This window comes from Momordica charantia (genome assembly GCF_013281855.1).
Source record: "Momordica charantia cultivar OHB3-1 chromosome 2 unlocalized genomic scaffold, Mcharantia_2.0 BLBB01000002.1, whole genome shotgun sequence".
In the NCBI taxonomy this organism is placed as follows: domain Eukaryota; kingdom Viridiplantae; phylum Streptophyta; class Magnoliopsida; order Cucurbitales; family Cucurbitaceae; genus Momordica; species Momordica charantia.
The window spans coordinates 11,674,131-11,746,219 of NW_028275160.1; the positions used below are offsets into that span (position 1 = coordinate 11,674,131).

Sequence of the window (72,089 nt, forward strand, 5' to 3'; positions counted from 1 at the left end):
ATATTTATCATATTTTGTCGATTTGCTTGTATTATGACGGAAATGTCGATTTACCCTTCATGTCGATGTCGAATCTATGGAAACATGGATATGTCGATGGAAATATTAATGTGTTGACGGATATTGAAAACCATGGTTGTAATATTATATACTTGAGAGGAAAAAAAACGAGCGTCTCAGGACCTATTTGGTAATGTTCATTATTTATTGTCTCTCATTTTTTGTTTCTGGTTACTCGATTCCTCTTTTTCAACAAATAAGAGACAGTTACATTTGGTCACTGGTTTTTTTTGTTCTCTTTTTTTTTTTTAATTGAGAACAGTTTTTTGTTTTTTAATCTCTAAAGTTTTAGGTTTACAAGTAAACGTTTCATATGAAATTTACTTTTCTAAATAAAATATTCAAAAAATTTTATTATGCATTTTAGAATAAAAAATTATAAGATAGTATTTTTATCTTTTGGAAAAAAATGAAAATAAAAACTTGCAACGTTAAACTTGATTTTGTTTTTAAAATTTCTACACAATTTTAGAAATATTTCTTCAGAGACAACAGTAACTAAAGGCATGTGTTTCTCAAAAAGTGAATTTGAGAAACAAGTTACTCTAGTTTGCTATATATATTGTAAGAAAACAAAAGGAAAAACTAGCAACCTAGAAAATTGTTGATCTCATTTTAATTAATTTCAATTTGATATTTTTTTTCCTAAATCGAATTTGTTTATTAAAAAAAAGACTTGCGGAGGTTCAAAAATAAAAAACAAAAGTTTGGAAATTTCTTTTTGGTTTTATAAATCTTGTCATAGGATTACAAAAATATTTTCATAACAAAGTGGATTACAGATGAAAGAAATTACGAGTAAATACGTTTAAATATTAAAAGTATAAATTTTGATGGGCAGTAGTTAGCTGTTTAAAACTTTTTAAATATGTTAATTGATAAATAATTATGTACTGAAAAATTGAAAGTTGGATCTTCTCTCCGATGTTTATTGAACCAAAGATAAATAAAATAAAATAAGCAACGGAAAAAATGTAATTAATTCTTTAATCTCAATGAATTGTATTGGCATTCCCCAATAATAATAATAATAATAATTAATAATTATTATTATTATTATTATTGTACTGGAAAGAATTGTGGCCTTGTTTGGTGGCGGCAAACTATTTTTAATCACTTTTAAATTATAACTTCAAATTTGATTATTCGCAAATGAGGCTGTAATGTAGGGGTGTATGTCAATCGGCAAAACCGACGGGTTTTTTTTTTTCTTAATAATGCTATTTATTAAACCTATTTAAAAATATACCGGTAACCAAACTTTTTTTAAGAATAATGTTTGGAGGAGACTGTTGGGAAATTATCGATCCTTGTATAATTTTCCCTTTCATAGTTATATCTAGTTACTTCATCAATCACACAACACAAGAGAAAAATAGGGAAAGCAATAAACGACACAAGATTTATACTGGTTCACCTAACAGTTTATATGGGCTACGTCCAATCCTCCACTCAGATGCAATTCGTAGAGATTTGATAGAAAACACTCAAATATCTCGCCCGATATTTGTCCTCTAGAGGTCCCGACAAAAGCCCCTAGCTTCTAAGTATTATAAACACTATACTTAGGCATGGGAATGAAAACACTCACAGAATAATCAAGATACAATGCCCCAATAACGATGATCTTGATCTCCTTAATCTGCCAATGCCCGAGCCACCACTACTAATCAGCTGCCAAAACATCCTAAAGTTGGCTGCTGAAAAAAATACTTGAACTGCTATATTTTGACGGTTGAAAAAACTTAAAACCGAAGTCGCTACTTTTATAAAATCATGGTACAGTGCCATGGTGCTACAAATGGAGAATCGTCCGCGCGCGCACAACAGGACAGCACCACGATGCTGTCCCCCAGCGCCGCTTCCTCGGCCCTCCTGGTTTGCAGCATCCCACTTCACCTGTTTTCATCCCTGCCCTACCCCAACGCGTCCCAGCTTGATCCCGACTCGTCTCTAGCTTATTCTTCTTCTGCCATACTTTTAGTAAATTTTTCAAAAAAGTGTCACTTCATAGTTGCCAAGAGACTATCTATTTTGTAAGTATTATTCTTGGAAATAATTTGGTTACTGATATATTTTTGAAATATGTTTAGTAAATAGCATTATTAAAAAAAAATCCCAAAACCAACATGCTTTTTGGTCAATTAGTGCATTTTTTTTTCTCTTTTCCTCTCTGTATAAACAAGCCACCAACCAAAGCAAGCATAGGTCCATGGTAATTGGCATATATAAGAAATAAAAAAAAAAAAAAAACCAACCAACTATATGGTTTCCTAAGCGTTGGTTCCCCAAGCGCTCGCATTCCACTGCATGCGTTTGCCGTTCGATTTCCTAGGAGCGTGTATTTAATTTTGAACATTTAGTTTTTTTTTTAATATATATGGATCGGTCGATCGGTTGGTTTCTTATGATCTTTTACGGCAGATCGATCGATCAATTTTTCATAACCGACCAATGTGCACTCAAAACCGACCGATTGCTTTAAGTTCGGTCGGTTAAGTTTTTCGAGTATATTTGTACACCCGTAATGTATGGAAATGACTTGTGAAATCACGTAATTGCATTTTAATTTTGACAATTTATTAGTTTTGAGTATCAGATTGCATGTTAGGGGAACTCCAAGATGGTGATTTGAGTTTTTTTCTTTCCATTACAGCATTAATAACAATAATAAAATAAATAAATAAGACAAATTAAGGGAAGAAATTTTCATATGCATTTTAATTAGATCACATCTTGAATTATGAAAATTACAATAAGAGAGTAATAGAGATATATGCATGCTCTACTTGGAAAAGGAAAAATGGGAGTTCAAACTGTTGTTTTTCCCAAAGATAATATTCAACAATATTAGAAACAAAAATTTAAAAATTATAAAACTCAATTAGCTTCATAGAATTTGGAAAGCCAACTTGTTAAAATGAAAATGAAAATCCGTTTTAAATTCAAGCATAAGATTTTCTTTAAACTTCGAAGTTCAAAGAGGTGGGGAATTTAGGGCATGTTTGGTTGGTAATCTGAATTCTGTTTTTTATTTTAGATTCGTTGAATCAGTGAATATGCCTCATTTTTCAAGTTTCTTTTTTTTTTTTTTAACTGGGGTCGAAGCTTTGCTCCCCTCTACCCAAGGGTATCTGCATCCGTACCAAGGCCCGAACCCGGGAGACATCAAGGGTTTTTGGTATTAATCTCACTAGAAGGTTCGAACTTGAGGTTTCACATATTTGTTTTTAACAATTATTTTTGGATTCTTGAAACTTTAAAATGTAGAATTACATTTTTTTTAAAAAAAAACTTTGATAAATATATTATTTCATGTTATAAACCAATTTCATTTTTGTTAAAATTAAAACATGTAAAATAAAATATATTATAAATTATACAACATTGTAAAATAATAATTATACAAAATTTATAATAAAAATGTTAATAAATTAATTAATATTATTTTATATTAAATTAAATATCTAGTTGGTAACTACTACTAGTTTACAAATATATTGTTAAACATATGTTGTACAATTTTTAAAATTGAGATTCAATTTTCAAATTTGCTTCGAAACACCAAGAATAAAACTTTATTATTGATTGCATCTCTTGTTTTCAGATTTATGTTTTCCGATTACCAACGAAACGCACCTTAAATTTTTTAGTGTTTCCAGATTTTGAATTTTGAAACTTTAAAATGCAGAATTACATTAAAAAGTTACAAAAAAAATTATGTTATAAACTCATTTATTCTAGTTAAAACTAAAATATGTAAAATATAATATATTATAATTATATAATACTGTAAAATAGTAATTATACAAAATTTACAACAAAAATGTTAATAAATTTACTAATACTATTTTATATTGAACTAAATATTTAGTCGTTAACTACCACTAGTTACAAATATATTACTAAACACACATTCAACTATTTTTAAAATTGATATTCAATTTTCAAATATGCTTCCAAACATATTGCAAAAACAAAAAATATAACTATATTTCTCATTGAATATCCTGTTAGGGATAAAACAAGCTAACAAATATTATATCAATCACAATTCCAGACAATATATGCTAACTAATCCCAGATCAGGTTCTGGTTCCAATTATAACGTAAATAAATCAAATCGGAAGTATGCTCAAACAATAGATAAACCAACCTAAACCTCATGCAACAAGAACAATAAAATATAGGGAAGAGAAATCGACATCGGATTTATACTCGTTCACCCAATGTGGGCTACGTCCAATTCTCTACTACCGTTGCAGGTTCCACTAAATGCCAGAAGAATTTTCAAGAGTTTACAAACGCTCCACAATGATTTCTCTCACTTTTCTATAAAAGAAAAATGCTCACGAATCACTCTTACAAGCTTCTAAAACTCTTCAATGGTGATTGGACAAAAATTTCTCATAGAGTTCTCTGTAAAGCTCAGAGAATGGCTCCCTCGAAAATTGCCTCCTGCTCTTTAAAAAAAATTCTCACTCTCTCGATAAAAAGGAAGGCACGCAAAAGTGAAGGGGTGGCACACAAATTAATAACAATGGGAATGTGTTGGGCACTTGGGCTTTTTGTACGTGCCCGTTAAGCTCCTTCATTACTTCTTTTAAAATTTAGCTCCATATTAATTCCCAACAATCTCCCACTTGGAGACAAAACAAGCATCACGTCTCTTCTGTAACGGTAGTGGCTCCTCTCTACTCATGGAGAAGTCCAAATGAAGTTGCGCACAACTTCAGTTTATCAACAGGGACGGCCTTGGTAAACATATCAGCTGGATTTTCACTTCCTGGAATCTTTTCAAGCACCAGTACCTCATCTTCCAAAGCTGATCTGATAAAATGGTACCTTATCTGTATATGTTTCGTTCTCGAATGAAATACAGGATTCTTTGCTAAATGAATAGCGCTCTGACTGTCACAATACAAAGTCCCTTTTCCCAATTTCAAGCCAAGTTATTCTAAAAAGGACCGAAGCCATATCATCTCTTTACTTGCCTCAGTAACTGCAACATACTCAGCTTCTGTAGTAAAAAGTGCTACTATCTTTTGCAATCTAGAGACCCAACTAATAGCAGTATTACCCAAAGTAAATACATACCCACTTTTTCTGCCATCTGTATCACCTGCCATATCTGCATCAACATAGCCCTGCAACTTAAAATCTGACAGTTTAAAATGTAAAGCATAATCAGTCGTTCCTCCCAAGTATCTGAAGATCCACTTCACAGCCTCCCAGTGCTGCTTCCCTAGATTATTCATATACCTGCTAACAACTCCCACTGCATGTGTAATATCTGGTCTTGTGCAAACCATGGCATACATCAGGCTACCTATAGCTGAAGTCTATGAAATTCTAGCCATATAATCTCTTTCTTGCTCAGTAGTGGGTGAGTGCTCTTTAGATAATTTAAAATGACAAGCTAAAGGAGTACTCACAGGTTTTGCATCTCCCATGTAAAATCTGTTTAGCACCTTTTTTACATATTTTTCCTGTGACAATGTTAACGTACCATCTTTTCTCTCGATCCTCATCCCTAGGATTTGTTTGGCAGCTCCTAAATCTTTCATATCAAATTCTCCAGATAATTCAATCTTTATCTTTAGAATTTCTCGTTTGTTTGGTCCTACTATTAACACATCATCAACATATAGCAATAAAATAATAAAAGAGTTACCCTGAGTTCTTATGTAGCAACAATGATCTACCTGACACCTCTGAAATCCATTATTGCACATAAAACTGTCAAACTTTTTGTACCATTGTCTGGGAGCCTGTTTGAGACCATACAGGCTTCTCTGGAGTTTACAAATCATTTTCTCATGTCACTGTACTGTAAATCTCTGTGGCTACTTCATGTGAAATTCTTCCTCCAAATCACCGTGAAGAAAAACTGTTTTTACATCCATTTTTTCTAGAAACAAATCTTCTTCTGTCACTATTGATAATACAGTTCTAATAGTAGTTAGTTTAACTACTGGAGAAAAAATTTCATTAAAGTCAATACCTTCCTTTTGTTGAAAGCCTTTGACTACAAACCTTGCTTTATATCTTTTGCTGCCATCGGGCTCCTGTTTGATTCTAAACACCCATTTGTTCTGCAAAGCTTTCTTACCTCTTGGTAACTCAGTAAGTTGCAATGTCTGGTTTGTCATAAGAGAATTCATTTCATCCTTCATGGTTAACTCTCACTTGACAGAATCTTCTAATTGAACTGCTTCTTCATAACATTCAGATTCACCTTTGTCAGTCACTAATATATAATTCAAAGTAGGGGAATACCTTTGTGGTGGTTTGATAGTTCTGCTAGATCTCTTAACTGCTGTAGGTGGTGTTCTCTGAATTTCTTCAGTTTCAACAACTGGTCCATCAGGTGCAATAACCTGTTCCTCAGATTCCACAACTGGTTCCTCAGGAAAAATTGTACTATGATCTTCAATTCTTGTTGTCTTCGTCTCAACTCTGGGAAGACTTATGACTTTCATCTGACTCTGACTTTTCAGACTTATCATTTGCTCTGTCCTTATACAAAACATCCTCATTGAAGATCACGTTCTTGCTTCTAATAATTTTCTTGTCTTGGTCATCCCAAAACCTATAGCCCATCTCAGTTCCGCCATAACCAAGAAAATAACACTTCTTGGATTTAGCATCCAGTTTACTCCTATCTGCAGCATCAATGTGAAGGTAAGATACACAGCCAAAAACCTTTAAATGAGAAAGGTTTACCTGTTTATCGCTCTAGACTTCTTCAGGAAATTTGAAGTCTAGTGATGTGGTCGGAATCCTATTGATCAGATAGGTTGCAGTGTTGATTGCCTCTGCCCAGAACATCTTAGGCAATCCCGCATGTAATCTCATGCTCCTGGCACGCTCATTCAGCGTCCTGTTTATTCTCTCTGCCACACCGTTCTGCTGTGGTGTCCCTGGACTAGTCTTTACCATCACAATTCTACTGTCTGCACAATACTTTTTAAATTCCCCATCAATATATTCACCACCATTATTTGACCTCAAGTTTTTAATTTTCAGACCTGTCTCATTCTCAACCATAGCTTTCCAAGTTTTGAAAACAAAAAATACATCATACTTATGTTTGAGAAAATAAGTCCATACCTTCCTGCTTTAGTCATCTATAAAGGTCACATAGTATCTGGAACCTCCAACAGAAAAAAACTTCAGATGGCCCCACACATCAGTGTGAACTAGCTCAAATTTCGTAGACGTTGGTGCTGCACCTGTTTTTGAGAAACTGACACGCTTCTGCTTCCCAAATACACAACCTTCACACAGTTTGTGGTCAACTGCCTTAAGTCCCTGTAACTTCCTTGCAGAGTGAAAAATTTTCATACCTTTTTCACTCATATGTCTCAGTCTGTTATGCCATAATTGAGTATATCTTGAATGATCTACAACAGCCACTATGTCTTTATCATTGCTGTTGACATACAAAGTTACTGACTTGCTTCCTCGAGCAATCACCATGACACCCTTTGTAACTTTCCAGTTTCCTTGACCAAAGGATATTTCACATCCTTCATTATCCAACTGCCCCACAGAAATCAAGTTTTTCATCATATTCTGAACATGACGTACCTTGCGAATTTTCCAAACTCAACCATTCGCCATTTTTAAATTCACGTCACCGATACCAATGATATCCTAAAGCTCTCCATCGGCAAGATAGACTTTTCCATGATTTCCTGCAATATAATTTTCAAGAATGTCACGTTGTCCTGTAGTATGAAAAGACACACCTGAATCCATCACTCATGTGTCATAAGCGCTCTTAACTGCAAGAACCAGAGCACCATGTATCTGCTCAGCAACATTAGCACCGGCTTCGTTCCCATCATTTTTCTTCGGGACCTTGCAATTCCTCTTCAAGTGTCCAGTCTTACCACAATTTCAACACTCAAACCTGTTGTTTCTCGACTTGCTTCTGTTGTTTTTCAACTTGCCTCGATTCCCATAACCTCTGTTATTATTTCTTCCTCTAGCCACATTCAATACTGAACTAGAAGTAGGAGCGATACCAGAATCCTTCCTGCGAATTTCTTCTGCAAGAGCTGCATCTCTAACATCTTCAAATTTCATTTTCTCTTTCCCACAAGAATTTGAAATAGCAGCTCGCATGGGTTCCCAACTATCAGGCAAAGATCTTAATAACAAAATAGCATAAAATTCATCACTGAATTCTAAATCAACAGCTACCAGTTTATTAATCAACGCGTCAAACTCATTTAAATGGGTAGTAATAGGTGTACCTTCAGCCATTTTCAAATTAAAAAATTTAGTTGCAAGATACACCTTATTATTTACCGAAGGTTTTTCATACATGTTAGCCAGGGCATTCATCAACCCCATTATGGTCGTCTCCTTCGCCACGCTGCTCTGAACATTTTTAGTTAATGTCAGGCGAATCGTACCCAACACTTTCCTGTCCAAATTCTTCCATTCTTTTTCTCCCATATCATCCGATTTTCGTGCAAATAATCTAATACCTGATTTTTCCAAAACGAAAAATCCGAGCCATTAAAAGTGACCAATTTGTCGCCCCCTGCCATTGTTCTTCAACATCGCTCTGATACCACTTGTTAGGGATAAAACAAGCTAACAAATATTATCTCAATCACAATTCCAGACAATATATGCTAACTAATCCCAGATCAGGGTCTGGTTCCAATTATAACATAAATAAATCAAATCGGAAGTATGCTCAAAGAGTAGATAAATCAACCTAAACCTCATGCAACAAGAACAATAAAATATAGGGAAGAGAAATCGACACTGGATTTATACTGGTTCACCAATGTGGGCTACGTCCAGTTCTCTGCTACCGTTGCAGGTTCCACTAAATGTTAGAAGAATTTTCAAGAGTTTACAAACGCTCCACAATGATTTCTCTCACTTTTCTCTCAAAGAAAAATGCTCACGAATCACTCTTACAAGCTTCTAAAACTCTTCAATGGTGATTGGACAAAAATTTCTCAATGAGCTCTCTGTAAAGCTTAGAGAATGGCTCCCTCGAAAATGGCCTCCTGCTCTGTAAAAAAATTCTCACTCTCTCGATAAAAAGGAAGGCACGCAAAAGTGAAGAGGTGGCACACAAATTAATAACAATGGGAAAGTGTTGGGCACTTGGGCTTTTTGTACTTAGGCCATTAAGCTCCTTCATTACTTCTATTAAAATTTGGCTCCATACTAATTCCCAACATATCCTTCTATGTTTTCATATCACCAACCAAATACGCCTTTACAAGTTGGACGGACAAGAGTAGTTGCATTTTTTTAACGAAACAAAACAAATAAAAACTAGAAACGAGAATTAAAAGAATTAAACGAGAACCATTTTTTTGGATAATTTTGCAACCAGCTCTCAAATTGTTCGCTACTGATTTGACATGTATTATTAATTAAAATACTTAAGCTTTATTCCACTAATATGATAATTTCTAAAACTATTAACTAACTTGTTATTCCCATAAATTGTGAAAATGTACTTTATATTGGTTCCTAATTTTTCAAGATTTTTTTATTTTGATTAATTTTGGTTTTTAAAATTTTTAAATTTAGATCTCTAAACTTTCAAAATATCTAATTTAATTCCCAAACTTAAAAATGATAATTATTTTGTCCTTTTCTTTATTTTATTTTTAATAAATTGATCACATAATTTTGAGTATGTTAAAAATAAGTGGGCATGTATTGGAAACATATAAATTTGTAGAGGTATTGAGTGAGTAATATGTATTTAATATTTTGGGAGAAAGTCCATTTATACCTTTGAACTTTGCAAGCCTAAACTAATGTCAATCTGATCATAGATCAACTGATTAAGATATATATTTTCGACCAAAAGATATTGTTGAATCGAAAAAAGCCTAAACCTTAAACTTTGTAAGTTGAGTTAGATAAAATCGTAAGCTAATAATTTCGTCAATTGAAATCATAAACTCCAAAACTAAAAGTTAAAAAGATCAAAAGACTTGAAAAGAGGTGCAAATGTGAAGGCTGCATTTCTTTTGTTTATGTTAAAATGGAACGAAATAGGCACTATCGATGCATGTTGCTTTGGCTTGTTTATCTCTATAAACTAATATAGCGAATCGTCAAAAGAAAAAGGCTAAAACAAGTGTCAAAATCGAATCTCAATGGTAAAAGAGTGGCTCTGCGACCAACATAAAGAAATAAAACATTATAGCCATGATTATAAGAGTAATGAAATCTGTAAGCATAATTGAACTCCAACTCATTGCATTTGTTATGACGTTGTATTTCATTTTTCCAGCAATCACGTCAGCATATCTGTTGGTGACGTGGACGGTAAGCATTGGTGGAGACCAATGATAGTGTTGGGGATTTTGCTTGCAAGCCGTATGATATGTGATTCATGCTTGTTTTTTAGATTCTAGTAGGGGTGTGATACATTATTCTCACCGGTTATCGTTGCTTCTCGTTGGCCGATATGTTACCTTCCACGAGTACGAGGTCTTCTATTTTCCCTTTATTTTAGTAGGCACTATTGACTCTACATACTCTTAATCTTCTTCACTAGTAGTTTTCTCTATACTTCATTTGAAATCTTTTAGTCCACCCCTTGACGTTCTTACCAACTCGTCTCTTTATTTCTCTTGATAGAATATAAATATTTTACTAAAGCTTTTAAAATTAGGGTAATTTTGTAAAATGAAAAAAAAAATGGTCACTCGTGATTTAGTTGAGATGTTGTTTTGGTTCTCACATCCGCTGTTTCTTATGTTATTTTTCTAATTTAGTTTTGGCTTTTTATTCATGTTAGTGCACCATTTTTTTTTCTGGTCTCTATGTTCTTTTTGTGCCTAGATGTTGGTGGGTGATCCATTTTTTTCCACCTAACATTTTACTTTTTTTTCTCCAAAACATGAAAGGATGTTAGGGTTTTTAAAGTGAATTACCAAACATGATAATAAATACATTTTTGGCTCTTTCAAAATGAACATTTTTGCTTGTTTGAGGTAGGTGTCTAATTGGTCCCTCGTGGTCTTTTTTTTTTACTGTTAATTAACTAATATTAAAATGACGTGACAAATTGCAATTAAATTGTTTATTGCAATTGCTGATGTCATAAATTATATTAATTAAATAATATATGTGTAGCGAGTTGCTTTCTCTCTCCTCTTCTCATCTTTTCCTTTCTCTTTCTCTTACCCTTTTTCCGACGACCATCGCGTATTTGTTGTCGCCGTACGCCATTCATATCGAACATATATGATTTGATTAATATAGTTTGTCACATCAGCAACTACAATAAATAATTTGATTGCAATTTGCCACGTCGTTATAATATTAGTTAATTAACGGGGCAAGTAGACACCTAACTCAAATCTCAAGGTAAATATATATTTTGCCCTATTAATAATAATAATAATAATAATAATAATAAACCCCCCAAAGAACCCTATTTTCCCCTTTATTCATTGAAGTTATATATAATTTTAGCCTTTGTTGTTTCAGCCAGCCCCCGCCCCCCTTCTTCTCCCTCCCTCCCTCTGATTTTCTCTGCCGCCGCTGCCGCCGTCGCCTTCGTGGCAAGCCATTTCCATACAGTGATCTGAGGTTTTGTTTTTCTTTTTCTTACAAAAAAAATTTCAGCGAGGGGCCTGTCTAACTTCCTTTTACTATGCAGGGCAAGGAAGTTGTTGATTGATCATTGATCATTGATCAAAGTTACCTTCAACTCATGGCAACGAGTAAGTCTCACCAAGTCTTTCATTATACCTTTTTTTTTTAGAATTTTCTTCTGGATTGTGCGAACTACCATCATTTCTCACATGCTTTTTTCCTTTAGGGCTGATGTTTGAGAACTCATGTGAAGTTGGGGTTTTCTCCAAACTCACTAATGCTTACTGTTTGGTTGCAATTGGTGGCTCTGAGAACTTCTACAGGTTTTTGTTTCCCATGTTTCCATATTTTATTTTTAATTTTATAAAATGGAACTGGAAGCAATTTCTCACTAATTGTGTGCATTGTATAGTGCCTTTGAGGCTGAATTGGGTGGTCTCATTCCAGTTGTTAAAGTATCCATTGATGGCACTCGCATTATTGGCCGCCTCTGTGCTGGTTTGTCTACTGTTTTCCGCATCTTGTAGAAGGCACGCATTCATGATGTGAGGCCCAAAATACTTATTTGCAGGGTTGATCTAATATGTCAGTTAATTCATTTTCTTATATTCCTTACTGCAGGAAACAAAAATGGGCTTCTTGTACCCCACACCACTACTGATCAAGGCAAGTCTCTTTTCTACTTTCTTGTCATATTCCACTTTTAACTTAGTAGTTGGGGTACATCTGCAGTTTCACATCTCTTTGAGTATCTTAGTATCTCTCTTTTATCATGTGTGAGAGTTTCGAATGGATGGTTAATGGAATTAAAGTTAATTTTCCCTCCCCCCGTTGAAACTGTCTATCATTTTATTTTTTGTACCATTGATGTTGATCACTATATCAGAGGGAAATCGAGATACTCATAGGGAGATTCCTCCTACCCAATTACTATATTCTAAGCAAAAGCATGAATCCCCTTCCCTCAATGAACTATATATATATGTAGTTCACATGTTTCCTCTTACACACGTTAATGATTGGGGGCCTACTGCCTATCAAATGTCTGAGTCTTGCCTTTAACATTATATGATCGTAAATAGTACTTGTCAACAAGATTTTTTATTATAAATACATTGTGTTATAAGAAAAGGAAACAACCCCTTCTTCACAAATGATCCTCCACTAAACTATCAACAAACAGAGATTTCATTGTTCGGCATTTGGGGAAGCTCATGGTACCTTTACCAAAAGTTCTCTCCTAAAAGATTTGGAAAGCACCCTAGCTGCGATTTTGTATTGTGCCTAGTGTTTTCAAGGCGCAAGGCGCACCTCAAGGCGACGAGCCTTGTTATCGCCTTAAGGCGAGAGGCGACAAAAAGGCGTCGCCTGAGTGAAGTGAGGCGCACTTAATAAAATAATAAATAAATATTATATATAGCAATTTTATGTATTAAAAATAAAAATATTTATAAATCTATTTAATGTACAAATAAATTTTAACTTAAATAATTAAGTAAAATAAAAAATTTTAATTTAATAAGATATTAATAAAATTAGTGGTTAAATAGAATACTAAAATTAAATAAAACTTAAATCATAAATTAACTTAAATAAAAGAATTTATTTCACTCTTGCCTGCCAGATGGCAAAGTAAATGCAAGATGGCAAAGTAATTGCATGCAATTAGTGCCTTGAAAACCTAAAAGGGAATAGGAAAAGACTCCACCAAACCTCAAATACCAAAATCTCTTTAATTCTACTTTTTATTCTTCTTCTACTTCTTCCTCTTTTCCGATTCTTCATCTTCAGTTCTTCTTCTACTTCTTTCCCGAGCACAACCCGTTCATAAGTGAGTGAGACTAGATCTTTTGGCTGTCTACAAAGAAGGAGATGACTTCATAATCGTGCAATGACCAAGCAAAGGCAGTGGCGGTGGTGGCAGTGAAGGATGAAGCAGTAGTGGCGAAGGAGGAAGGTTTTCGGGTGTGGGTATTTGAATCTTTAAGTGTGGGTTTTCATCTTTTTAGGGGTTCTTTCATGAGTTTTTAACATTATAACAAAAAAAAAAAGAGTCGCCTTGCTTCTAAGAGGTGCTCGTCTCACCCTATGACAATGGCGCCAAGGCGCAACAAGGCGCACAAAGGCGAGCGCCCGATTGAAGGCGCTCGCCTCGGCGCCGTTCAAGGCACGCCCAGGCCAAAACGCCTCGCCCCTCGCCTTAGGCGAGCGCCTGGGCGCGCCTTGAAAACACTTGTTGTGCCATTTGGAAAGATTCCTTTCACAAGAAGATCAAATTATTTCTTTGGGAAACCAGCCTTCACGCATTAAACACTCATGATAAGCTTCAAAGGAGAATGCCTTACATAAATTTATCTCCTCATTCGTGTACTCTCTGCAAGAAACACAATGAATCTATTGGCCACGTTTTCGTTTCTTGCAAGTTCTCTACAAGCCTCTGGAACAAAATTCTTGCCCTCTTTGGCTGGTCGGTTGCTCTCCCTACATATATGCCCCTTCTGTTGGCATCTACCCTAATTGGCCATCCTTTCAAGAATGAGAAAAGATGCATCTGGTTACATCTCATTAGGGCTTTACTATGTAATTTATGGATAGAAAGAGACCAGAGGATTTTTCAAGCTAAGGAATGCTCTCTTCATCTTACTTTTGAATCCATAGTTTTTCTTTCTTTTTTTTTTTGGTTATCTGTTGGTATAGTGCTCTCCTCTCTTTTATCATTATAGTTTTGCTTCACTGTTATTCAATTGGAGAGCTCTTTTGTAACCAATGTTTTCAAGGCACGCCCAGGCGCTTGCCTGAGGCGAGGGGCGAGGCGTTTTGGCCTAGGTGCGCCTTGAACGGTGCCGAGGCGAGCGCCTTCAATCGGGCGCTCGCATTTGTGCACCTTGGCGCCATCGCCATAAGGTGAGGCGACCGCCTCTTTGAAGCGAGGTGACCTTTTTTTTTGTTATAATGTTAAAAGCCCAAGAAATGAACCCTAAAAAGATGAAATCCCACACCCAAAAATCGAAATATTCACGCCCGAAAACCTTCCTCCTTTTTGTCGCTGCCTTTGCCCAGTCACTGCATGATTATGAAGCCATCTCACTTTTCTTCTCCTTGGTAGACAGCCAAAAGATTTAGTCTCACTCACCTATGAACTGGTTGTGCTCGGAAAAGAAGAGTAATGGATGAAGAAGAAGAAGAATCGGAAAAGAAGAAGTAGAAGTAGAATTAACCGTCATGGGTGGCTCATTGGTAGGGGCTAGGATTAATTAAGACTTAAGAATGAATGAATTCAAATCCTATGATAGCCACCTACTTTAGGAATTAGTAATTCCTCTGTGTTTTTCGGCACAAAATGTTGTAGGGTTAGGGGGTTGTCCCGTGAGATTAGTCGAGGTGCGCGTAAGCTGGTCCGGACACTCATGGATATCAAAAAATAAAAAAGAATTGAAAAATAGAATAAAAGATTTGGGTATTTGATGTTTGGTGGAGTCTTTTCCTATTCCCTTTTAGGTTTTCAAGGCACTAATGGCATGCAATTACCTTGCCATCTGGCGGAAAAGGCAAGATGGGAATAAATTTTTTTATTTAAGTTAATTTATGATTATTTTTTATTTATTTTAGTATTCTATTTATTAATTTCTTTTTTAAATTAAAATTTTTTATTTTTCTTAATTATTTAAGTTAAAATTTATTTTTACATTAAATAGTTTTACAAATATTTTCATCTAGAGTATTTTTTATTCATAAAATTTGCTATATGTAATATTTATTTATTATTTTATTAAGTGCGCCTCACTTCACTCAAGCGACGCCTTTTTGTCGCCTCTCGCCTTAAGGCGATAAGGAGGCTTGTCACCTTGAGGCCCACTGTTTGTAACCCTTTATCAGGTTCTCTCCCTTTTTTTTGTAATCTTCTCTCTCTTATTTCATTCTATGAATGAAATTGTTTTGTTCCAAAAAAAAAAAGAGAAAAAAAGAAAGAAAAGGAAACAACATTTTTCATTGATGAAGTGAAGAAATACTTAAGAATAGCAATTAACAAAGAACAGAACTAAATTACATAACTCTTGGAGGGGCAGTCTGCCTATAACCCTGAGTTTAAATTATTAAACTCATAATAAAAAAATAAAAAAAGAAATCTGTGATCTGTTTGGAGGTTCTATTTTGTGATGTTGGTGAACCCTAAACATGTCTTTTATAATTTTAGCCCTTGCTACCAAATTGATGTGCACTCCAATTTTCTAACACTTTGGTTGTTGTCCTCAAGTTTACGAGTTTAACAACTACATCACTATGCATCCATGAATGAGTCTTGCACAGTGCGTGCAATTTTAGGAATCGGCATTATTAAATTTATGTGTCCATACAAGTTCCTTTAGTGAGTATGCTGTTAGACCCCCAATTATCAATACTTACCATAGGAAGGGAAAGGGGAAGGATAAGGGTAAGGAGGTAATTAGATACTGAACTGTTGTAGGCCATAACGGCCAAGAGAGAGAAAGGGGGGCTAGGAGTAGTGTAGGACGCATACCTGTAGTCCTTTTAAGTGGGAGGAGTATGTTGGTGAGGGGACATCTGAACATTTTGGTATTTTGGTGCTACTGAGTAGCCTAGGGAGAGAATACCCACCCTCTCGAATTGGTGGGTTGTTTGTGTGCTTTGTGTCCTTGGTATTTTGTATCGCCTTAGGGCTCTTATTTTGTTTTCAATCAAAGTCGTACGAGGGATACCTCACAACTTGGTATCAGAGCGGCACGAGACTGGGAACTGCGAGCGACGATAACGGTGAAGGAACTGGAAACGCACTGTGAGGCGGTGGAGAAAGAGATTTTCGATGTGAAGAAGGAGGTCGCTGAGGTACACAAGAAACTCGACGAGCATCGTAAAGAAACAGAGAAAATCCATGTTACGTTGCAAACGTTCATGAACCAGATCATCGGGGGATCATCATTTTCCCCAACAACGGCCATCACGGGGGAAGAGTCCGTTCGGAAAGGGAAGGCCATAGCCTGGGAGACCTCAGAGACAGGCCACGAACATCAGGGGAACGAACGCAACCATTTCAAGAAGGTGGAAATACCTATATTCGGGGGAGAAGAGCTTGAGGCTTGGATTTTTAGGGTCGAGCGATACTTTGAGATACCGAAATTGACTGACGAAGATGATAGTCGCCGTTATCAGCTTCGACGGCATCGCCTTAGCTTGGTATCGGTACACGGATAACCGTGAGAAGTACAGGGATTGGAACGACCTCAAGGGACGTTTGAGAGATAGGTTTCACCCGACAAAAGAAGGGAGGCAATGCGCAAAACTTTTGTCGCGGAAACAAGAAGGTATGTTCGCGGAGTTTCGGCAACAATTTGAAGCTCTAGCGGCGGCGCTCCTACAACTCTCCGATGAAGTTCTTGAGAGTGCCTTCCTCAATGGGCTTGACCCAATCATCCAAGCTGAAGTTAGGGCTACGGAACCTAAGGGGTTGGACCAGATCGTTCGTAAAGCCCAATTGATCGAAGATATAAACCGGTCAGTTAGAGAGGCCGAAGACCAAAACCCGAACGCTAAAACAAAACTGGGCCCAATCTCAAATAAGTTGTCCACTAAGGCCCAGGACACGATACCCACGCGCACAGTGACCCTAGCGGGCAGAAATCCCAACCCTAATCAAACGATGGGGAGCGTTCAAGGGATAAAGAAGGATACACCCTACAAATGATTGACGGAAGCGGAATATCAGAAACGAAAGGAACGAGGGTTGTGTTTCCGTTGTGAAGAAAAGTACACCGTTGGCCATAAGTGTCGTAATCGAGAACTTAGGGTGTTTGTGGTCCACGACGACGAGCTGGTTGAGTCAATGGAGGAGGACATGCAAGAACCCATGTCTGAACTCACCTCAAAAACGGACGGGAAGTTGGTAGAGTGCCAGTCGAACACTATAGTAGGCATTTCGACGCCGGGAACGATCAAGATCAAAGGGACAATGGAAGGTAAAGACGTAATCGCGCTGAAAGACTGTGGAGCTACCCACAATTTCATTTCCCTTTCTCTCGCCGACGAGCTAAAACTACCAAAGATAGATACCGTGAGCTACGGAGTGATTATGGGTTTAGAGGCCACGGTGAAAGGGAATGGAATCTGCCGAGGAGTGGTGCTCTCCCTATCGGAATTGACTGTAAAGGAAGATTTCCTTCCTTTGGAACTAGGGTCACTCGATGTAGTTCTGGGAATGCAGTGGTTGCAGACCATGGGAAAAATGGAAGCCGACTGGCCCACACTCACCCTGAAATTCGATCGAGGAGGAAAACAAATAGTGATAAAAGGGGATCCAACGTTAGCACGACTGGAGGTTTCCGTGAAGCGATTAGAAAAGCACTGGGAGGAGCACGATAAGGGGTACTTAGTGGAGCTGCGGGCTCTCACAACCCACCCCAACGAGGATGAGGAAACACTCGAGAATATATCTCCGCTAGTGGAAGAATTGGTCCACGAATACCTCGATATCTTCCAGAAACCCGAAGGGCTGCCACCAAATCGGGAAGTCGATCACCGAATACCGATACAGGAGGGACAACCCCCAGTGAATGTTCGCCCATATAGGTACGCTCATGCCCAGAAAGGGGAGATTGAGAGCTTGATTAGCGAAATGTTGGACGCCGGAATTATCAAACCCAGTGTCAGTCCCTTTTCGAGCCCGGTTTTGTTGGTCAAAAAGGACGGCAGTTGGCGTTTCTGTGTAGATTACAGAGCCCTAAACAATGTCACCATATCGGATAAGTTTCCCATTCCAGTGGTAGAGGAGTTGCTCGATGAACTCCACGGGTCGAGGATATATTCGAAGATTGATCTGAGGTCGGGGTACCATCAGATACGAATGGCCGAAGAAGATACTCACAAAACGGCATTCAGGACGCACAATGGCCATTACGAATTCCTAGTGATGCCGTTCGGGTTGTCTAACGCTCCTTCGACCTTCCAATCTCTGATGAACAGTCTTCAGACCCTTCCTCCGGAGGTGCGTATTGGTTTTTTTTGACGATATACTTGTTTATAGCACTGATTTGCAAACTCACTTGACACACCTAGCCATGGTACTCAATGTACTGAGGGAGAACTCCCTATTTGTAAACCTCAAGATGTGTCAGTTCGCGGTGGACCGGATTGAGTACTTAGGCTATTGGGTCTCAGCGTGGGGAGTGGAGGCAGACCCAACGAAGGTCGAAGCCATGCTGCGTTGGCCAGTGCCAACTAATGTCAAGGAACTACGTGGGTTCCTAGGATTGACGGGGTATTATCGGAAATTCGTTGCCAATTATGGGACAATCGCTAGCCCCCTCACGCAGTTGCTCAAGAAGGATGGGTTTCAGTAGTCTGAACAAGCAACGATCGCCTTTGAGAGTCTCAAACGGGCCATGGTAACCATACCTGTTCTTGCTCTTCCGGACTTCAGCATACCATTTGTGATTGAGACGGATGCATCAGGAACGGGGTTGGGGGCAGTGTTAGTTCAGAATGGCCGCCCCATAGCCTACTACTGCCACACTCTATCTCTGCAGAACCAAGCAAAGTCCGAAAGGGAATTGATGGCTGTAGTGTTAGCCATTCAGCGATGGAGGCCATATCTTCTGGGTCACAAGTTTATTGTCCGCACAGATCAACAAGCACTGAAACACCTACTTGATCAACGAATTGTCCAACCAGAATACTAGAAGTGGGTCTCTAAACTGCTGGGGTATGATTTCGAGATTCAATACAAGCCGGGGCTAGAGAATAAGGCAGCGGACGCCCTCTCTCGAATGCCAGAGACACCCCAATTGGCCATGTTGTCAACCACGTCAGTAATCGACATCAACACCATCCGACAAGAAGTCAATGCAGACCCCCAGTTTATTAAGGAAATGGCTCGACTGACTGAAGAACCCGAGGAACCGTCGAAGTTCCAGCTACGACAGGGGACTTTGTACTACAAGAACAGGTTGGTAGTATCAAAATCCTCGGTGTTAGTTCCCGCGATCCTACAGATGTATCACAACTCCGTGTTAGGAGGGCACTCCTGTTTTCTGAGAACATACAAGCGACTAACGGCTGAACTCTACTGGCCGGGCATGAAAGAGGATGTGAAGAAACATGTAGCGGAGTGCGGAGTGCGGAGTCAGAGAAACAAGACGGAGTCCTTGGCCCCCGCGGGATTGCTACAACCTCTACCCGTGCCCGACAGAATATGGGAGGATGTGACGATGGACTTTGTCGAAGGACTACCTAAAGCAAAGGGGGGAGGACACAATCATGGTGGTGGTTGATCGCCTGAGTAAGTATGCGCACTTTATACCTTCAAGTCATCCTTTCACTGCCAAAATGATAGCTGCTGTGTTCATTCGAGAGGTTGTTAGACTACATGGCTTTCCCAGATCCATTGTCTCAGACCGAGACAAAGTCTTCATCAGCCACTTCTGGACTGAGATGTTCAGGTTACAGGGGACAGTGCTTTAGCGAAGCACGGCCTACCATCCTCAGACGGACGGACGGACAGAGATAGTTAACCGTTGTCTCGAAACCTACCTTCGGTGCTTCAGCAGTGAACACCCCAAGCGTTGGAATCAATGGCTGACATGGGCGGAATATTGGTATAATACGACGTACCACGGATCCTTGGGACGCACTCCATTCCAGGCGGTGTACGGACGTCCACCACCACCCTTGATCCTTTATGGAGACCAGCGGACTACTAACGCGACGCTCGATCAGCAACTGGCAGAAAGAGATGAGGTCCTCGAACAGCTCAAGCTTCATTTAACGCAGGCCCAAGACCGTATGAAGAAACAAGCAGATCACCACCGCAGGGGATATGGTCTACTTGAAACTACGGCCGTATAGGCAACGCACTCTAGCTAAGAAGAGGAATTAGAAACTGAGCCCGAAGTACTTTGGGCCGTACACGATCATGCAACGGATCGGAAAGGTGGCTTACAGACTCAACCTACCAGAGGACACGAGTATTCATCTTGTTTTCCTTGTCTCGCAACTGAAGAAAGCTGTTGGCAGTGCGTCTACTTCGACTCAGATACCTCCCCAACTTTCGGAGACATTCGAGTGGATCGTGGAACCCAATTCCATCGTCGCCTATCAGCTCAATCCCACTACTGGGGAACATGAGGCCTTGATCAGCTGGAAGGGGCTCTCAGAGGAAGAGGCAACATGGGAATCCATTCGAGAAATTTGTAGGCAATTTCCTAATTTCCACCTTGAGGACAAGGTGTATATTGAGGAGGGGGGGGGGGGGGGGTGTAGCATAGGAAGGGGAAGGGGAAGGATAAGGGTAAGGAGGTAATTAGATATTGAACCGTTGTAGGCCATAACGGCCAAAAGAGAGAAAGGGGGGCTAGGAGTAGTGTAGGACGCGTACCTGTAGTCCTTTTAAGTGGGGGGAGTATGTTGGTGAGGGGACATCTGAACATTTTGGTATTTTGGTGCTACTGAGTAGCCTAGGGAGAGAATACCCACCCTCTCGAATTGGTGGGTTGTTTGTGTGCTTTGTGTCCTTGGTATTTTGTTCTTGCTCTGTATCGCCTTAGGGCTCTTATTTTGTTTTCAATCAAAGTCGGACGAGGGGATACCTCACATATGCATCATTATATAATTTGTGATTTTGTTTGTTCTGTCTTTTACGAAACTCTTCTAGATGTTCTCTAATTTCTCTTAACATGTGATGATGTGTATTGCGAAATTAATTAATTGAGATTATGTTCCTATTCTTTGCATTTTGAAGAACTTCAACACTTGAGGAACAGTCTACCCGACCAAGTTGTTGTTCAACGTATACAAGAGAGACTGTCTGCTTTAGGGAATACAATTGCTTGTAATGATCATGTTGCTCTTACACATACCGATCTTGACCGGGTATTTTTACTTATCTTCCCCACTTAAATTCTGCTTCTCGGACTTGGTAGAAATTTAAATGAAACCTTCCCACTTTGGACATTTCATATCTATGTGTTTAATTAAAGAACTTACACCCACCTAGGAAGCAGTGGCTCTCTTCTTTTGAGCAATGTGGGTGTCCTTTTCTGAATTGAGTGTCAGTGTCAGAACACATCATATAAGGATTAGATATCTTATGGAATACGGACACATCCTGCGGAGTGTCTTTCTTTAATTAATCTTCTTGAAAATTATACAATGGAACTTTAGACTGCTTTAGTTCTCTTTCATTCTTCCTTTTCTACTAAGAATAAACATGGTCTCCCGTTGATCAGGAAACTGAGGAGCTCATTGCTGATGTTCTTGGAGTAGAGGTCTTTAGGCAGACGGTAGCCGGTAATGTTCTCGTGGGAAGCTACTGTAGCTTCACAAATAGGGGTGGCTTGGTAATTCTCACCCTCTGTTCTTTTTTAACCAAGTGTAACCCCATAATAAACTTCTTTTAGCATCATATGATAAGTTCTCTGAAACCTGGTTTGTGCAATCTTTCTTCAGGTTCATCCTCATACGTCTATTGAAGATTTGGACGAACTATCAACCCTTCTTCAGGTCCCTTTAGTGGCTGGAACTGTGAACCGTGGCAGTGAAGTGATTGCTGCTGGCTTAACAGCAAATGACTGGACTGCATTTTGTGGTTCGGACACCACTGCAACCGAGTTGTCAGTGATCGAGAGCGTTTTCAAATTGAGGGAGGCTCAACCAAGTTCCATTGTTGACGAGATGAGGAAGTCACTAATAGATAGTTACGTTTGAAGTTATTATATCTGCCATTACACCTGACATCTTCAATATTGCAAAACTCAATCAATTATCTGTAAAGCCAATTAGATTCACCCTGGAAAGTCCTTTGACACTTTGCTAAAGAAAACTAGTAGTTTGCTGAAGGTGTGTAATGTAAAGTCAAGTATAAATAAGGTATTGCAAAGTTTCTATAGCACTCTTAAAAGTAGTTGGACTTATCACTGGTTCGTAATCAAACTGCTCTTTCGTTTGATTTTGTTTTTTTTTTTCCGTAATTGGAAGTTTGAGTTTTGCTCTCCCATACTCAGGGATGTCCACGGCCGACTGTCTACTTGGTCACTTTATTAGTAGATCCTTCACATTACTTGGCTTGAGAAGGTTAAATAGTGTAATTGTCCTACATCTTTAGGTAAAGGATTTTGATTTATTGAGTTATGAAACTCCTTGATGAAAAGGTGTCACTTTCAATTATCAAAATATCATCTAACAATATTAGAACACAAGTCATATTTTCAAAAATAGAAGATAGAAGAATGTTATTTCAAAGGTTTAAATACTATTTTTGGCTCTTATATCTTCGGTTTCGATTCTGGTTCCTTTTGGTTTTTATCTCATTTCTTTTGGGTATTTAAATCTATTTTAAATTAGCAACTCCTTATTCCAATAGTAAATTACATCTTTTGTTTTTTATTTTAAATCGGTTTACTTAGTTCCCAAGGTAGCGTTTGGTAACTTTTATGTTTTTTTTAGTACATGTGGAGGCGGAGATCGAACTCACAACCTCTTGGTTGGAGATATATATCAATTACCACTGAGCTATGCTCGTTTTGTTATGTTATTATATAGACTAGTATGTCACTATTGAGAGTGAGGATATTATATATAACATCACTATTCCACCAAAAAGTTTATTTTTAGTTCAAAATGAACAATATGTAGAATCAAAACAAGAGCCTCAAGCCACTCATGCTATCCTTTAGGAACAGTTTAATTAATTAGTTAATTTTGAATAGTTGTATTAGATAATCTCTAGGTCCATAAGATCTAATGCTAGTTTGTACATCATCAATCAAGTTGAAAGAAGAATTTTAAAGTAACCAAAAACAAGAATTTTAAAGTAAACATTTTGAAGAATAGTTCTCTTTGGTTGCTAGATTTCAAAACCTTACAAAAAGTTTTTAAAATGTTCTAAATACACAGTTATCTTAAATATATTATTTTATTTTACCATCCCTTGAAAGGGATAAAAGAAATATCTTATTTCTCGTTTCCCCTTTTTTTCATGTTTCATGTATTTTTAATAAATAAAAATAAGAGTTGATTTGATAACTATTTCTTATTTATGTTATATTTGTTTTTTTAATAGTTATCATGTATTTTATAAGTTAAAAAAAGTAAAATAATGTCTTTAGGTATGTTTTGAACAAAATCGAAAAAAAAAATATTTATGTATAATTTTGTAATGCATTCTTAAAAACGAGAAACGAAAAACATAGATAATTACTATACCCTTAGAATCTAAATTCTTGTAGTAATTCCATCCTTTAAAGCCCATAAATCTACTCTACTACCATTGGATTCAAAAAATGCCTAAGCCTCAAATAATTTGGCAAAGAAAAAACTACTTTAATAAAAGACAAAACACTGATAAAACTTGAAATATTGAGCCTAATAATTTTCTCTTTGTTCTGAAAGATGATTATATTTCTTTTTTATTTGATTGAGTTAACTATTGATATGATACAAGAGAAAAGGGAAAAAATAATAACATTAAGTATGTAAAAAGTGTTTCAATTCTCAAATAAAAAGAGAATAGAAGAAATCCTACTTATCGAACTCGGATCAACTTTTTCATTGAGCAAAAGATTCAATTAAAAGTACTATGTGAAATCTTTTCGGTTTAAGACGAGGTTGACCTCACGGATCATGACAAATTAATAAGCTTCTCATATCTACAACAAATAAAACCAAGTTCTCAACTCTATTCTGTACTAAAAAAGTTCTCATTTCTCAACATATTAAAACAAAGAAGAAAATTAAGATAAGTTTGATTTCAGGAATCATCATCATCCCAGGTATTAATTGAAATTTTAGATCACTAATCTGAAACAAAACGGTGGTAACAAAATTGTATTCATCCGCTAAACCATATTTCAGAAGCCCAACCTACGAAAAACCACAAGAAGCCAAAGTTCTGAAGAATCGAACGCACCCGAATCGCAAGCTTGAAGAAACACCATTGTAGAGCTAATAAAACTGACTCAACCAAAAATTTACTCTGGGAGAATTTGCTCATTGTCTGCATCAGCTTCCGTCTCGATTTTTGGCTTCGATGGACCTTGCCCCGGTGCCTGCTTCTTCTTAATACCGCTAACAATGTCGTCTATTCTCAGCAGCATGCAGGAAGCTTCTATGGCTGTCTTAAAAGTTTGAGACTTCACATTATACACGTCCCAGATCTGATGATAACAACACGAACATCATAAAAGTGCAAAAGGCCGCAATCATCACAACACGAGATATAAGAGACAAAATAGAATTCCTTGGCATAAATTTTTTCTGAATTTATTATTCAATCCGAACAGAATATAAGGAGATGATACCTTGCGTTCTTTCATGTCAGTGATTTCACCAGAGTTTCCATCTATGCCTGTCCATGCATTTTCACCATTGGCATGCTATAAAAAAAGTGGCAGGAAACCAGAAAAATCACACATTATGATTTTCAGAAATGAAGCCTCCATCATATCATGTATTTGTCTTGCACAAAATGTTCAATACCTTTCCTTGCAATGCTGTCATTGTTCGTATTACATTCACCCCACAATTCTGAGCCAAAGTTCGCGGAATGGCTTCAAAAGCTAAGGCAGCAGCTTCATAAGGCCACTGTTTCAAGCATATATCTTTCATAAGAAATTTGCAATTTAGCCATAAAAGCTTTGGCAGGCAGCCACCAGGTTTTTAGTTACGAATATTCAACATTTCAATAGTAGAACGAACAACTCGTTCCTGAGAAGGATTAAAGATTACCTTCTCTATGCCTTCAATAGAAGAACTCTTCTGCTTCAGTGTAGCAGATACGGTCAACTCAGTAGCACCACCCCCAGGAACAAGTTTTGGATTCTTTATTATGTTTCTTGCAACAGACATGGCATCCTGAATCAAGAAAATAAAATAATGGAAAAATTAATTTATTAAATAAAGATTAAAAAAATCATCCCAACAAAAATCACATTGTTAAATTACCTGCAAATTTCTTTCTACTTCATTCAAAAGATCTTTACTGGCACCCCTCAAGAGTATAGTACAGGCTTTTGGATCCTTGCAATCCACTATAAACGAAAAGAACTCGTCCCCTATTTTCTTAACTTCAAATAATCCAGCACCAGTGCCGACATCTGATTCCTGTAACTCGTCAGGTCTGTTCACAATTACAGCACCACATGCCTTAGCTATTCTATTATTGTCAGTCTTCCTCAACCTCCTAATTGCACTGATTCCAGCTTTACTCAGATAATGGCATGCCAAGTCACTGAGGCCCTTCTCTGTGATAACCAAGTCAGGTTTGAATTTGATTATCTGTGCGCAGATATTCTCTATGTACTCTTCTTCCATTTTCAGCAGGATTCCCCAATCTTCTTCTTTAACCAACTCAGCATTTGTCTGGTTTTCACCTTTTTTGTACTCAAGGGGGCAGTCAAGAAGAATAATACGTGGATTGACAATCTTTCTTCTCATTTTTCCGGGGGCAACAACATCTTTGTTGAACATCACTCCTTTAAGAACCCTAGAATCTTCTAACTGACCACCTGGAACCTTCTCAACCTTTATGTACTTCTTGATGTCTACTTCGCGTAATCCTTGGCCAAGATCAACACCAACAATTGTGGTTGCATCAATTGCTAAATCCTGCAAGTTGATAAATAACAGCACTGAATACACAAAACCTCAACATTCATCAAGTTATCATCTGGGTGGGGATTGGGAATCAACTCAACCAGCTTAGACGTTCTTTAATCTATGATACTTAAGACCCTCAAAATAATAAAAGTTAAGATGCACTACAAAACCCCATTTTCTATGAAAAAGCTAGCTTTCATCAAGAAAAATGAAAGCCGCAATGTAAAACTTACACAACTTGCAAATAAGATTCTAACTGCCTATACACAACTAAGATATTTTGAAAAATGAGAATAAATTCATCAACAGGTAAAAAAATGAAATTTGCACAAGGAAACTTAAGACTATCTAGAAATTAGATTTAATTGCCTCTACACAACTAAGAGTCTAAGATATTTTGCGTAATGAAAATAAAATTTAGCAACAGATAGAAACAAGTTCCTCCTAAAAATTTTACTATTGAATCTAAAGACCTGGCATCCTTTTTAGAACTAGTAGATCAAGGAACCATCCACATTTTAAGTTGTCTTCTGCAACTAATCCACAAATCTCTGTAACAAAGTGGAAGCACATTCCAAATTCTAATCATAATTCATAAATACGATAGAAATATACAAACAAAATAAATTGCACGACAATGTCAACAAGGCAAAGGGATTAAGATTCTTACAGCAATCAAATCTCCAAATTGACTAGTGAACTTGGTACCTATGCAGCTTTTAACCAGCCCCAACATAGCAGTGCCTGCCGCATGATACTCATTAGTAAAGTACAGATTATTACAATAGATGCCACACTTACTTCTATGGGAAAGCGAAAAACCAGTAATTTTTCCAGAGGAAATGTACTGAAGAATCAATCTTTTCCCTGGTTATGATATCTAGTAATTACAAAATCTGGTGTCTAAGTCGATAGACATGATTATGTGGCAGGCATTTCAATCCTTAGATAGCTCAAAGGTAAAAAAGACATTCAAGTAACTTACGATCTTCAACATCAATGTCCATCGCAATTTTATCAAGGACAGCAAGTGCATCCTCCAAAGCTTTATTATATGCTACAACAGAAAAAATTCAAGTTCGTAAGGATCACATCATGATCGATATTCAGAATGACAACTAATGGAGAAGAGCAAATTACCCCGGCAAATGACAGTTGGATGATAGTTTTTCTCAATGAAGGCTTCGGCAACATGTAGCATCTCACCAGCTTCAATGTTTAAAATTTAAAAATAAATAAATAAAGAGAGAGAGAGAGAAATAGAGAATCAACTAAAACAGGCCAACTTATCATCGTTAATGTAAAGTTCAAATCATACAAAAAACTTCCAATTGGACATTCCAAAATAATCCTCCATACAAGAAACATTTTGAAAGCATTTCACTTAGAGTAGATCAATGGTTAATATCTATGACCCAAAAATAAAGCATTACACACTAGTCCAACACATACCAAGCACAATAACTGATGTAGTTCCATCTCCTACTTCCTCATCTTGCGTCCGGCTAAGTTCAATCATCGACTGTCAACAGCCAAAAAGCCATTTCATGCCAGAACGGTAAAGCATCATACATCAAAGTAAAAAAAAAGGAGGAAATAAGAGGTACAGGCCTTAATTCAGTAACAATTGAAGCAAAATGTACAAGAAATATATCAAATAATACAAGTGTACAGTGTAAGAATTAGAGAAGAAAACATTGATAGAAACATGCTTTTGCTGCTGGATGTGCAATATCCAATTCCCGGAGAATGGCATTTCCATCATTTGTGACAACGATTCCTGTTGAACCCAGAGAAAGTAGTCAGGAACTGACCAGAAGTATACAGAAATAATTCTCAACAAAAGAGAAAAACAACACTACTAACAAAACCATGTCCATGTCAAATTTTCATAAGATGGGAATCGATGGATGCTACTACTTGAAATAACTATTTTATTTATCCGACCATTAAGAAAGGGAAATAAGTAATCCACCTCCACTAGCATCAAGTAACATCTTCAACATAGATCTCGGCCCCAACGTGGTACGGATAATATCAGCAACAGCCTGCAAGACAAGTCCAAACGCTACGAAGTGATACAAACCTCAGAGACAAGCAAAATGTAAGAAGAAGCAAATTATACACACCTTAGAAGCCTGGATGTTGGCATGGTGAACCTTGCTTCCAGACTCGCGTTTCAAAGAATCCTCTGCTCAATTCATAAACGTATAAAACAGATTTTAAGAGTCGAAGGTGGATCGAACGGCAGAAATGTCGGAAAAACATGGAAAATAGCTGGTAAAAATCGGATATTTCGCTATGTGATTGAGGAAAATGAAGATGAACACAGATCTAAGGAACACAAATGGAAAAATGAGAGAAAGGGGCTTACTGAGAACGAGAACTGGAGCGTGCATCGTTGTGGGCTTGTCGAAAACCCTAAGCAAAAACCCTAGAGAAAGATGGAAAGGAGAAAACTTTCACACTTCCGACTGTGACCAAAAAATAAAATCTGGAACTCTCTTTCAAAGTTTTTTTGTTCCCTCTATAACCTCGTTTCTCCTCTATATTTCACCTTTTTTTTTTGTATTTTTATATTTGATCAATTGGGTAATAGGGCAAAATGGAAAACTAGTTTTTTTTTTTATGTTTCAAAAAAGAATTTTTGTTCTTCGTAATTGAACAATTTAGTCTCGAGTAATTTAATCCATGTAGTTTAAGTTTGGAAAAACTGGCAAATTTTTTTAAGATAATTTTGGTGAGTGGTTAAATTTTAACACCCATCTATATCTATAGTATATATAAAAGTCACGAGAAACTTTGTGTTCCATTTTTACCCTCTCATTTTAACTCTTTTTACTATTCTTTTGGTTGTAATTACGTAATTTAAATACAAATTTTCTCTCTCTTCATTTCTCTCTTCTCTCCCTCACGATCCCACCCCTCTAAATTCCCCTCTCCCTTCATTTATGCCATAATACCTTTTAGTGTTTCATCTTCCTATTTCAATTTTGCCATATAGTATGAATCAAGATTATAATTAGAAGATCATCAATGCTCCATTATTTTTATTCCATTTAACTTCTAAAAATTCTTTCATCTTCTTCATCTTTTCGAGATATATATATACATAGTGGGTGAGATAAATACAAAAATGCAAAGGGGAGAGCACTAAAAAACTTGCGAGAAAGTGAGATTTTCGTTCTCACCATACTTAACCAAAGGGCATTGTAGAAGTCGTTACAGGGAAACACAGAGGGCATAACAGTTGTAGTCGAGGTCGCAAAATGTTGTTGCTTTAAACTTGTATGCTAGGGCGCGATCGAGAGAGGGAACGGTAGTGAGCCAGAAGGAGAAAGTTGTTGAGACAGTAGCGGCACTGGATAGAAGAATACGACATATAGTGAAAGGCGATTCACGCATGAAGGGAGAGAAGAGAAAAATAGGTTTCTATAATTTGTGAATTTAGGTTTAGAAATACAAAATCCTTATAGTCGGCCGTTGTTATTAGCTGAAGTTTATGGTTGAGCTACATATGATAATTTTGGGTCGTTATAGGTAAAAATAGGTGAGAACTATAGTAGGTAATTATTAAGTAACTTTCCACATTCTAATTTAGAAATAAAGTCCAATAAATAATGTATTGTATTATATAAAACAATTATTAATTTCATTAACATGTTTAAATTCAGTTTCAATTTTGTTGAATAATCAATTATCCTTTATTTTTAAATTATAATTACAAAAAAATTGTAAGTAAATAATATATTGTGATATTTTTTGACGATAAATGAAGAATTGTAATTAATCCCGATAAAATATTTTTATAAAAAATCATGATAAAATATAATAAGTAGTTCAACATTCATGCAACATCGTATGTGTTGATTTAAATTCCAATAAAAAAATATTCATATAAAAAAAATTATCTAAAATATTCACATAAATAAATAATTAGGAATCGTAAAAAGTACCATAAATAAATGAACATAAGATATGTTTAAATCAATATTTTGTATTAATTAAAATTAATATAATATAATACGAATACCTAAAATATTCATATAATAATAATAATATGCTGAAACCAACGTCTTCAATTTTATAAAATTAGGTTATGTTATAATTTGCCACTTTTTTAATTAATTTTTTTTACTTAAAAATAAAACTTACGAGTTCCGCACATGATTCTTACTAGTTTAAAAAACAATGGTCATTGATTCTTAGTTTTGCACAAATGGCACCCTCGGGTGTTGGTGCAGTGGCAAGAGGCTTGGATGATGATACCTAAAATTCAGGTTCGAACACTTAGAATCATCAAAATTAGAATGTATGTTTTGAGTCTAGTAGCCAAAATGTCAATACATGTTAATCGTCGAGATGTTTCTCCTCTAATCTTGACCGCATCTACTAATTTTATTTAGATTTTAATCTATTTAAATATAGAAATTAGTTTGATACGTTTGAGTTGATTCTAAAGGACACCATAATTTAAAACATTAAATTATTAACAGTATCAATTCTAAAATTTAATTTAACTTATTTAATTTTATCTAAATTATAAATTTAATAGCGCGAAATAGATATTTAACATTAAATAAATGTCAGCGGCTATATAACATTTACAAATATCACAATTTATTTTAAAAGTAAAATTAAATATTTTAAAACGTGAGATACCAATTTAAAAACGAGTGTAAATTAAATTTCACCCCTCCAACCTTAGTTCAATAGGAATACAAATATACAAATACTTTTTTTTTAAGAAAAGATAATAATATGTTTTTTATCATTAGCATTTTTTGGGAGTTTAAAAGAAGTGTCGTGTGAGTGCTTTTTGATGTGAATCCCAGTCTCCCTCTCATATGTCTGGCATGATTTTCCTTTTGAAACGAGATTTATGGTGAATTGCACTCTCCTTTTTTAACTTGGTGGTAGATCTCGATCGATGCTGAAAAAGAACCGAATGGCTGCAGGTGTGCGGATGGACTGGTGGATTGGTTTGGGTGGGACAGAACGACCCGACGAACCACGTTGCAGTTGATTTCCAGTGGCAACTTACCGAAATGGGACAATGTGTGAACGATGTGTGGACGAAAACTTTCGAGCAACGACTGACAGACAACAACGGTAGATGGAGATTGAAATCCATAAGGTGAGAGCCTATAGTACAAAGAGTTGGCTCTCCAAATCCTAAATGACAAAGTTAGGATCTTAGTTTTTTTGTTTTTTTTATTGGAAAAAATAATATTCTCCCCTTAGTTTTAATTTTAAATTTACAAATTTAATTTTGATTTCAAAATATAAAGTATGAATTTTAAATTAGATTTAAGTGGCTTAAATTTTTGTTTTAGTAGTCTTAGCCATTTATGCAACCAGAATTACTTATTTTACACTTATTCAACTCACACCTTCTTCCTCTATCTTTATCTTCTCTTCACTCCAATTATTATATTTTTTTCTTCTCTTGTCCTTGAAAAGGTTCAATTCTTCTTCCCTCTCCTTCTCCCTCTCTACCAAGTGGCATCTTCACCCACGATCAGCTTCGTCCTCTTCGACGATAGAACTAACAACATAGACCCACGCTCAAAATTTTCGAGTTCCCTCCCTGGCGACAAACCCAATTAACATACACCCATATTAGATCTTGACTGGTGTGGATGAGAGAAAAATTTTCTTACTTAGATTTTTCTTCAAGAACGTAAGTGAAAAATAGAGGATAAGCGAGAAAGAGAGTGAATGAGAGAAAGTGGGAGAGTGGGGAGCGAGAGTGAGATTGAGGGAGACATTGAGGTTTGTTTTCTTTTCAAATGATTCATTTCTTTCCCCAATTTCGATTATTTTTAATTTGAATCTCACCCTTTCAAATTTGAATAAAAAAAATATAAGTTTTAAATTAGACAAGTAATTATTTTAGTTACTTTAGGTTAGGACAATATGTATATTTATGAATATATAATTACTTTTTTAAATGGACTTTAATTACCTTTTTTCTTTTTTTTGTAAGAAATTGTTTTTTAATCTAATTTTAAACCTCATACTATGTATATAAACAAAATTTGGTGAAAAACAAAATGAAATCTCTGTGGATTTTCTTCATTCTCGCTCTCTCCCTGCTTCTTACTTCCTGCTTTTTCATTTTCTCAACATCTTGAGAATACTACATGGTTCGACAGGCCTTGCACGAGCCAATGTCAAAGTGTTGTCGGACGGTACACTCAATGACGGAGTAAGGTAGTAGAGCAATAGATGCGGACAAACAGGATGCGGAGCATGCACATAGGCGCTATTGGGTGGCTAGTCTCACCATACATGCAGGCGGCAGCCTAGCATAAGGCCAAGTCGTGATGGCCAAGCGTAGGTGCATGTAGGTAGGCACGCACGGCGGCACAACATGCATGCACGCATGCGGGTACGCAGGCGAGCGACACAAGAGACAACAGGCGCGCGTAAGTGGGTGTTCACCTCACAGGAACGTGCAACGGACGCAGCGCACAAGCACACACAGGAGGCGTGCGGCCAGGCGAACGCACGTGCGCGGAAAACAAGTGTGCAGGCATGCCTGCGGCAATGTGCAAGGCAACACACACATGGACATTTGAAGGCATTCGGGCATGCTGGTGTGCAACATCCACGTTGGGGCATTGGTGAACTTCCTATAGGCTTCACACAGCAAGAGAATTGGTCCAAACGTGAATGGGTCTTCCATAAGAATAGTGCCACATCCCTAAAATGGTGAATGATGGACTTAGTGGATAGTGCTTCTAATAATGGAGGAGAACATAGTGACTAAATTTAGTAACACCAAATTTAGCCAACATTTTAGGAGAGTTAGTGGTATAATGACACCATAATTCTCTCCAATCTTCAAGTAGTGGGAAAATGGGCCAAATCTTGGAGTGGACTCCAAGTAATGCTGAAATTAGGTAGCTCTAAGTTTAGCATCCTGTCTCCTGCCTAAGGAATGTTCAAGCATCCAATCCAATCCGATCATATCGTATCCAATCCCAGAGCGTCCATTTGTAGCCCAAGTGGCACGAGAGAGTGTAGGCTCCCTAGGGGAGGTGTTGTTCCTCTAGGGAGAGCTGAGTTCCTTATGAGAGGGAGCGTTGTCCATCAATATCCGTCTTGATGGAAGACTTCAACTAGGGAGTTCGAGTTGAGTTTCTTGTATCCTGTACATGCAATTTGTATATAAAGGTTGGGAAAGAAGTTCCCGTATGATTGGCTTTGCGTGTGTATGTGTTGTGTTGAAGTGACACTCGACCAACAAGAGTTGGGAGAGTCTTGGTGATGTACTTCCGCACTAACTTTACGAAAGAACCATAGGTATGTGGCGAGGGTTGTACTAAGGCGGTGTCCTTAGGCTGCACGGAGTGCGAAAATTTCTACTCTAGGAATTGTCCCGTGACACCCTACTCCTCACTCTCGCTCCCTACTCCCACTTTCTCTTGCTCACCCTCTTTCTCGTTTACCTTCTATTTCTCGCTCATCCTCTTAAAGAAAAATACATGTAAAAGAATTTCTCTCTCATCCACACCAGTCAAGAGTGAATCTGAGCAAGATGGAAATGAGCGTGAGTTTACTGGGTCCATCGAATGAAACGCTTGTAGATTTTGAGCGTGGGTAGGTCTACATCATTAAGTCTATCACCAGAGAGGACGGAATTGGTCGTGTGTGAAGATGCCATTGGATAGAACCACCACAAGGACCGCCGCTACTTCGAACAGGCGCTCGTCACCTACAAAAGAGGAATTTTGTGAGGAAACAGTTTTTTTGCGAGGAAGAATACTTTATTAATCAATCTATAAAAATAGAGAGAGGGAGAGGGAGAGGGAGGAAGAACGAAAAATTTTCAAGGAGAGGAGGAGAGAAGAAAAATAAAGGTTAAAATATTATTTTGGTCTCTATACTTTTAACTATAGTTCATTTTAGTCCCTGTGCTTTGAAAATGTTCATTTTAGTCCCTGTACTTTAAACTTTAGTTCATTTTAATCTCTGTATTTTGAAAATATTCATTTAGGCTCAAAGTGATCATTTTAGTCCCTCCTTGTAAAGTTTTAACACAAATTTTACACAATGAAAACTCTTTAGTATAAAGTAATGATTACATTTTAAGAAATATATTGATTTTAGTATCGTGTTGAAATTGTGATAGGAAAAAGATGAGATTAAGAATAAAATTAAGGAACCAAAATTGTCACTTTTTAAAAGTACAAAGATCAAAATGAACATTTTGAAAGTACAATGACTAAAATGAACCAAAATTGAAAGTATATAGACCAAAACGAAAAGTACAGTAACCAAACTAGTATTTTAACCAAAAGTAAAATAATAATTGCAAGAAAGAGAAGAAGGAGATAGACAGACAGAAGGAAGAAGAAAGGGAAAATGGACAAAATAAACCTTCTATAAGCGTCTCTTAAGTTTTTTAATCGTTCCTCTCAAAAGACAAGTTTTCTATTCACCGCTCACATCACCAACTTTGACAAATGACTTCCCATGCCCCTCCTTGCTTTTTTTTTCTCTTCCAGACTCCATCTCTCTTCTCTCTCCTCCACTAATATTTCAGACTTCCCTCCTTATTTCCTCCCTCTACCTCCATCTCCCTCTTTTTCCAAATTTTTTTTCCTCCTCTTTGTTTTTTTATCGTAATTTTTTTTTTCATTCTCCCTAAAATTTTTTTGGAGTTTCTCTTTTCCATCTTCCCTCTTTCTCTATTTTTTCTATTACTATTATTCTCTTTCTTCTTTACTCACCATAAAAAGTAATTTTTTTTTCCTCCATGATTCCCGTGACTGACGATGGATGCATCAAAGCCGACGAAGGAGGTCGTTCGCCGAAAAAAGAAGATCGAGGAATGGGGGAGCGAGAGAGCGAGGTTGAGCGAGGTTGAGCGAGAATTGAGGGAATCTAAAAATACTATCTCAATATTAATTCAAATTTGTTTCCCGAAATCTATTCTCAATCTCATTAAATCTCTCAACGTAGTTTTAATTAGGATTGAATTAAATACCCCTCATGTTGCTTTCATCTCTTTCATTCCTAATTTAAAATTTTAATCAAATGAAAATATCAATTTAAAATCTAATTACGAAAAGAAAGTATTCGAATTTGAAATTTAATTCAAATTTGTTTTCCAAAATCTCTTTTTTAATTAGATTTTAAATTGATACATTTGATTAAAATTTAAATTAGGAATGAAAGATGGGAAAGCAAAATGGGGGGATTTGAAAAGCAAAATTGGGGGATTTGAAATTCAATTATAATTAAAACTACATCGAGAGATTTAAGGAGATTGATGAGAGATTTCGGAAAACAATTTGAATTAATATTGAGATTCCGTTTTTCTCAAAATTAATTTGATTTGATAATCATTAATTCAAAATTAATTTTTAGATACTATAAAAAAACAATCTCATTAAAAATATTATTTTTAGATTCCATCGATCTCTCCCGCTCACCCTCGCTCTCTCTCTCTATCTCCTCCCTCATTCCTCTTCCACTGAGCTTCTTTCTTCGGCGAATGACTTCCTTCGTCGGCTTTGATGCAGCCGTCGTCAGCGAAGTCACGGGAACCATGGATGCTGCTGGTTTTAAAAAAAAAAGCTGAAAGATTTAGGGTTTTTTTTTAAAGTAAATTGTTTTTTGTGGTCAGTAAAGAAGAAATGGAATAATAGTAATTAGAAAAAATACAGAAAGATGGGAGAAGGAAAAGAGAAACTCCAAGAAAATTTTAGAGAGAATGAGAAAAAAAAAATTTCGCTGAAGAGGAAAAGAGAATAATGAAAAACGATAAGAAAAAAAATTCTGTAAAAAGAGGTAGATGGAGGTAGAGAGAGGAAATCAGGAGGGAAGTCTAAAATATTAGTGGAGAGGTAGTGAGGGTGGTGTGGAGGTGATGTCAGCAAATGCCTATAAAACTTGTGTTTTGAAAATGATGATTAAAAAACTTAAAAGTGCCCTATAGAATGCTTATTTTGTCCATTTTCTCAAGAAAAAAGTGTTATTTAAATAAAGGTAAAATAAGTAATTTCACATAAAAGGTGACATCGGCAAAAGTATAGAAAATTTATGCTTTCAAAAGTTTGGCAAAAAACTGGGCCACCTGAAATGCGTCATTCTTGCTTTTTCTAGTTTGTAACAATGTTGTCCATATCTCGAACATTTTTGTCAAGATTTAATAAAGTTTCTATATATGTAGATTGATAAATTGAAAAGAGACCAAATGTGTTTATAAATTACAAAGACAAATCATTATATGATAAAAATCGACACTTAATTTTGATGAGATTTTTCTTTAGGGATTAAATCGTTACAAATTTTAAATTAAAGAGACTAAATTGTTGCGTATTAAAATTGAGTGGCTAAATTGTTACCACTTTAAAAGTATACGAACTAAATCGTTACAAACTAAAGTTTAGGAACTAAATCATTACTTCAGAGGGACAAAGTGTGTTCTTTGACCTTTTTTTAGTTCATTATGTTACATTCGAATCAGCAAGTTTCTCGACAACCAACAAGATTCATTCATATTGAGCCATTTGAGAGATCTTACGTTGTTTAGTTAACCTATGTCAATTATTACATCATTATTCCATTAGGTCAACTACCGATCAACTCAACCTAGTAACCAATTAGAAATCGAATTCAAACTTCAATGACCAATTAAAACCTAAATTCAAATATGTCACTTTTCAAATTTTATGACAAAATGGAAATTAAATTTAAATCTCAATGACCAAAAGTGATGATTTTTAAAATTTAGAAACCAAACAAAAACTAAGTTCAAACCTTATGGACCAAAAATGTATTTTACCCAAGGTTATATGTTACCAATGTTAGTAAAATATACGCATATACGTAGATTATAGCATTATAGCATTATAATAGTAGGGATGAGATTCAAATTTTCAACCAGTGGTGAAGATTACTAATGTCATTTAACTATGCTTCAGGTTAACCTTATAAAGAAAAAAAAAGTGCAAAATGAAGACTTCCCAAGTAGTATTCAAGTTAGTACTAGTCTCCAAACATTCTTAAATGGACAAAATTTTCCTCCTGAAGATTCAGGAGGAAGCTCCTCCTGAATTCATGCGTGGTCCAGTAGTATATAAACAAGTGGATTTTTTAATTTTGTGATCCACTTGTCTATATGTTACTAGACCACATACGAATTTAGGAGCTTCCTCCTAAATCTTCAGGAGGGAAGTTTTTTCCTTCTTAAATTCATAGTTTTGATGGAATTTGGCGCTACTATGATTGCAACCATTAACGAGGGAATTCGAACTTACAATATAGAGAGATATCGGTGCATGGCAACTTAAACCATGCTTAAGTTGGTGAAAATTATTGATCTATTAATACTTGTGTGGCAATAAATTTTTTTAACTTTTTTTTAGTACAACATGTGAGAGTAGGGATTCGAACTCACGACTTTCTGGTTGGGCATAGGTGTCTTAACTTAACACGTTGAATTATGTTTAAGTTGGCTATTTTATTTTATTTTATTTGACCTTATATAAAATTCAAAATATAATTTAATATGCTTAGGACAAAATTCATTTATTAAATTAAAATGTTTTAAAGTATTGATATATGAAAGATTTCTTAATAATATAAATATTTGTTTATAAAATTATCTTTTTAATCACAAAATATATATGTGTGGAAGCAGGGATTTGAACCCATAATAATGAAGATGTTGAGAATAAATTACCTATGTTACCCTCATTTATTCTAAGATTTTAAGATAATATATCAGTTATATATTTCAACATCATTTTTCAAATGTTTTAATTTCTTCCCCAATATTTTATTAGTGTTTATACTCATCCTTTATAATTCAAAAGCTTTTTAGTATCTCAACCAAGTCTTTTTAAAATTTTGGTGATTTATCAACTAGACCTTATTGAATAACCAAATTCCAATTGAAATGAAATTTTTAGGATAAATCAATGCAATTTAATCAAGCAGTTCAGCTTTCTCGATCCAAAAAGTACGTTGTTGGAACTGGGTTGGAACGCATTGTAAGATATAAAATGAAATAATTTAAATGTATGGTTGTAATATGAAATAAAATATTAGTAAGCAAATATTTTTTCGTTTTTCTTAGCTATTTCTTAGGATGATAAATTAGTTTCTAAATGAGTATGGATTTTTAAGTAGAGATCGCAATGGAGCTGAGCGGTTAGAGATGTCTTGATCTTTGTCTAGAAATTTCGAACTTGTTGGATATGATAAAAAAAATGTATATGTTTGATTATAGCATTTGACTTAGTTGAAAAACTAAACCACTTTATAATTTTTAGGGAAAAAATGAAAAATAATAGATGATTAAGATAGCCTATCCACTAAAAGATAATGTAATGATAAGAAAACTTTTTTAAGTTGTAACACTCGGATGAGACCTTACAACTAAAAAATGGCAAAAATAAGTCTTGAAATTCAAAACATGAAACTACGATGGTGTGATATAGTATTAAATATTCATAGACATGTCGACATTTTTATGTATCTATGAGATTCGACATCGACATTTACACCAAAGAAATTCAACAAAATATATATAAAAAAAAAGTCTAACTAATATAGATATAATATTAATATCAAATATTTTTAACTTATTTGAAAATGATGAAATATTTATTTGTTAATTTAAATAGTTTTTACATATTTTTGTTTTTATAACTTTTCTAGAAATATATATGGACGTCAACATTTTATCGATATTTCCACCAGCCTCGATATTTACCTTTAAAGGATAAATGATCTTTTTTTAGTGCAACATGGGAAAGTGGAAGATTTGAACTCATGACGGCTTAGTAAAAAACATACGTCAATTACCATTGAGTTACACTCATTCTGTGGTCCTTAAGTATAATGATTTAATGTTCTTTGAGTATAGTTGATTATTGTTACTTGACCAAACAAAAAAACATCGTGGCAGTGTCATGGCGAAATATATTAATTTCATATGTGATATCTTCTTCCTTTCTCCTACCTCTCTTTTCCTTCATCTCTCCTCCTCGTCTGAGGAGGTTCTTTGCTGCCACCACCTCTCCTAACAAACCTCTCCGTCGTTGTAGACATTCCTTCAATGATTCTCGTCGTTGTTGTTACCTCCTCCCCACTCACTCGAAAATGAAGGTGTCTTTCACTAGAATAGAGGTGAGAACACCTTCGTTCCAAATCTAAAATGTATGTTACAAAAGCAACGAATTCTTTCCAAATCTAAAATGTAGGTTACAAAAGCAATGACACAATTCAAGGGAGGAGATGATAGAATGGAGAGAAAAGAAATGGGTGCCACATCATTATTAAATAAGCACCAATTTCAAACCTCTAACATCAAAAATTTATTTTGCCCCTAAAAAACTTCCACACTTTTACGGCTCGTTGGTTTTTTTCTCAACCAATTAAGTCTTTAAATTACAAATATTATGAATTTAGGCCCTCAAGTTTAAAAACAAGCTAATGACAATGTTTTATTACATAAAGTTTATATGACATAGTAGCTTAATTTGTTATATATTATTCTTATTGCCATAAATAAGAATAAAATTACTCCACAACTTTCTTCACATCCTTGTTCATGAATTCATTCCAAATACAACACTGAGGGTCACAAATTAAGTCGAATGAAAAAGCTAACACAATTTACTAACTAGTTAAGCACATATATATTTCATGCAGACATGAACAAAAAAAATTGTTGTATTTGATCTCACTTACTATTAACTACTATTACAAGCACGGAGCGACGAGAAAAGCGAGGGCTGTAACTGAAACCGAAACCGAAATGCTGCAAAGCTAGAAAAAGGACTGGGAAAACAAAATTGAACCCCAAACACCATTACCAACCCACCTTAAAACATTATAAATTAACTAAGATAATCCCTAATGACCCCCAACCTATCTTTGCAAAAAAACATCTCCATGGAAACATGCCAGCCACGCCATTCTCACTTGCATTCCAGTTGAAAGTATTCAAAATGATTTGATTTTATCATAGAGATTCTGGACTCATGGAGGGTCGGATTCGCGAGGGCATTTGAACATGATCTCGCCTGTACTGAAGAGAATTTCTGGGTGTGATTGACATTTTGTTTAATGCAGAATCAAATGCATCGATATCAAAATCTTGCTCCCCGTAGCTTCTTGCCATTGCTTCATCGTCCATGAGATTCTCCTCAATCCTATCCGGGAAAACCTCGGCAACATCTTCGTCACTGCTACCTTCGTCTTCTTCATCTTCATCATAGGTAGGTCTGACCATCGACCAGTATACAAAATGTGGCCGAAGATATCTTCATAAACAAAGGGGATAAAGTATAAGTTAATCATTCAAATAACAAATCAAACAAAACATTCCTACTTTGCCAACGAAAGCTTGATTTTTTTTTTTGGCACTGATCTTTGAGATACAACCTATAGAACAAAATCTTATAATTCTATCCTTACTTTTTCTTTTTGATACCTGGCAGTCGGAGCTTTGAACTTGAGACCTCTAACTGACCAAGAGAACCCAAACAGACAGGCTAAGGCTAATTCTATTCTTGCTTATGCTTTTTTTTTTTTGGGGCGGAGGGGGGTGAATTCATATATATATTTTTTTTTTTTTTATCAAAAACTGAAGTATGAAGACTAAGAGTATAAACCTGTCGCATCTTTTCAATAGGCAAGGATCAAATGGGAAAAACATGTCCAGCCTTTCCATCCCACCAAAAGTCTTTGAATATTCAGACTCCAGCAAACCATTAAATACAAAAGTCTCTGATGGTGTGAATAAATTAGCAACTTTTGCCTGCCGAAGAAATTCCTCAACGATAGAAGGTAGGCAAACCTGTTAAATAAGGATGCGTTAAAACAAAATTCATAAAAGGAAATAGGACAGGACAGAGTTTCAGGCAGACAAGTCTAAATAGATTTGTAACTAAATGCATGGGTAGATGTTCATGAGGGTGATTATTGTTTGTTGTTTTATCACATCAATTGAAAAGTAATGAAGTTCTAAATTTGATGCTTCAGGCTACCAGAGTCCATTTGTTTCCTTGGGTTGATTTCAAGGATAAAGAACAGACAAACAGATTAACAACAGAAAATAAAAATACTAAAAATCAATGGATCAACCAGTTACCCACCTTCAGAGGATTTAATCTATGTGTCAAGACTGGACCTATAGGCATGAGCAGAAGTTGTGACTTCAGCCGCGGGATCTCCAAAATCGATCTCATCCGGAAGCAAAGCACATACATAATGGCCTGTGGGGAAATAATTTCTCTAAATCAGAAAAGAGACAACAAACTTCTAAAATGCCAAGTTTACCAGTAGTTCAAAACATCCAAATTTATCCACAAAGAAGCAATTCAGAAGTGTTCGCATTGAATTAATATTTCAAAGTACCTAGTAAAATACTACCCCATGTCTCCAAAATTGTGGGGGGAATCATAACAGACTTTTCAGTAAGTAAAATAAAAAGATTTACATCAAAAAGCAGGTCAAAAAGGCTATGAAAATGATGATTACAAAAAGAAACTCCAAATACCCCCAGGGACACCCACCCCCACACCCACTCTAAGGTCCGGACCCAAGAGACATCAAGGGTTTTTGGTATTAAGCTCATCGAAAGGTTCAAACTTGAGAACTCTAAGCCAGTATGACTAAGAGACCCCAAACTCTTGCCAACTGGGTTGTCCCTTGGGGGCTTTTTTTTTTAAAGCATTTGATATAAAATAAGTCAAGGATTCTCTAACCTAAAGGAGTTTCAACGAGTCCATGGTGTAGGAAAATGTCAACTTTTTTATGCTTCCTTATGGAGTTTCCACTGCCAAAGAGTTCTATAACTATATATATATATTTTTTAACTAGGAGCCGAAGCTAAAGAGTCTTATAGCTATTCTCACTTTTAATAACTTCCAATTGGATAATCTATCCTCTGAGTTTTCGGTTGTTCGGAAAGTTGGAATGTTTTCCTATGCCTTCAGCAGTTTTCAAAGCTTTGCAATTTTAGTTCCGTTGGTTGGTGAGGCTTTCAAAGTTTTTCTTCAATGTGCGGATTGGCATGTGATGGTTTAATTTGGAGGTTTTTTGAAGACAGCCTTGAGGCTTAGTATAAGGTGATTACTCATTATTTGAATTCCGGTTGAGGTCTAGTTCTTGTGTCCCTAGATTCTACTTGGTTCTTTTTGGAGTTTGGTCTTCGCTCTTGGTGCTAAGGAAGGTTTCTTCCCTCATGCAGATGTTGGCTCTGGATTTAGTTTGGTTTTCCAAGCTCCTGAGCAGTTTTCCTGAGTTCCGTTTTAGAATGTTTTTATCTTTTTTGAGCTTGTATGGCTCTTGTTGCGCTACTTCTTCGTTATTTTCTCTTCTCGCTCCTCTTTTTTCACCCCTTTGGGGTTTGTATCTTTAACATTTTTCCTTTTAATATATCAATGAAATTTTGTTTCTGGTTCAAAAAAATAATAAGAAACACATTGTTTTTAATAAGTAACGTTTCATTTATGAACTTATGAATTTTATTAATATCAGTAAAACTTAGTTTCTTATCTAAAAACAATATATCTAAGTTATCATCATCATAAAAACTGAAGAGTAGAAATAACACTACATCCAGAAACATAATCACTTCCTACCAGTTCTCAACCAGTCCCATGTGACTTCGTCTAGCAAAAGGAGTTAAAGCATTGCATACCTGACAACCAGAATAAAATACTTTATGAGCCTTTGGGTTTAGGTCACCATCACGTGTTTTGCAATATTCTAAACACCAGTCCACCAGTCTGAAAAATTAGAAACAAAATTAGGCTTAGGATCAAATTATTTACCCAATTACCCTTATCTAATTCTATCAATTTCCTGCTTTTCATGACAGAAAACATGGTTAAAATTGACAAGCAAACCTTTTCAATATGGTAGTAACCAAGGAGGTTGACAGAAACTTCCCACGAGACAAATAACTCGCAAGATATGAAATGGCACTCATCCTACACGACACCACACAAAACATATTAGTTACTGCAAAAAGTAAGTCGAGGATCTGCATAATAACATAAGTTTTGTTGTAAAATAATATTTCATGTCAAGGGCTACTAAGTTAAAAACATAAATCGCAAAGAATTCTTATGTATCTATTGCTTTCTTCACTTTTGTTTAGTAGCTTTATTCCTGTCTCAAATCATGAACATATAAACGTTTACAAGAGCATAGGTTTAGTAGGCTCGTCCAATTGTAGATATTTCTATGTTAAATACTAAGAGGGGTTTCTTTTATTTGAAAGAAGGAAAATTTAAATCTCTTGTTTCAAAAGAAAAAGAAGAAAAAATAAAAAACACTCAGCACCCTACTTGCAGTTTCAGATTTCTTAAATGAGTAAGGCCTTGGAAATGAGATTCAAGTTAAAAGGCTACTAAATATACAAGAGATGGGAAAAGCAAGTATTCTAAAAAGAAGAGACAACATTAAATATGTCAGTCCCGAGATCAGATCTTCTTTGAAGCTTCCAAAGGAAAATGAAAACAGACTTCTGATGAATGGTTAATACCTGGTAAGTGGAGGATCATTGCAGGAAACAAACATATCTGCTAGCGTAACCGCAAATCTTGCACCACAAACTTCAGGATCTAGTGCACAAGCATAGAATATCACAAACTGCAAAGCGAAAGCATCACAACTATGACATCAATCTACATGAACAATGAAAATGATAAAATGAGAGTTCATTGTACCACAGAGTCAATAAGCAAATACAGAGGAGATTCATGGCAAGGGAATGTTAGTTACCTGGGCAAATTTAGACTTGTAAGCAGTCAGAACAGTTCTTTGAAATGATAGGAGCAAAATGTCAAAAACCTAACCTCCACATTAAATAAACATGGAAAATCTCATTTGCATTATAAATCAAAGATATTGAGAACTAAAAAGAAGATATAAACTACTCAAAGGTACCTCGTTCAATCGTCCACCTAGTTCACATGATTCAAGATGTTCAAATGTTAGCACGATCAAGCTATCCAACGTTTCAGCAATTACATTTCCACATAAGCTCTTACGGCTTAGTTCTCTTGGAAACTAGAAAAATAAACTCAAAACTCAGCCAAATAAATGAAGGAATGAGCTTAAAATAAGTATCAAGCATCTGGCAGAAAGGTCAAAATGTAAGTAATTTTTCAATAAAAGTGCATAATGTTTGAAAAACCTGACTCAGATAGAATATTTAAATTTTGCTGCACCAACAGACAATTTGCTCCAAACCAAGCAATATACTTCAGATTCATTACGCCATATATTAGAAAGTAGGAAATGGCCCCTCCTCTTTGTTTCGGACTGATTTTTTGGGTTGGAAATGTCTCACCCAGTCAATGCTTCCTACAGTTTTCTGGGGCTCATTTTTCCATTTTTTGATGGTCTATTGCTTTATGGGGGATCATTTCACATCATTGACTTCTGTTTTGATCAGTCGTCCCTTAGATGGGGAGAGGAAAATTTTATGGAACAACTATAATAGGGCCTTCCTATGGCCTACATAGAACAAAAGGATTTGCTGCAACTTCAAGGATAAGTATAAATGCTTCAATAGTTTTTTTATTCGTTGTTCTAGACTCTTTTCTGATGTAAAACTCTACATATTTTCACAATTATGGATAATCAATTCTCGCTGCCCATTGGAACTGTTTTTTGTAGTTTTTGGATATGATCATATGGGTGTTTTTCCCACCTTTTGTAATTTCATCTCACCAATAAAATTTTCTTATATATATATATATATATATATATATATATATATATATATATAAGACTAGAATTTATCTCAAAAAGAGTACAATGAATCAAATGTCATTATAAATAGTTGAGGAAATATCTCTCTTTATCCAGCCTAGATATTATATAACATACCTCAACAGAATCCTCATTAATATCATCTGTAATTTCATCATCATCTTCAAGTTCCATCTCAAAAATTCCTTTACTGAAATCATCTTGTAAGATATCATCCCATCCAATCTCAACCTATCAGAAGGTTAGAACTCATTATAATGATAAAGTAATCACATAAACCGATTTCATATCGCACTGTAAAATATTTCTTTAACGTACATCCAAATCTAAAAGCTTATCGATCAGTGCTGTTAGGATCTTTCTCCCAACAAATTCACTCATTGCACTTTTTTCCAACCTCAACATGTTCTCCACATATATCGTGGTCAACTACAGAGAGGTAAAATAGAAGGTTAATGACACAATCAAAAATCAAATTCCTAATAAAGAGCGCAAATGATTTGTAGTTGAAAGAGACAATTTGTTTTAAAGAAATATTCCAAAAGGCTCTTTTGAACAAACAAGAAGCATATGTAGAAATTGTCACTGAGGCCAGGGCAAACCATCTTCATGATATCTAACTCTTTTCAAGGCCTATGATATCTAATTTGTATGAACCACAGCCACATTTATACACAAATTTAGGGAAAGGATTTTTTAGTTTGAAAGATTGTATAAATGTAGCATCGAGTGAATATAGACTGCCTTTCAACTATAAATCATAATCAGGCATTGTTCCAGTTTGAACCATATATTTGGTAGGGTCCTTCAAGGATATAAATCTAGGCATCTTTTACTACAGTATGTTGAAGCACACTGATGCAATCTTGCGACTGCTTTATTAATAACTAACTAACAGCCACTTAACTACACCACACAATCAAATAATGGGCATTCAGCCTCATGCCAAATTTTCAATAGCCATTCAATTGGTGGTCATGAAGGAATAAAAGATGGGTAGAAAAGTAAAAAAAAAAAAAAAAAAAATTAGCAATAATTTTTTAAGAAAACATGACCAAGTAAAAAATAATCAAAATAACAATCAGTAAGGAATAGAGAAAATATTCACTTAGATTTGTCTTAGGAAACTTTGAGCTATGAAGATTCAACTCACAGATTCCTTGAAAAAGACTCTCTGCATTTTTTGGACAACTATTTGCTCTAATCTCAAGGGTGCAAGAGGCACCAAGTCCGAAATGTCTTTTAGAGCTGTGTGCACTCGAGAAAGAACTTCATCCTTTTTCGTAAGTCCACGTGGTTGCTTCAGAAAATCCACAAAGGAATTGGGTGGCATGAAATTATTTACAAGCATATCCAAGCATGAGTCCACATATTTTCCACTTGAAACGGCCTGAAACGTTAAATAGAGATAATGTTAGGAGATCATGGAACTGTTAGGTGAAACTTGAGAGAGAGAGAGAGAGAGTTCAGTTATCATAAATAATCTTACCAGAGATATTATTAGTTCAATCAAGGCGTCCATCACATCAGGTCCATAATCCCACAAGTTCATTTTAAAAATCTAAAAAAAAAAAATCCGTTACAATAACATAATAGCAGGATATAGATCTAGAGTTTAATGCTAAACTTACTGCTGCAAGAAGAGACTCGTGGAGAACAATGTCTATATATGAAACTGCTCCAGATAGTACCTTTAAACTAGTCTGAATCACATCAGGTGAATAAAAAACCAGTTAGTACGGAATTAAATCTTGCATCATAGGTCAACAACGGATATGAAGGTCATACCACAAGCAGGGCAACCTCATCGGGGGCTAGGTGAGATCTATGGTGTATAACACTAACAAGCTGGTTATATCTATCACTGTTGCCCTACACCAATAGAAGAGCTATTGTAAGGTTACCAACGTTATTCCTCAGACAATAAAGCAGTGAGAACTTGTAAGCATATCAATAGAGTACAAGCACCTCCGAATTCTCATTCTTTCTAGAGGAGCAAGAAAATATTTCTTCTAAAAAATGATGTATCTTTTAAAAGGCAAGATTTTTTCAAAAAATTAATGAATGAGGTCAAAACAGATAATTTAGAAGTATACCAGTGACACTGAACTAAGCGTCCCCTTCATGTAATCGAGTAACTGTGCATCTGTGAAATTAACATCCTCCATATCCTGGAATTGAGCTTGGCCGTTTGCCAGTTCTACTCCCATGATTAGTGCCCAGACCCTACTGGCCCTATTTCCACAGTGGGGCCTGGGAACAGGAGGACGTTCAAACCTGCAAACAGAAAGAACTTGCTAATGAAAAAACCAATCTGTAAAAAAGGATCGATAAAGATGCCAGAAACAAAGCACAAGGCCAAAAATACCCAGCCAATTACTGCAACCGAAATCGATGGAACCGCTCATTCTGTTCTTTAAAATAAAAATAACGGGAAACACGAAATAATGGCTTTTAATTGCTGAAAGTTCTTGAGAATCTCTCTTAATCTGATTCTGGGTTTCCTTTTTATCCCTTCGTTTAGATGGATAGAGGAGAAGGAGGAGGAGGATGTGGGGTGGACGTGGGCATGTGTTAGAAGGAGAAAAATGAAAGGGATGTACCTCTCTAGGGCGGGCCGGCGACGGCGAAAGACAGCAGCGACAGCCGGCGATGGAAGACGGCAGACGGCAGCACGGACGGAGGCGACGGAATACGGCAAACGGCGGTGGCGAACGGGCGACTTGCTTCTACTGGCGACGATGGACGAGAGGAAGAGAACACAGCAAAGAGGATCGAATGGCGAGGGAGAGAACTGAAAGAGCCGCAAAACTCAAAAGACTAGAAAATCAAAACCCTAAAACATAGAAAAAAACTAATATTATTCGATGAACAGTGGTATTTTATTTTTTTAAGTAGTTTCTTTTATTTTTTTAAGAATATTTGAGTTGTATCATTTTTTAATTATTTATTTTCTAACTATCTAACATAATTTATATATTGTGAGACTAATTTATTTTAATTTTAGGATAAATTAATTTATTTACTTAATCAATTCAATTTTTACAATTAAAATATATATATGTTTTTTGTTTTTAAATTTTGGTCTAAGATTTTAAAACGTGTTCAAAATTAAAGTTAAAAGTATGTTAATATATAAATATTAAGGTTAAAATATATAAAACTATAAACATATCTTTAGTTAAATAGGTTTGGGAATAACTAAAAATTTATGCTTTTAATTTTATATTTTTATGCAATTAGCTAACTAATTGAGTACTCAAGTTGGCTGACGTATTAATTAATACATCTCTTCGTATGAATAAAAATTGAAAAGCGAACATTAAAAATCTTTTCTATGAGTCAAGAACTGTACTTATTTATAAAAAATATATAAATATTTAAATTGATGTTAATTACATCAAAATTAAATTAAGAAAACATCATATCAAATAAAATATTTAACAATTAAACGTAATTACACTTGCCTCCTATCAAAAGATTGTGATTTTGAATCTTCATCCTTATATATTGTTGTATTTATTAAAAGATTATATTATAACACCATATAAAACTAATCTTAATTTATTTTTAAAACAATTTTACTTGTGGAGTCGAGTTGGGTTGACCCAACTTTTTGTACTCGAATCCACAAACCGAACCGACCTGCTTGGTTTAGAAAAATAGCAACCAATCCAACTAGATAGATGAGAGAAAGAGAGGAGAAGAGACCTTATGTCGGTGTTGACGTCAACGAGGCAAAGCCGGTTCTGAAGAGCTCCGACGACGGAGGGTGAAGAATGAGAGAAGGAATAGAAGAGGGTGAGGTGATATTACGCCTAAAGAATAAATAAACAAGAAACAAAGACTAGAATAGGAAACCCTATCCTAGGTGGAAAGGGAGCCTCGTTATTCTTATGGTACTTGCAATTATTATTGAAAAATTGTAATTGTCGCGATGAAAAATATCAATGTCGATGAATATTTTTTAAAATGTTGTAAAAATCAAAAAAAATATTTAAATTAACAAATAATCATCAAAAAATTTTAGAAGGATTGATATTAATATTATGTCTATTGAAATTTTTTATATTTTGTTGATTTTTTTTAATACTATAGAAATGTCAAATTACTCCTCATGTTGATATCAAACTCATGAATGCATGAAAATGTCCATATGCAGACAAATATTTAATATTTAATACCTTGACGAAATTGTTTTGAGAATAAATAATTAAGAAAAATAGATCTATTACCTAATGTGTGATAAATTTGAATTTTAAATATGGAGTAGGCTATGGGTGTATGATAAATTAATACTAAATTAGTGTGATTTAACTGTAATAATTAAAATACAAATTCAAATTTACTAAACTAGTTAAAGTATCTATTTTTTTAAAAAAAATTGTAAATCTCTACCTCTACATATTGTAATAAAATGATATATTAAAATAGACATGTGATTAAAATACACCCATTGTATTAGTTAATAATTTAAAAATCTTTTAAAGAAAATTATTTAAAATTTTATATGATCTCCGACCTCTTTAATGGATAATTGTACTACTCTCGTCTCATCTTTTATTGGATAGGCAAATAAAAAATCTTAAAATTTAAAAATCTATCATCTATAATCTATTGTCTATAATATATTAAAAAAGCAAGGATCCTTGAAAAACGTTTTTAGACCATTTAATCTCAATTATTTTTAATGAATTACAAATAGATCGATTGCTTTTTAGACCTTGTGATGTGTTGTCCATGAATTACTAACACATCATTAACCATTAATTGATTAATAAATTTCATTCATCATATACAAGATTGGACAACTCCGTACATATAAAAAAAAGCCTTAAAATAGAAAATATAAAAAAAGAAACAAAAAAAATTGTGTTTTGTATATTATGGGGTTCAAGTTCTATACTTCCTATACAATGAAAATCATATGCACCACTAGGCCATTAATGGCTTATTAAAAAGAAGAGAAATATATTATTTAACTTCAAACAACGCCCAGACACTAAATGAAAAAAAAGAAATGGCAAAAACGAAACTACTTTTCATAGTTTACAAAAGTTGGTCACTTTTTTTAAAACGTTTCTCAAAATTTAGAAACAAGAGACATAATCGGTTATCAAACATGTTTGTTTCTCAAAAAATGAGAAACAGGAACAAGAAACCGAAAACAGGAACGTTACCAAACGAGCCATTTAGTTTCCATTTATATATTGTTAAGGATGAATAAATTAGGGGTGTACATGTATACCCGTCAAACTAAACCGACCCGACCGACCGACCGAATTAAAGGCGATCGGTTGACTTTTAGCATGTGTTGGGCGATTGTCGATTTTGCATTGGTCAATCAGTTGGCCATAAAAGTTTACTGAAAACCGACCGACTTTTGTTCTTGCAATTCGTGAAAAGTTGTACCTCCGTAAATGAATAGCTATCATTGAAAAGATAATACATTGAAAAGTTACCCTCCATGAATAAACAAATTGTCGTTGAAAAAACAAGTAATTTATCGTGCATTGGCTTTCCCAATTAATTTAATTTGTTTCTTTCAAATTTCTTTACGTTTTCGTTTATCCTTTCCTCTCCGTTTCTTAGTCTCTCTCCCATTTTTCCCTTCAATGTCGACGTCGTCAACATCGTCTCATAGTGTGTCTTCCCTAACTTAATATCGATACTCTAACTTTTCATCTCAACTTTTCGTTCTAGCACCATCAAATCATCAGATTTTCTTATGGCTGCTCAGATCCGCCACGAACCCATCCCCTCACAGCCCTCAGATCCGTAACAAATCCGGTCATTTTCAAGCTGGATTCAAGTTCGAAGGTTTGTCAAAAAACACAAAATAAAAAAAATGATTGGTTTGACTACAACAATAAACACCACTCAACCCAAAAACTTAAACCGATGGATTTGGTAAATTTAATTCATTTATATGGGTTCTAAATATATATGGACGTTATAGATAAAACTAAAAAACACTAAAAATATTATTTTATTAAAACAAGTATTCTGATATTCTAAAATGGTACTATATACTATAATATTAATTTCTACGTTGAAATTACAAAGTTTAGCCTCTGAGGTTTGTTTGTGTTTCTAGTAAAGTTTAAAAGTCTATTAAATCTTTAAACTCCCGATTTTTGTGGTTAGTAGTCCAACACACTAACTTTTGCAGGGAGTACATAGAGTTGTCTAAGGATTATACAAACATCGTATTTTTTATTATTATTATTATTATTTTGAGATATACAGTTTGCAAACGATCTATTAAAATAAATGATGAATATGCTTCAAGAAAATAATCTCAAATACAGGTGCCAATCCTAGATGTTTTGATTTTTGAAGTTATTTTATAATTGAAGAAAATATATTTTTTATTATTTCTGTTCTAAAATTTTACTTATGGTTAGAATTTTTTAGTTTAATTCTTATAAAAAAAATAGTTATTTGGTATACATTGGTAAATTCACCAGTAAAATAATGCAGGATTTTTTTTGGAGGGAGTAAAATAATGCAGGATTAAATGAATTATAATATAAATACCACATGTTAAAAAGATTAGTTTACTGAAATATCGGGATTTTTTTTAATATTACTATTTTAAAATTTATTTTAAAAGTATTCTCAAATCTAAACTTAATAAAAAAAATAACGCTTCATAAATTCCTTCACTACTAGGTCCCTCTGAATTTGAGGAATTGATGATGTATTATTATTATTTTTTAATAAACTTGAATTTGAGCATATTTTTAAAATAAGTTTAAAAATTGTAATATTTAAAAAAAAAACTATCCGAAATATCACGCTTAGGTATATATTTAACCAAAAAAAAAAAAAGAAAGATAATTGTATGATGCATGTGTCTCATATTAATCTATTTTTTGAAATTTAAAACGATTTAATTGAAATATGACGTCAGCACAATTCTTAATTCCAAAACGGAGGAGGGAAAAAAAAATCCAAATCCTACCTGGACACGGACTTCACATCCTCATCTATAAATTAGTGCTAACATGAGTATAAGTCAATGATTAAGGCATCTCATTCTTCCTAGATCGAGGATTCAATCCTCCATTCCAATATTTATTGCACTAAAAAAAGTTTCACTCTCGAAGTTTCAATTCATTCCTTGTCAAATCTTTCGAGATGAAGCTTATAGAAAAGTTGCAAGAGCTGTTGAGAAAGCCAAAGTCAAAGAAAGATCACTTTGTAGTCTACGTGGGAGAAGAACAAAAGCGATATGTCGTTCCACTGAAGTGTTTGTCGTCCATCATATTTCAGTCATTACTGAACAAATTTGAAGATGAAATTCATTCTCAAAAAGAGGGAAAGATGATATTGCCATGCTCCACTTATGTTTTCGAATCTATCTTAGATTTGGCCAAAGCTGAATAGCTGTATATTTGATGTATATAATCATTTACTTCGTAAATGCGAATAAAGATAAATACTTATAGATTCATAAATTTTCGATTTCAAAAGTTTGAACTTTGTAATAAGTATTGAATTTTCCAATTGTATTAAAGGATTGGAATCAGTTGGCATAGATATTTTATTGCTAAATTTGAACGTTTTATTTTTGTCTACTCGATTTTTTTACTTTAAGTTTAACATTTTCATGATTGAATTTGAGCATTTTTGTGTCATAAGTTTTCGGTGTCTTTATTTAATTTGATTCATGAACAACAATTTTAGTTTTGAGCATATTTAAATTAAGTATTTTAATCAACAAAATTGATAACTTTTAAAGTTGTTTTCATTTATAAAATTTACAGTATTACAGAACCATCTTATCTTCGCCTCCATTTTATTATCCATCTCCGTAAAATTTTCCATGAAAATTTGTGGGGATCAAACTATTTGAGGAATTATTTTTCATTTAATTTTATAAGAAAATCTGAATTAAAAGTTAATTATGATTTATGATAAATCATCATTTAGATGGTTTAAATTCTCACGAAGAATTCCCATTTAAAAATAAAAATTGTTAAATTTTATAAGAACACATCTCATAATTCACAATACAAATTTTCAACAAAAAAATCATAATATAACAAATCTTAAGAGATAACTGTTACGATATAAATTATCAATACATAATGATTGTGTTTAAAATTCTTTTAGTTTTCTTTGCATCGTTTCATCTTTCTGATAATGCGTTTGTATATTATGCTTCTTCTTCAGCTCTTTCTCTGTTGTGTTTGCTGAATTTGAGCATTTAAAATTTCAGTTTGGATTAGTTGCTTGTGATTCTCTCGTGATTTTTTATTTTATTTTTTTTGTTATAGGATTTTTAATGAATCATGTAGTTTTATAGTTCAGGCACTTAGCCAATTTTTTGGTATTTCTCTCTCTTATTTATACAAAATTTAACGTGGTCAACATATTGATTATTGCCACAATTATTTTTTAGGACAACAAAATTCTACATTTTTCGAAAAGCAAAATTCTCTATCGTCTTAGTTCCCTCCACCAATCTTTCATCTTAAACCTCACACTCTCCTTTAATTTAAATTGGAGAAAATTTTAACTTTTTAAGTGAAAAATCAATTAAAAAAAACTTTTTAATTTGAGGAATCAATTACAAATTAAAAAAATATATTCAAATTTTTAATTTGGAGAATCAATTACGAATCTAATATATAAAAAAATAAAAAAATAGTTGAAATTATCTAATGAATTTGTAAAAGTGCTAAGTAAAAACTGAACTTTTTCCGTTTTTCTCCCTAAAAACCACTTTAAAAATCTGTTTTGATTTACAAGATTGCCCCTCTAAAGGAAAAGTAGGAATGGATTTTCTACCAAAACAAATTCACAAATTTAAGCATGTATTATTACATAATCTCTCTCTTGATTTCCTTCCCTCGATTCCTTTCTAAAAGATGATGCTCCCTGCAATATATCAAGTTCCAAATATTATATATTAGCACATCAACATTAAAAATAAGGGTGTGTAACTAATTATATCTACCTTATAAATACTTCTATAATCCGCCTCGACTTGACCAATTGGCACTACATCTTCCCTCATCACGAACCTAGTTTGTTCCTCCTCCTTATTGACATTAGTTTTCATATAATCAATCAGTAAATTCAGTGTTGTTATGTCATCCATTTTATTTAACGTTCCTTCTTGCTTTTTCTCAATCAACTCAATTCTTTCATTTATTGTGGCTGACTAACAAACAAACCTCCATGGCTTTCAATCTCACATCCATGCACCTTTGGTTCACTCTGTCGTTGTTCAATTAACCTTCTCCTTCTCCACTTGCGATATTAATTCATCTTGCATGAATGGTGCTAGATATGACATTGCCAACTCTTCATCTGTTGGTTGCATTGGGACCACTTCCAACTACACAATCAATATATTTATTAGTATATACACCATAACAATCTAATTTATGTTTAAAAACGCTAAGGAAAAACAAACTAAGTGATTTTGCAGCTAGTTCTCGCCATTCAGGTTGTAAATCTGCCTCCCAATTCAAAATCCTAGGAATGCCATGTCCAATACGTTGTGCATACAAATTTGGTGATGTACTTAAAGCAAGTATAACTTCATATGCCCATACTAATCATGCATATATGAACCCGCCCATTCCTATTCCCGCAGTTGCCTTTTTCATATAATGTATGAGCAAGTTAAATGCTACTCTACCCCAAGGATAGTTGTTGAATAGTTCCTTATCATCCACCGTAATGATATGTCCCATTTCAATATGTACGGAGTCTTGGTGTGAGAGAAGAAAATTTTCCAAACAATACAAAAGCGCCATCTTCACCATGTCGTCTTCTTGTGCATATCTACTTACCTTAAAGGCAAAATTGAGGTATTTCCTTGTCCCAAACTTCTTGGCCTTCCCCTTCACTTTGTCCATGTCTAAGAGTGGTAAATGTCCACAATTTAGCACTGTCACCATGGCAAACTCTTTAATTCCAAATCTTATCACCTTTCCTCCAATATTAAAGTTCAACCCCGATGCCTTGCCTCTGGATTAAATGCAAAAGTAACTGGGATGATGTTTTGTTGGTCGAAAAATCTAAAAAGTGACCAAAACATGTCGGCCTAAACATATCACTATAATTTTCCCCTAAATTTGCTCGAATGCTCTTCATAACTCCATATTTACAACAATGATTTATCTTAAGTGCTTGGGCCCTCCTTGATCTCTTCATCTGAAAAAAAAAAAAACTACTTTGCACTATGTAACTATGGATATATATTGTGTGCATACCTAAATAAATTAAATAAAAAATAGCTGGGCGTCATCATCTACTAGATTTTGGATCTCTCTTTCCTCGTTTGTCCTTCCTCGTTTTAGTATTCTTATTTGCAACCTCCTTCTTAACAAAGACCTGAGGATTAGACAGGAAAGTCCATTATACATTAAATTTTAAAACTAAGATTTTTGTAGACTCATCATTTAGTTCTTCACCGATTGAAGCATCATTTCACAAAGTACAAATATTAGAAAGATACATTGTGTATGTGTATATATATTATACTTACCTCGCTATCATCATGTTTCTCCTCACCTATCTTTAGACCCTTCTTTTTACCCTGCAACATACACTTCAATTGACCTTTTAATCAAAGGTGCCAAGATCTAGATGATTTCTCACCTTATTTTCAAGTTCATTCTTACACTCCTTGCCCTTACTTGAATCCACTCTCCTTTTTTTCATCATTGGTGTTGCATCTCTCCATTGACACATTAATCCGAACTCTATACATACTCCAATCAGATAATATGTAAATGAACTATTGAAAGGAAGATTAAGTTATACCTCTTCCTCACTGTCCAATGAAACAACGTTTAGAAGGTGTTACATCAACATCTCGTTTGCTATTCTTCGACTCGATTCTACTTTCACCTTTACCATATCTACACAAAAACGCAAAACCCCAAACCCCAAGTTACTGGTATCTCTAACAAAATTCGCAAAACATTGTAAAGGGTTTGGAATATTAAAAAAATATTTTATTATAAATGAACCATCGTTTGGATGTAGACCACTAACAGGGGTAGCCGAGTGGGTTTGTGACCGAATAGGGATACAAGCCCCACGGGAAGCGTAGTTGGGATTTTCCCCATTCGAAGACCTACATCAGTTATGAATTATAGGGATCCACGGCATCGATTTCGAGTTATTAAAAAGAAACAATAATAGATGGTGCATTTGCCTTGCACAAAAGATGTCAAGAAAATAGACGACATTCTATTCGATCTCGATAAAACTCTCTTGAGCATTTGTTTGTAAATGAAAATACATACCTGATCAAAAACACCCTCTGCAAAAACTCCTTTGATGTTCCAACAAAACTCCAAATAGGGGCACAAAGAAAGAGCAAACCGAGGTCTTATTTCAAGATTTACCTTCAAGATGGATTTCAAATTGTTGTTTGTTGAAATCTAAAATTCACACTTTAAAATCATATCTCATTTAAAATCTGTTCGGATTTAGTGGAATTTTAATTTTAAAATGATAGGATATCAAATTTAACCTGAAGAAAAATTAGACGTCACCACTCAAACCATCTTCAAATATTTCAAATGCATCAAAATTAATGTTTTGATTGTTGTGTTTTGTTTTTATTTTTATTTTTTTTAATTGGAATGTAAGTCCTATTTAGAAAGTAATTTTTTTTTTTAAAGATTTGAAACAATTCGACTTTAATTTTTCTTATTTAAATTGAGATATTTATATATTTTTACAATATATATGAAAATTTTCAATTTGTAATTTATTATGTTGATTTGATTTGATTAGATTAGAGAATTTACAGCACACGATAAATTTTAATTTGAAATCAGTTAATTCTGAAATTAATTTCTCAGTTTCAATAAACTTATTCACAACCTCTCTATTTAAATTAAACCCCGCTGTCCTTCCTTTTCCTACATTTTTTTAGTTTAGGTTTTATTTATTTATTGTTAATATAAAGTTCAAAAACCACATTTACAGTTTCTTTATCATAAAGATTCTGCATTTAAATATACCAATCTATAAATTTTTAGTCCAACTTTATCCTTTAATAAATTCTCGTATTATTCTCATATGTAATTTTTTTTAGTACAACTCGTATTTAATTTTTTATTTCAAAATATAGATTATCAAAATTTAAATATAATTTGATTACTTTGAAAATAACTACTATATTATCTGTATTTTTTAATTTGGTGCATGGCTTTTGCTACTAGCGGAACAAATTTTAAAGATATTTTGTTTAAGGGTATATTTATGCAAACTAAAATTTATAATTCTACTAGTTAGCTATTTTTAGCATATCTAATACTTTTGACCCTTTTTTTAAAACAATTTATTTCTGTGATCATTCATGATGTTAGCCATATATTTTTAAGAAATAGAAATAATGTCAAAGAAATTAAAAAATAAAAATATTGAATCTCAAAATAAACCGATTTTTTTTTAATGATGCCTTTTCTATTAATAATAATGGCACGATTGAGTAGTTAAAGTACAAGTGATTTTAGCATCTTTTACTCATTCCATTGTAAAATAGAATTGGTAAGAATTCATATTTGGGAGTGACACTAAAATAAAAGATTTTGAGAAAAGAAATTTACGTATAATTAATTTTTCAAAATCATCCTATAAATTCTAAATTTTCATAAAATCATTTTTTTTTTTTAACCAAACACAAAAGGAAGTGATTTTGACAATAAAAAGATCAAAATCACTCCAAAATACACCCTAATACAGTGGTTCCCAAGCACAAGCACACAGTTGGAGGGTGATTTTCCCATAATTTTTGACCCAAAAAAATTAACAAAAGAAATAGTTTTTAAAATAGTTGTCTTTCTTTCACCTTATTTTCACCATATGAGAAAATTTTCTTCTCTTTTCTAGAACTCTTTCTCATTCTCTGACTTTTATTTATTTTCATTTTTGTTTATTATTCTCTCTAATTTTTCTCTCTAAATTGTTAATTCTCATTTTTTTTCTAAGTTTGTTTTTATATGTAAATTTTTTTGTCTCGCTCTCTCAAACTCACTTTTAATTATATAAAAATCACTTTGAAAAAAGGTGTAACCAAACTTTAAAATAAGTATTAGAAAAATTATTTTTACAAAATCAATTATCATTAGAAGGTGTATTTGATAGTGAGTAGAATTAGTAGTTTTGAGAAAAAAGGTTTAAATAAAATGATTTTCCAAAATCAAGTGATACCTTCAAAACTTGAAGACCATTTTGAGTGATTTTAATTTTTTTTTAAATCAATTTTTTTTTATTTCCCAAACATGATGTACAAAAAGGAAGTAATTTTGGGCCAAAATATCTACAAGTCCATCCACACCACAATAGAGGCAGAGTTCGAAAAAAATTCAAAATCACCGATTTAAAGCAGCGCGGAGGTGGAACCAATCCTTTTGAGCTATGGCGATTCTCATCCAGTTGCCATCCAACATACTCTTCTTCCATGTATGCTCCATTTTCCATTTTCCATTTTCCATTTTCACCAACGCTTTAACACAATGTTCGTGATTGTTCCTGTTCTTGAGTGTTATTTTACACCCAGTTTATTGTTTATTAGGTCATTCTTGTGGTGCTTTGTCCTCAATTCGCGCCCCCTATATCATATGATATATTTTCATCTGCATTTCGACATAATTCATGAACTAGATTTTAATGCTGACAATCTGGCAATATTTGGTTTAGGATAACTTTCTCTGTTAGAGATTTCAAGTTCTGTGAATTCAGACCTTTGGATGCAGGAAATGAAAAATCGACTTGAAGAAAACCATCCTATAGAAATCTGTTACATTAGCATCTCACTGAAGTAAAATTCTTAGTAAAAGCATACCTCTCACTTCAGTTTGTGGAAAATACTTGCCTCCTTGCCACCGAGGATCAATCTTGTTCTCACTACCATTGTTGACAATTAAGAGAGGGAAAAGCAAAAGCAGAGATTTTTTTTAAAAAAATATGATTTTTCTATTCTTCAAATAGTGGTGATGAAAAGATTTGGTTCTTACCAGCAAGGAGTCAGGTATTTTCCTAAGTATTTTCCTTAGTTTACTCTATTAGTAAACAATTTTCGGCCATTACGTTGGAGAGTTAGAGCCTGGCCTATTCATTCTTTAGTAAACTCTATTTTTTTACCCGAATCCCTTTCCTTTGTCAGCCTTTACATTTTTCTGTGAAATTCCAACCTGAAGTAAGTGGAATGGACTTGAAAGAAATTCTACTGCACTCTTGGAAGTTGGAAGCATGCTATTGTATAGTTAATCAAAGTCTTTGTTCATGCCCACAAGTGGCCGCCCCGTTGGCAAGAGGACGTGGTCTCTGAATAACAACTACCCAGAAGTCTCATGTTCGAACCTTCGAGTGAGCTTAATAAGAAAAATCTTAATGTCTCCTGAGTCTATGTCTTGGGAGGCGTAGGTACCTAGATACAGGGGAGCAAAGTTATGGTTCTAGGTTACAAAAAAAAAAAAAAAGTTTCTGTTCATGTTTGCTGCGTAGCTCTCCTAGTTGACGATTCATTTGAATAAATGAGCAAGTTTTCTAGCAGTGTTCTTTATGTATTTATATCCCTTCTGTTTATATTCTCTTCTTCCCCACCCCAACTAAGTTTTCTTGTTTCTTGTTTCTAACGTGTAGACTTTCCAAACCCAAAGGGAAGGTACTTGCAAACATCTTGCGAGGCAAGCATGCTTGTACTTAATTGGTTTTTTCTTTTCTCTTATTCCCGGATGTTTTAGATTTAACCATGTAAAACATCAAATAAATCATTAATAATATTTTTTATAATGTTCCATGATGAATAGATATTGTTCAATCCAGAAAAAGCTGGCCTTTACTTGCAAAAGAAGGACGGTTGATATCTTTATATTGCTCCTCAGAGAATGTTCAATCACTATGTAAAATTTCAGAAGGTTCCTCGTCAATAAATAAGCTTCCTCTAAACTTTTTAATGGATAAGAAGCTGGTTTTTGATTCAGATCCCCATACCAAAAAGGCTGTTGATCTTTCATACAATTTTCTTAATCAAAGGTCAGTTTACATACTTCCTATTTGATATCTTAATATTTTTTGCTTTTTTTAAAACAACTAATGTTTGCTTCAATAGGAAGCTATTTGGTTTGATTAATTTTTCTATTTGACTATACATGCTTGATAGATGTAACGTAATTTTTTATTCTGCATTCTGCAGTACCAAGCTTGCGGCATTGCCTGGAGCTGGAAGAAGTACAGAGTGCGGGATTGCTGATTACAGAAGGTTATTTCTCTCTTCTTCTTCTTCCTTTTTTGTTTAATCCTTTCTTCCTTTCACTGACTAATGTAAAAAGTTCCACTGGTTTTTTCCCCTCCAATCTTCTAGTGCAACGAGCATCGAGAAATATATAGAGTAAAATATTTATGCAAATGCTGCTCGATTTTGGCACGGTTTTAAATCTAGATCCTGTTTCTAATTTTTTTTCTTGAGGAGTAATTGGAAGTTTCATATATAGCTCTAGAAAGGAAAAATCTTGTTCATGGTATATTAAATACCAGAGATTCCGTTGGGTATGCTGGTTTTTAGCAGCTACAGTTTTGAAGTGGGTTGTTGGTCTCAGGAACAGTTTTTTTTGTCTTTCTATTCTGTTTTTATATGTTTTAGTGGTCATGAATTCTCCTTTACTTTTTGTATTTAGAAAATTATAATTCCAATGAAACATCTTTACCTCGTGACCTGGTTGTTCTTTCTATCTTTTTGTTCTTCCACATCCACGTTTTCTTCCTCCAAACTTCTTTTATAAAATCTAACCCATCTCTTTAGAAAAAGTTGAATTATCTTCACCCAGAATCTAATTCTTAATTTTGCAGCACAGTGCTTCTGTGACCCAAAAACGCGTACTGGGAAGCGGCCACTTGAGAACAAGTGCACCCCTTTTCCTGACCAGGAGAACGCTGAATCTTTCTGTTATTTCACTGTTATTATATGGATTTTCACCAAACATTTGTGCGGCTGTTTTTGCTGATGACTTGGAGCTCGAGAGATACACAGATTCAAAGGAGGGCTTTACCCTTCTTCGACCATCTTCTTGGGTTAAGGTTTTTGGCCTTCTCTCTCTGAACTAACAGTGATGCATTCTTTTCTTTTAAATGAACTTTTCATGAATTTTTTTACTGGATGAAGGTTGAGAAGGCAGGGGCAACCGTTTTATTTGAAGAGGCAAATAAGGGAAGCAACAATGTGGGCGTTGTAGTAAACCCGGTTCGCCTTACAAGTCTTGGGGAGTTTGGAACTCCTCAGTTCGTTGCTGACAAACTTATACAGGCTGAAAAGCGGAAGGTAGTTTATTTTTTGAGATGCTGCCATTTCCTACTCATACACAGAGCTGGTTTCTAATTTAATCTTGTGAAGCTTGGCTGTGATGTTTATTGGATTCTTTGAAGTGCTAGAAAAAATAATATTTTACTCTTTTTTTGGGATTCAACAACATATAATATTTGAGTTTTAAATAGTCTGAATGATTTTTTGATTCATGATCTTTGTTGTGCTGGATTGTATGTCTTTCCTCTGTAAAACATGCTCTGTCACGCTGAAGTTTGGTAAAGAGTGTAAAATGTTAGTATTGAGACTTGAATTCAGATTGCTCAAGGAGCTTTAAGGGTGAGTTTATCATAGGGTAGGGGCTGATCATGAAGAATTTATGATTTAAATAAACTTTCTATTTCTTTCTTCAAGTTTTTCCCCTCAAAATGTGAAGGGAGATAATTGTTGTTCCACATTTTAAGATTTACGTTGATAGACTCTATCTCTTAGTTGTTTTTTGTTTAAGTTACAAGTTTGATCCCTGAGCTATGAGGATTGTATCTTATAAGTCAACTTTAAAAATTGTCTAATAGGTTCAAAACTTTCAATGTTTTGTCTAATAATAGGTCTAATAATAGGTCCCTGAATTGTAAAAAGTATCCAGTAAGTCAATAACTTCCAATTTTGCATCAAACGGGTCCTTGAACTTGAAAAAGTATCTCATAAGATTAGGGTTAATATGCACAAAATTGAAGCTTATAGGATCTATTAAATCCAAATTAGAAGTATTGGGACCTATTAGAGTTTAGGGATTTTTATACCCTTTTTAAAGTTCAAGACTTATTAAACACGACATTAAAAGTTTAAGGACCTATTTGATTAAACTCTCAAAGTTCAAGAACCAAACTTATAATTTAATCCTTTTTTTTCTCCTATGAATACAGGAAAGTACAAAGGATGCTGCAGTAGTTGGGGTTGCAGAGAGATCTGGTGACGGAGGTCAACAAGTGTACGAGTTTGAATATACGATTGATAGCACTAGAGGCGGGATGAAACGGGTTTTTTCGGCCGCTTTTGTGTCTTCTAAGAAACTCTACATCCTTAACATATCTCACTCTGACAAACCAGATAGCCCTCTTGATTCACATAGAAGAATGATGTTGGAGCAAGTTCTTCATTCCTTTGATGCAGCTCCTTCCTCATAAGGTCAGATCATGCCCTCCTAATTATCTCATTTTCTTATTTTCTCAACTTTGCTTTTGATGCCACAGCTCTATTTTTATTTGCCTTTACTTTGTGTAGTTAGTTTCGATTTTGCCCTCAATGTTTTGGAAGTTTCAATTTACTCTTATGGGGTAATTTTGTCAGATATTTGTACAAAAATGACCAACCCATGGATCATTTTGAGTAAAAGAAAAAACCTTCAAAATATTAAGGGCAATGTTAAAATTGATTATATGGATTAAGGGTATTTTGTATAATTGAGTCTTTTGTGGTGCTAATAAAGCTGCCATACTGTATTATAAGCTTCCATGTTCTGTATCAATGTTGTGAGTGGGCAAAAACCAAACCGTTAGATAATGGAAGATTGGGGAGGATAGCAAAGCCTGTCTTAGGCTAGTGACGTGTTTCATGGAAAGAAAAAGTGTGGGCAAGTACTTCTAGGTTTGGTGGTAGCTACCAAGACGATTTCTTTACGCCTAACAAAGAATTTTGAGATGCTAATCCATAAAAAAATAGTTTGTCTTAGGTTAGCGACGTATTTCCTGGCAAGAGACCACGCATTAAATAGAGGACCCAGCTAACTCTCAAAGACTCTATAATACATAATTGAGCCCACATCTAATGAAACAATGTTGAGCCACCCGTTACGGCGACATGACACGTGTAGCATGTATAAAGGAGCTAAAAACTAAGAAGGCAGCACCATAGTGCTAATAGGAAAGTGCCATGATTCTTAACTCAAATTTAAGCAATTCGCTAAGAAGATGCATGTTGCTACGAACTTTAAGCCTCTGTCAATTTTGGTGCAGTGCCATGATGCTCACTAACGACGTCACGACGCTAATAATGTATTCTCCATTATAATAATAGGTTTCCACGATTCACACAATCCTGGAGAGTGAACACTGCAATAATACGAAAATAGAGGCCGATGAGAGCTTCAAGGAGCTAAGAGATGAGATTTTCAAAGTTTGGGATCGTGAAGATGGACTCAAAGAGATAAATTGATACAAAAGAATTAATTTTCTCATTTCATTTGATTTTTTTAGTTTGCTCTGGAACATAATTTGAGATTTCATTGTTCCAATTTGAGAATGTGTAGATAAACTCTTTAATTTGTCTTAGGGATTGATGTATTGCTAAATTTTGTGAGTTAGATTAATTTTGTGTTTACATTATTAATCTATTAATGTATTTATATGCTTGGTAATTATATTTAAATCTGAATCTTAGGAGATGTGGTCCAGATTGGAACTTTAATGCATTATTAAATAGTTATAACATCAGAAGATTTGGAATTGGTTTAGAAGTTGTTAAAAGAAATAGACTTAGGTCTTTGATTGTTAATGAAATTAGATATGCATATTGGTTTTTTAATTGACAACAAAAATTAATTAATTGTGCTCGAGAGAGACATATGATTTGTGATTTCTTGACTTATAGATTAATTGTTTATTTAGTCTTGGCATGATTTGTGAGGATTTAGATCTCTTGTTAACGATTTTAACAACCTTTGTGTAAGTGTACACAAATCGCGTAGCAAGTAATAAAAAAATCGAATTCACGAGGATTGAGTAACTAAATACTTCAACTTTCACTCAAAAAAATGGAAAAACAAACCAGAGATATTTTGGATTATCGCTACTTTGCAAATAAGATAAAAGTGCAGTAAAACATGAATACAACAGATTTGATAAGCAGCTGTCATTTTTCTCAGGTTCGACCTCGAGCGAGGTTGAGCCCGAGGTAATTGTAAGAGGCTCAACCTCGAGAAACCTCACTCAAGGTCGAACTCGAGAAAAATGACAGAAGCTTAGAAACCACGAGGTTGCGTCAATTTTTTCTATCACCAACCGTTGACGTTGGGCGAAACCTACGAAACCTCGCCCGAGGTTTATCGTTTCTTATGAAACTCAGTCGGGAAACCATATCTCCTGCCCGAGGTTCATAGTCAACCTTAACAGAATCATGTCGAAATACGAAACTAAATTTAAAAATGACAACCTGTTTCAAAATCAAAAGCAAATAAAAGCAAACAAAACAACAAAATTGTTTTTCAAATATAGTCCAATCTTAAGAAGAAATCAAAAGCCCCAAAATTAAGGGCAATGATTGTTGTGAATTAAATGATTCCCGGGCGAGAATTAATATGACCCCGGTCGAGTTTTTTTCCAGCCGTCATGTCTTATAATTAAGGGCATTTTGGTCATTTCATCTCCTCTGACACATCATTAATGCTTAAAGTAGGTCATCTGGGCAGATTTTGAGGGGAGCGAGTCATTTGAGCATTTCAAAAACTTTTGAAGGTTATTTGAGTCAATTTCCCGAAAAATCTCAACTAGTTAAGACACCAATATCCGATTAGAAGGTCGTGAGTTTGAATCCCCACCCCATATGAAAATGTTTCTTTTATATATATGTAAATAAATATATGCTGTTTCATATAATTTTGTTGAATCGAGATTATAAACCTATTAATGTTGTTTACTAAAATGTCTGGAATTGGAATACAAACAAAAAATATGACAATTACTATAATACCCCTTCCTTATTTCTAATTTTGTTAGTACTTTTCTTATTTCTAATTAATTAGAAATATATTGTGTATTATTTTTTAATTAAAATAATAATAAACTTTAATTATTCATAGTAAATATTTTTATTATAATAATTTATTTAATATTAACAAATAATAAATAAATTTTTTGAGTACACAAATAATAAACAATTAAAATAAAATCACATATAATTTCTATTAGAACCACACATCATTAATATAAAATATTGTTAAATTTTAATATCCAATAATAATGAATTGTATTTTAATAATTTTATGGATATAAATTAATAACGAAGTAAAATCAATCAATTGATAAATTGAATAAAAATTTGTAATATTTTACCATACATCACACCAATGAATTAAAGTCATATAACTTGTTATTAAAATAAAAATTATTAGTACTAATAAAAGGAATATAAAACAATTAATTAAAAAATTATGAATTTCATCTAGAGAGAAAAATGTATAGTTTGTAAAATAATTATTGAAAAGGTATGAAGGTCCACGCATAACGAATGAAAATAAAACTACATTTTGTTAGTGATTTGAAAACACGAAATTCAATAAAACTATCCATATTTTCGATATTTTGAACACGTATTTAGTAGCAGATTTTAAAAATGAAAATCAATTAAACAAATTGTACTATAAATATATATATTTTTTTAAATCAAGAAATGTTGTATTAAAAAGAAACAAGACCACTAACGGGTTACATAAAAAAAGTGGTGACCATGCACCACAATCAAAATCCTCAAAGTAAAACAATTATCATCATTCAATGATGTTGGGGAGACTCCTCAATTAATGGAGGGATCTTGTCAATTGTGACACCTAGAAGAGAAATAATTGCCTCCAAAGTTACCTTAATCTAATTGTGATTGCGCAAATTTGTCAAATCATGCTGGTCTCGAATCTTAATACAATTAAGACTGATGGCCTCCACAGATTCCAAAATAGTGTTCGAGCCGATTGTTGCCGCACCTCTACTGTCGTCCACCTTCTGCTTCGTCATTCTCGCCTGGACCACGAAAGTTCTATGAAGCAGGATGCAACGAAGATGAAGAGTCATCTTGAGAAATCACTGATATGTGCCCTCCCCAATTTTGTGCCTGATAACTCTTCAAAATACCTTGATGCGAAGCCACGAACCATAGATAACAATGTTGCCTTTGATTTTGTCAGCCACAACAACACTATCGACATCCAACAGGAGATTCCCAACACCGAACCACCATCCGCTATCACAGAAATTAGCACGAAAGAAAGAAGGATCATTCCCAAAATCATCTCCACACCGAACCACAGCATGGATGAGAATTTTTGCTGGGAAGAGGGCCTTGGTGTTCGTGTTAGAAGTTGGGTGAAGATAAATATTGAAGGACCTAGATGAGGTTGTGGGATACCACTAAAATATGAACATCTTCCGGATTTTTGTTATCATTGCGGCAGGATTGTGAGGATGTTTAATAAGATAAAGAAGACAAAGGAAGCAATTTTGGTGGAGTACAACAAGCAGATACCATTGGATATTTCTCAAAAATTCAATATCTAGAGTGGGATTTGGATAGTCTTTTGGATCTCAAAATGTAATTTTCCTTCGTGGCTTGTTATGTTTTCATATAAGAATATGATCTCAAATATAGTCTAAGTGGCAATTATTCCTTAACGAACTTCTTTATCATAAAAAAAAAATCTACATCTCAACCCCCCAACACCTTGCTTCGAGCCCACACTTGGGCATTCATTTTTGTTTTTTCGTGATTACATCCCTTCGCTTAAAGCCAAAGACCACCTGTACATGATGAGCTTGACGGAAAGCTTGGATAGCATTACCCAGCATCCCAACCTCCGACTCATCCTCACAACCCGACTCCAGCAAGTTAAAGATTCGAAGGGAATCGGTTTTGATCTGAAGCTGATAAAACCCAGCCTCCATAGCTAGACAAAGGCCTTCATAAACCGCAAAACATTCAGCCCAATCCACACTTGGAACAAAACGTAGGGGACGCACAGCCGCAAGGAGAATAAACCCAGCAGCATCCCGTATGATGTTGTTTAGTGATTTATTTTACTATTATGTTTCCTCTGAGTTTTATAGAAGGTAAAATATTTCATAATTTCTATGATTTTTAAAGATGGAAAAAAAATCATAAAATTAGGTAAATTTTTAAAAAAATAGAAAAAAGAATACAATTTTAAGACATATTTTAGTTTTCAATTGTTACGTTGTCTTCATATATATATATATATGAGATAATATCATTAGAGGGCTGTTTTAGAAACTTATTTATATAAATGTCTAAATTTTTATAAATTTACACTTTTAGATTTATGCATGTAGGATTTTAATTTAATTTCGAATTCACCCCTACTTATTGCATTTTCATTTATTAAGGGATTTTGATTTTTTTGAAATAAAAAATTGTTATTTCCATAAATTAATATCACAATCCTTTAATAAATGTGGGCCCCATAGTAATTGACAATTCAAATTCCTTAATTATCTCCTCCAAATCCCTCAAAAAAAAATCCTCCAAATCCCTAAAAAAAGATTGATTTGCTTTATTTACCAATATCATTAATTAAAAAAATATTCAAATCTTATCATCACATTGTTTCCAATTTTCTTCTTCGTTCACTGCCAAACTAATCTTCCTTCACTGCTACGGTGCTACAAACACTTTCCCTTCGATTTCTGCTATGGTGCACGATGCTACAATGTTTCAAAATGGTAATCTAAATTTTCTGCACTCCTCTCACATTCGCACTTGTTCAAAAAAAAAAAAACACAGTATGTTGTTTGCAAGCCACTGCCAAGCAAAAACCTGAATTCAGTTTTTTCCACTGTCATTCACGCCATAAGCAATTACATGGTTTTATTATTTCTTATGATTACAGGTTAATATCATAGTTTTAACATTATTATTGCACTTCCTATTATTATCTTGTTTTAAATTACATTTTAGCTATTCATATATATGGGTATAAATTATGTTCATCTTGTTTCGTTATTATAAGACGTGAGATATAATATATATCCTTATCTAAACACTATATATCCCCACATATACGTTATTCAGAACAAACGAATAAAGAAAAATATACTCGTATATACCAATGTAATATCGAAAGTCCTCTGTAAACTAGAGATATATTATATATCCTAATACATTTTCCATGGAAATTGGTCTGTATGCTCGGGTTCTAATTCTTTGAATTGTTTCACTGGTATATATGGAGATACTTTAATCTAGAGATATATTATATATCCTAATCAGTATCACTATATTATATATACTCAAATATACACTATTATAAATGATAAAACCATATAGCAAGAGATAATGAGAACAAGAGAGCAACAGATTCTATCCAAAATTGAAACCTAAATTGAGCATATCCAATAAGAACTATATACCTCGATTCTGTGCAAAATTGAAACCTAAATATATCATAAAACACTGTATAAGGGGAACTGACGGACTGGATTGCTCATGCTACGGAGGCCGGATATGAAATTAGAACTTACTGTGTAATGGAGTCGACGTAGCCGCCGGAGACGAAGGAAACGCGACGATGTTTCCCTATGAAATGCGACTGAGGCCGCCGGAGAAATCTTCTGCAAAGAACGGAAAAGCAGCCGCTGGAGAAATCTCGTGAGTAACGTCGACGAGAAGCTTCAAGAGAGAGAACCCGTACAGTCGCATCGATGAAAGGATATCGACGGAGATGAAGAAGGTTATGAAGTCGTGGATTTTTAGAAATTTCGGTTTTGGAAATTTGAATTAGCTTAATTTTAAGGATTTGATATATTTTAATAATTATTTACCAATTTCATATTTTATTAATGATTTAATATTAAGATGAATATATTAGTAATTTTTATTATGGATACCATTTATTTTGGGAATTATTTTAGACAAAAGTGTAAATTCTAGATCTGTCAATCTTTTTATGTAATTAGGACTCCTAAATAGACCATCTATATATTAATTCCTATATATATATACACACATATATACGCACACGCACTATATTAAAAAGAGACAACTCTAGAAAAATATTTTTGCACTAAAATGACCATCTCTTAATTTCTAAATTGCTACATACCGCTAGTAATTAATTTTAAAAAACCAATTAATTATTTTATCATTTTCTTTAAATATATTAAATTAATTATCAATAATACTAAATATATGAATATAAAAGGCTAGAATGGAAAATGTGTTTTCTACCAACTTTTAATTAGTTAATAATTAATTATCAATAATATTAAATATATGGAATATAAAAGGTTGGAATGCAAGAGGTCTTTATGCAAACTTTTAAAAATTTCATGTAATTACAATTTATAATGAAATTTCCATTCTTTTGTAACTTTCAACCATCTATTACTCTATAAATATAAGTTTTCTTCTACAATTTTGTTCACAAACACTTAGAGCTCATTTATTCTTCTTTTTAGTTTTCTCAACTCTTTGTTCTCAAAAAGCTCTTCAATCTTCAAATATGTCTAAAGATGGTGTGACATATTAAGTTGCAAGGGAAGTAGATATTGAATCTGTATTTCGAATCTTAAGCTCGCTCTCATAGAACTCTTCAATTTTCAAATACGTCTCAAGATATTTGTGACATATTCAAGTTGCAAGATTACATGTTGGATCTATATTTCAGATCTTGGGTGATAAGATGAAAAGTATACCCATATTTTATATATTTATTTTACATTTTATTAATTTATTTTGTTTATCTATAGTATACATAAAAGGTAGGATGAGGAGAAACTTCTATATACCATTTTTGCCCTCTCATTATAACTCTCTTCACTTTTCTTTTGATGGCAATTGTGTCATTTAAATACAAATTTTCACTCTCTCAATTTATCTCTTCTCTCCATCACGATCTCATCCTTCTAAATTCCCCTATTTTATCTTAGTAATCTTCTCTCTCTTAATTATTCTTTCATTAACTTTATCTTTCTCATTGATTTTTTTTAACTCCTTTCATCTACCTCGTACCCTCTCCCAATCCTTTCATCTTCCTAACCCCTTTCCAATTATTACATACCCTCTCCTAATCCTTTCATCTTCCTAATCCCCTTCCAATCCATATATAAATATGTGTCCTCTCTTTCTCATGCCAACCAAAAATCAAAAGGTGGTGGATGGAACGAAGTGGAAAAATTTCTAAGTGGTGTGAAGGTATGAAAATACTCTCTTGCTTTAGCAACGACAACAACAATGCACATATGGGTGATCGAGAGGAGAATTGATAGTGAAGAGAAACCAAATTAAAGTTGAGTTGATGATATCGGTTCACTTTCCCCAAATTTATCATTGTTCAGGTTTCAAGAAATTCTAGAGTACGATGTGTCGAGATGGTGGTTGATGGAATCGAGATAAAGCAAAATTCGATTATTCTCATAATTTGGATAATAAGAATGCTTATGAGTTTGATTTTTATTTATTTATTTTTAAACTGATGCTTTTGATTTATATATATGTGAAATGTTGTAATTATTTTTACAAAGTTAGGGCAAACAAACAATTTTTATCCCTCTTAATATCATCATGTTGGACCTTTTAGGATTTACTCTTTCTCTCACTCTTACCCTTCTTTTTCATTATAGAATGAACAAACTCAATGATTTAACGTCACACAATTTAACAAAGATAAAATGTAATATAATAATTTATAATCAAGAAAATTAGAGGTAAATTAAGAACGTTCATTCATTAAAAAAAAAAAAACTTGCACGTTGGTGCTTTTTCATCTTTCTTACACTTCAAATTTGTACTTACTTTCCATGCTAATATTTCATCATCTTCTTTTTTACAACAATATCATACATTGAATTTATATTTATATATAATCACTTTCTATCTTTAAAATGATAATATTATAAACTTAAAAAACACTATTTGTTTTACTTTAATTTAGAACTACAAAATTCTACGTGCAACACACGTGTTTCTTACTAGTAAGACTAAAGGGATTATTAATGATATTGGTGACATATTTTATAAGACTAAAGGGATTATTAATGATATTGGTGCCGAAGGGTTGACGGAACCATTAAATGCTGAAATTTCTGCCTCAATTAATACGATGTCACTTTCTATCGTGCAGTTAGACTTTGGATGATTGAAATATTTCTGCACACCGTCAAGCAAACCGACGTTAAATAATTGCACTATTGGGAAACAACCCAAATGTTTTCCTTATTTTTTTTTTTATAGTTTTGTTTTTCTATTTTCTTTCACTTGGTTTATTTGGTTTTTGTTTAGGTATTAAAAGAAGAAGTCCGAACTTTAGAGCATGCTTACATATTTTTTCCTATCGCCAACATCCTAAACTATTCAGTCCAAGTAGTTGCAAATCAGGGAAGTTTATCTTTTCCCTTTTATAACCAATTTGCATAGTTATACGTTGAGGACACCGTATAGTTTAGGTGTGGGGGAGATGTTGGTCATCTTTCAAATACTTTTGCATCTTTTTCATGCTTTAGAATTAGTATGTGCTGATTCGTATACATTGTTTCTCCTTTTGAAACCTTGATATTTTGATCAATACCCTTGATTGCTTTGTATGTTAAGAATGCATCTTTGATTTGAATTTTTTATGCATGAGAATTGATGAGCATGATTAGTGTTTTTCTTTCAAAATTATATGATAGTATCTCATTGATTTTTTGATTGAAAAATGCACTGGATACTTGATGCAATTTACACACCCAAGTGAGATTTTTGAGCATTTGAGCAACATATTACATCTTGCTCTATTTATTTTTCTTGATGAGTGTGATCAAACTTAGCATTATTATTCTAGAACTTGCTTATGAATAGATTTTGTGACCACATGTTTGAAGTGATGCTTTAATATGACAAGGACAATTTAGGCTTACCCAAATTTCAGACTTCTAAAAAGCCAACCTTTTTACATTTTTCTTTAGAAAGCCACCTTTGAGCTTAATTTTCCATTTTTTTTTCCACACAATAGTTAAGCCTGGAG

The 72,089-nt window shown here is 34.2% G+C and overlaps 4 protein-coding genes across 9 annotated transcripts; 2 read left to right on the forward strand and 2 right to left on the reverse strand.

Moving 5' to 3' along the window:
- Positions 1-11,502: 11,502 nt before the first annotated feature.
- On the forward strand, positions 11,503-22,613 carry LOC111017442 (eukaryotic translation initiation factor 6-2). Its single transcript, XM_088120905.1, has 8 exons — positions 11,503-11,655; positions 11,726-11,789; positions 11,888-11,984; positions 12,074-12,159; positions 12,283-12,327; positions 21,410-21,540; positions 21,897-22,007; positions 22,117-22,613. The coding sequence occupies exons 2-8, from the start codon at positions 11,780-11,782 to the stop codon at positions 22,372-22,374; spliced, it is 738 nt and encodes a 245-aa protein (XP_087977031.1). The 5' UTR covers positions 11,503-11,655; positions 11,726-11,779; the 3' UTR covers positions 22,375-22,613.
- A 1,711-nt stretch (positions 22,614-24,324) lies between these two features.
- On the reverse strand, positions 24,325-28,796 carry LOC111017480 (TCP-1/cpn60 chaperonin family protein). Its single transcript, XM_022293240.2, has 13 exons — positions 28,637-28,796; positions 28,392-28,453; positions 28,238-28,310; positions 27,975-28,042; positions 27,715-27,784; positions 27,403-27,471; positions 27,248-27,319; positions 26,933-27,006; positions 25,609-26,271; positions 25,393-25,518; positions 25,144-25,248; positions 24,966-25,040; positions 24,325-24,821 (listed from the first exon to the last, which is right to left on the reverse strand). The coding sequence occupies exons 1-13, from the start codon at positions 28,659-28,661 to the stop codon at positions 24,636-24,638; spliced, it is 1,668 nt and encodes a 555-aa protein (XP_022148932.1). The 5' UTR covers positions 28,662-28,796; the 3' UTR covers positions 24,325-24,635.
- An 11,106-nt stretch (positions 28,797-39,902) lies between these two features.
- Positions 39,903-47,845, reverse strand: LOC111017473 (RNA polymerase I specific transcription initiation factor RRN3 protein). Its single transcript, XM_022293231.2, has 16 exons — positions 47,625-47,845; positions 47,118-47,298; positions 46,810-46,893; positions 46,653-46,724; positions 46,511-46,582; positions 46,175-46,411; positions 45,340-45,450; positions 45,139-45,252; positions 44,191-44,313; positions 44,026-44,094; positions 43,787-43,893; positions 43,146-43,229; positions 42,938-43,025; positions 41,388-41,507; positions 40,905-41,089; positions 39,903-40,553 (listed from the first exon to the last, which is right to left on the reverse strand). Exons 2-16 carry the CDS (start codon positions 47,229-47,231, stop codon positions 40,253-40,255), a joined length of 1,881 nt encoding a protein of 626 aa, XP_022148923.1. The 5' UTR covers positions 47,232-47,298; positions 47,625-47,845; the 3' UTR covers positions 39,903-40,252.
- A 10,484-nt stretch (positions 47,846-58,329) lies between these two features.
- On the forward strand, positions 58,330-63,733 carry LOC111017514 (Photosystem II reaction center PsbP family protein). Of its 6 annotated transcripts, none has more exons than XM_022293288.2 (9): positions 58,330-58,467; positions 59,650-59,693; positions 59,833-59,909; positions 59,991-60,042; positions 60,203-60,268; positions 60,861-61,083; positions 61,169-61,324; positions 62,233-62,494; positions 63,383-63,733. In XM_022293288.2, the coding sequence occupies exons 1-8, from the start codon at positions 58,423-58,425 to the stop codon at positions 62,491-62,493; spliced, it is 924 nt and encodes a 307-aa protein (XP_022148980.1). In that variant the 5' UTR covers positions 58,330-58,422; the 3' UTR covers position 62,494; positions 63,383-63,733. The 6 variants fall into 6 exon arrangements, with proteins under 6 accessions (XP_022148980.1, XP_022148982.1, XP_022148978.2 ...); XM_022293290.2 differs by having other exon boundaries at positions 59,650-59,671; positions 59,817-59,909; XM_022293286.2 differs by having other exon boundaries at positions 59,833-60,042; positions 63,322-63,733.
- Positions 63,734-72,089: the final 8,356 nt, after the last annotated feature.

What these genes read in the sequence shown, in the direction of transcription:
- LOC111017442 (XM_088120905.1), top strand. An exon ending in CACATACCGATCTTGACCGG is followed by an intron (nt 21,541 to 21,896) that starts GTATTTTTACTT and finishes CCCGTTGATCAG; the next exon opens with GAAACTGAGGAGCTCATTGC. An exon ending in TCACAAATAGGGGTGGCTTG is followed by an intron (nt 22,008 to 22,116) that starts GTAATTCTCACC and finishes ATCTTTCTTCAG; the next exon opens with GTTCATCCTCATACGTCTAT.
- LOC111017514 (XM_022293286.2), top strand. Translation starts at nt 58,423, where the DNA reads ATGGCGATTCTCATCCAGTTGCCATCCAACATACTCTTCTTCCAT. An exon ending in TACAATTTTCTTAATCAAAG is followed by an intron (nt 60,043 to 60,202) that starts GTCAGTTTACAT and finishes TGCATTCTGCAG; the next exon opens with TACCAAGCTTGCGGCATTGC. An exon ending in GACCATCTTCTTGGGTTAAG is followed by an intron (nt 61,084 to 61,168) that starts GTTTTTGGCCTT and finishes TACTGGATGAAG; the next exon opens with GTTGAGAAGGCAGGGGCAAC.
- LOC111017480 (XM_022293240.2), bottom strand. Translation starts at nt 28,661, where the DNA reads ATGCACGCTCCAGTTCTCGTTCTCA. An exon ending in CCAACATCCAGGCTTCTAAG is followed by an intron (nt 28,311 to 28,391) that starts GTGTGTATAATT and finishes CTTGTCTTGCAG; the next exon opens with GCTGTTGCTGATATTATCCG. An exon ending in TACATCAGTTATTGTGCTTG is followed by an intron (nt 27,472 to 27,714) that starts GTATGTGTTGGA and finishes TAAACATTGAAG; the next exon opens with CTGGTGAGATGCTACATGTT.
- LOC111017473 (XM_022293231.2), bottom strand. Translation starts at nt 47,231, where the DNA reads ATGGGAGTAGAACTGGCAAACGGCCAAGCTCAATTCCAGGATATGGAG. An exon ending in ACAAGTCTAAATTTGCCCAG is followed by an intron (nt 43,894 to 44,025) that starts GTAACTAACATT and finishes TTCGCTTTGCAG; the next exon opens with TTTGTGATATTCTATGCTTG. An exon ending in TATTTTATTCTGGTTGTCAG is followed by an intron (nt 41,508 to 42,937) that starts GTATGCAATGCT and finishes ATTTCCCCACAG; the next exon opens with GCCATTATGTATGTGCTTTG.